The 72,089-nt window shown below is 47.5% G+C and overlaps 1 protein-coding gene across 1 annotated transcript; it reads right to left on the bottom strand.

The window, feature by feature from the left end:
- Positions 1–42,958: 42,958 nt before the first annotated feature.
- Positions 42,959–54,995, bottom strand: LOC138304325 (hemoglobin subunit beta-3-like). The gene is made up of 3 exons (XM_069244281.1): positions 54,831–54,995; positions 52,182–52,404; positions 42,959–43,257 (listed from the first exon to the last, which is right to left on the bottom strand). The coding sequence occupies exons 1-3, from the start codon at positions 54,920–54,922 to the stop codon at positions 43,129–43,131; spliced, it is 444 nt and encodes a 147-aa protein (XP_069100382.1). The 5' UTR covers positions 54,923–54,995; the 3' UTR covers positions 42,959–43,128.
- Positions 54,996–72,089: the final 17,094 nt, after the last annotated feature.

Raw genomic sequence — 72,089 nt, 5'->3', positions numbered from 1 at the left:
GCAGCTTCCTTGCACCCTCAGCTGGCATTTCCTGGGCTCCTGCCCACTCTCAACACTGTCGCGACTATTGGACTTGGTCTCCTTGTCTTACAGGTAGTCAGGTCCGGAAATCCACTGTTGTTGCATTGTTGGTGTTTGTTCTTCCTGCAGAATCCCCCTATCACGACTTCTGTGCTCTCTGGGGGTAGTAGGTGCACTTTACACCTACCTTTCAGGGTCTTGGGGTGAGCTATGTTTCTAACCCTCACTGTTTTCTTACAGTCCCAGCGACCCTCTACAAGCTCACATAGGTTTGTGGTCCATTCGTGGTTCGCATTCCACTTTTGGAGTATATGGTTTGTGCTGCCCTATACCTATGTGCTCCTATTGCAATCTACTGTAATTTTACACTGCTTGCATTACTTTTCTTGCTATTACCTGCATAATTTTGGTTTGTGTACATATATCTTGTGTATATATCTTATCCTCATACTGAGGGTACTCACTGAGATACTTTTGGCATATTGTCATAAAAATAAAGTACCTTTATTTTTAGTACTTCTGTGTATTGTGTTTTCTTACGATATTGTGCATATGACACCAGTGGTATAGTAGGAGCTTTACATGTCTCCTAGTTCAGCCTAAGCTGCTTTGCCATAGCTACCTTCTATCAGCCTAAGCAGCTAGAAACACCTCTTCTACACTAATAAGGGATAACTGGACCTGGCACAAGGTGTAAGTACCTCTGGTACCCACTACAAGCCAGGCCAGCCTCCTACACAGGGCAAGTAACAAACATGCAGAATGTCAGCTGAAAAGTAGTTACATTTAGGGCATTTAGGCCCAGATTTAAGAAGTACTAGCTCCACATTAGCGTCATTCTTTTTTATGCTAATGTGGCTTTAGGCTTCAAAAACCACTATGCCATATTTACAAAGTGGTGCAATGCATGCATTGCCCCACTTTGTAACCCTTTGCGCCACATTATGCATGTGCCATGCATAATGTATGCAAAGGAGGTGTTCCCTTGTTAGGGGGATTGCAAAAATGACGCAGTGGAATTTAAAAGATTCCACTGCCTCATTTTTTTAGACTACTTTTAATGCCTGCTTAGGGCAGGCATTAAAAGGGGGCCTGCTTAGGGCAGGCATTAAAAGGGGGCACCCCTTTTGATACAATGGGCCCCTATGCAGTGGCGGCCGGCAGTTTTAGGAGGGAGGGGGCAGGCGGGAAGCACACTCACACTCATTCTTTCATACACACATGCAGGCACACACGCACATCCATTAACAACACTCATCAACATTCAAACATACACGCATGCACCAAACATTCATTTAAAAAAGATCACACACACACTTACCTTCAGCCTCGGAGGTCCTAGGAGGGTTGGGACTGCTGCCTTCCCTCTCTGGCTGACCTTGAATCAGCCAATGAGGGAAGGCAGCACTCCCAACTCTGTCACAGAGTGGGATGGGGTCAGTGAGACTGCTGACCCCTCCCCACTCTGTGACGAGTTGTCACTGATTGACAATCGCCCTGGGCACTTCAGGGCTTAAAACTGAAGCTCCCAGGTTGAAGTCAATGGGTGACGCTTCACCTGGGGGAGGGCCTCGAGGCACCTTTGCTGAGCTGAGGAGGTCACACCCACAGGAGCTGTGACCTCTTCAGCCCAGCAAAGTTCAGCTCAGGCAGCCAGGAGTCTCACTCCTGGCTGCCTGATCTGAACATGAAGAGTGTCTGTCAGGCTGACCTTTGTTCAGCCTGACCGGCACTCTTCATGAGGGACAAAAGGTGGGGAGGCGTGGCCCCTCCGCCCTAAAGGACGGGCCGCGCCTGCCCTCATGTACTGTTCAGGGTTAGCACCAAAACACTGAACAGTACATCAATAGCAACAAAAATGTTGACACTATTGCCACTACCCTCCGCCATGGTGCGCCGTATTTTAAATGCGGTTCACACATGGTGGCGATAGGGGGGTGCTAAAGAGTGCAAGAAAAGTGGGAATGCACTGGGTGCAGCTTCACTTTTTTTAAATATGCCCCTTAGTTTTCTCTCCCTGATACCTCCCCACACTTGACGATTCTGTCCGGGGTATAATATAACATAAAAATAGTCTTGAATTACTGCAATTTGAGATTTACAGAATGTACGGAATTGTCGATAATCTCAAAAGTATTGAGGAGGCCAGAGGGGAGAATCTCCTCTGAAAATACCTTTCTCCACTTAGCAGCAAGAATAAGTCTGTGATCAACACGAAATTGGCAAAACTTTTCATACATTATGATAATAAATGATTTCTTGGGTGCCCTGTGCAGGCAGGAAAATAAGTTGAAGCCTACCAATGCGGTTGTAAGCTTGCATCTTGTCATAACAAAATCCCTGATCTGCAAATATTTTTTTGAAAAAGCGACGGGGAGGTCCAAAGATGTGTGAAACCCTCCAAAACCTCAAAATGTTCGAAAATTTCACTGACAGTGTCATCCTTCTGAAGGGCAAAAACCTGAGACTCTGACAGGGCAGGCAGTCTTCTGCCTGAAAGATAATGCACAAACCCTGGTGCATTGAAAGTCTTGACCCGGTACAGCCAGCTGTATGGCTCACCAGAGGAACAAGTACATGTTTAAAATGAAAATGTAATTCTGACTAACTTGTTTTTTTAATCTAAGCACAGGCTAGCATGTCTGTTTTAGTTCCTGAGTGAAGTGTAGTGATTGACATAAAGTTTCAGTTCTTTTAAAATTGGTTAGATAAATTATGATGTGTATTTTGAAACACATTATAATTAGACAACACCACAACATTAGTATGTGTTGTGTGTCTGACACCCTATTTTTTGGGTGTGTAGTACTATATATATAAATGTAAAAATGGCACAGAGTATTTGGGTTATGCATGGGTTGTAATGTTTTTGGAAACTATGACAAAGAATTCTTTATTACAATTTTTTTTTAAATACTAGTTTTAGATTTTTTTGCCATTTTTAAAAATGCGAGAAACATTACCTACACGGAATCTATTTTTGGATAACAAACATTTTAATTATTTATATTTTAAAAAGTATGATGGAAGGTAAAATATAAACAAATTGATAAAAGAAACACCAATCTTTGATTTCTTTGGTTTTGGTTTTATTCAACAGACCCGAATAAAGTGAAACCAGATGAAAACAAAAACTTGAATAACAATTGAAAAGTCAATCATGGTGAATTAAACTATTATTGTAGAGCCAAAATTGTTAGAAATCCAAGGCACAAAATACAACTGGCATCAAAAAGGTAAATGTGTCCAGAAAATATTCTGCAGGGTAAATGGTAGTCACACACTATAGTAAATTAGGTTCTGCTTCTGTTGCTAGGGGTGGTGGTTGTCTTGCCATCCTCTCATGGTGGTGCGGATGAACGTCCCCTCCTGAGGGAGGCTGGTGGATCCAGAATTGCAGTGAGTGAGTGAGGGGTAGGTGTTTCCTCTTGTGTGCAGGGCCTCCTGTTCTGTGGCTGAGGCAGTTGTTGGACCACAGAAAGGGGAAAGTATTGCTGGAAAAGCCCTGCACATGTGGTTAAGCACCTCAACCAGGGAGCCCAAATTGGAGATTAGATTCTCTATCTGTACATTGCTCCCTCTGCAACTGCTTCATGTCCCGGAGCTCTGTAAGGACCTGGCCCATCATGTCTTGGGGGTGATGGAGGGATCCCAAGAATTGGTCAATGGTGGCCCGGGTGACAGTGAACCCAGTGGCCTCACTTTGCTAGCCCACAGATTCCCTCACACAAACCCGAACCCCGCTACTGTGTGCCCTTGACCCAGTGTGCACCATCCCACTGGGTCCTGGCTGATCTGGAGGTAGTGGTGGTGGGGTTGGATCAACAGCAGCCAGGACTAGAGGCACAAGATTGGGGTGATTTGGGTGATGTTCTTTTGGGCAAAGTAAGTGGAAGTATCCTGAGAATGAGATGTGGTAATAGCTGGGGTGGAAGATGTAGGTGTGGGACGGGTGAGACTCACTGGAGCTGTCTACCCAGGTAGACCAGATGGACTAGGCAGCTCATCATCATCTGGACTTGCAGGAGTGGCATCCTCACTAAAAGCTTGTTTCTTGTCCGTAGTGGAAGTATCCTTAGTGGCAGATGGTTGTCCACATACTCTGGATGTTGGAGCTAATAACAATTACAAAAAATCCAAATTGTAAAAGTCTGGATTAAAAAATCACATGAGTATGAAGCTACAAATGAAGCAACCTAAGAGGTAAAAGATAATAAAGAGAATGATTAGGCCTTTCAGTGATTTTATGATAAATTACACAACCAGTTTGAATTACACAGATAACATTTTCAAAGAAGCAGGTAAAGAGATGTTCTGAAAAGAACAAAACTTATTTAGAAAGTGAGGAAACCCAATCTCTAGCCACACACATTCTAGCTGAAACAAGTAATATGAATAATAACGTTTTCCGACTACTGTTGAATGCAGCACTATAGCCTAACATAATTTCTTTAGGAGTAAACTGTATATTACAACCAAGACGGGCTAATAGCAGATGAGTCACATCTGGTCAAAATTCCTGCAGGCCAGGGCAAATAACAAACATATGCAGAATGTGCGCTGAAAAGTAGCCACATTTAGGGCATTTGATTTTCTCTCCCCGATACCTTCCACCCCCCTTGACAATTCTGTCCGGGGTATAATATAACATACAGATAGTCTTGAATTGCTGAAATTTGAGATTTACAGAAAATACAGAATTGTCGATAATTCCATAAGCATTGAGGATTTCAGAGGGGAAAATATCCTCCGACAACACCTTACTCCACTTAGCAGCAAGAATGGGGCTATCATCAAGACACAAGTGGCAAAGCTTTTCATATATTATAGTAATAAATGATTTCTTGGGTGCCCTGTGCAGGCAGGAAAATAAGCAGAGCCCACTAATGTGGTTGTAAGCTTCCATCTAGTCATAGAAAATCCCTTTAACAAAGATTTCCTGCAAAATGCTAAGTGTCCCAAATAAACTTAAATCCGACACGCTTAAAATAGTTGGGATCCCCAAGTCGATAAAGAAACAGCCAAGCTTCAGGCCCTAAAGCAAATTGGTAATCAAAAATAGAGGAGCCCATATCCCCACTTATAAGCAGGTTTCGGAGCCGATGCCCAAAAATAAAGTTTAAGATCAAGAAGATGCAATCCGCTTGCCCATACAGAAGTTTAATGAACCGCATGGCCCGCCTAGCCCGTCTGTATCCCCAAATAAAGCTGCCAATAGCCCATTCCAGCTGTTGAAAGACCGAGTTCGGAACTCAATGGGGAATAGCACGAAACAAATACAAAAAATTTGGCAGAACATTCATCTTAATAATATTACATCAGCCAATAATACTGATTGGAAGTTTATTCCATGAATGTAATGTATTAATAACTGAAAGTAAGAGGGGCTCGTAATTCAACTGAACAATTTTCCCACCTGTGTACCTAACTGAACCCTAAGATATGCAGCTGTTAAACTTTCGCCAGGAATCGGGGTTTCAAGTTTAAAATTTAGGAGAAATTGAGTTTTAGCTAATTTTAGCGTGTATCCAGAAAAGGTTCATAATCTCTCAGCTTCATCACTTATAAAGCCTAAAGTGGCTGCCGGATCAGAGGAGTAGATGGCAATGTTGTTTGCATATGCAGTTATTTTAAGTTTGCTATCAGCAAAGATCATGGGCTGGATTTGATCATTTTGATCTAAAGGCTGCAGATAATGCTCCATATGTAATGCAAACAAAAGAAGGGCTAGGGGGCAACTTTGCCGAGTGCCACGATAGATCTGAAAGAGTGTAGAAAAAAAGCCTGCATTTGCTAATTGGGCTTTAAGGTCCTTATAAAATGACTGCATCCACTTACAAAAGGGATCGCCAATGTCAAAGGTGGCCATTGGAGCCCAGAAGCAATCCCATACAAAGCGATTGAAAGCCTTTTCTGCGTCTAAAAGAATCATACCCCTCCTTAAGCTAGATTTTTCTGCCATATCAAATGAGATTACCGCAGTGTTGACATGACATGCAGTATTCCGCCCAGATATGAAACCGTGCTGTTGCAGCAAGACTAGTCTAGAGAGAAGAGGGGCAAGACGAATGGCCAGGATCTTAGCAAATACCCTAGTATCCGCATTGATAAGAGATATAGGGCAATAAGAATCACGTTCTTCAGGTGGTTTACCCTCCTTTAAAAATGTGATGACATTTTGTCATATTCCAAGAACAGGGAACTCAACTGCCGGCATTGATGTGTTGAAAGACAGTAAGAAAGGGGGAAACAATAATATCTTTGAATACTTTATAAAATTCTAGTGGAATAGTATCTTCCCGAGCCTCTTTGCTTGATGACCATGACATCCTTCTGAAAGGCAGAGGCCTAAGGCTCTGACAGGGCAGGCCTTCTGCTGCCCGAAAGATAATGGACAAACCCTGGTCCATTGATAGCCAGTGGTTGATTATAAAGTTCTGAAAAAATAATCAAAAACTGCTCCACAATAGCCTGGGGACGAGTGTGTACAGAGCCATCACTGCCCTAATTGAGTGAATCACACCTCTAGACTTCCGATCAGAGATTTGATATGCAAGTACACTCCCTAACTGTTCTCCATATTCATATTGGACAGCACAGTCCTTAGAAAAGCAAGCTGTCTCTTGGTCCATAAACTGAACACATCACAAACTTCTGGTCATAAATTATCATCTGAGCTATCACCCACCTGCCTCTAGAATCAACTGCAGTTTTTAAAACCGTAAAATCTAAGTTCTTATCAGCCAAAATGGCTACTCCGTGAATAGAGACGGATTAAGAAGTACCTGCAATAATGTTATAACAAAGTTGCCATAACAGTAACCGATCTTTATAGGCAAGATGGGTCTCAGTTAAAGATAACATACATGGCCTATACATCTTGATTTCTTCCCCAACTAATTGACGTTTGCTAGGTGAATTAAACCAGAAACATTCCAACACATACATTTAAAATGACCCATTTAAAAGATCTGATTCCAGCATCAGCAAGTGTACCACCCATAGCTCAAGAACTTCCTTTGCAGACGCCCACCCACCAAAACCCACCCTCCAATACCCTACCCCACCCCACCCCACCCATTATCAGACAGAAGGAATCATCCCCCCCTTGGCTGTTTGAGCATATGGACAGCCCTACGATACTCCCACACATTTCCCTCCCCACTGATGACCACATCTGAATGTTGCTACCTAATGAAAAATAGAAAAAGAGAGAGAAAAGGGCAAAGCAAGATGAGTAAAAAAGGAGGCATGAGAAATAATAACAGCACCTAGCAACACCTTAATCCTTAGTCCCGTTAAACTTGTGAAGACCAGGCATGGCATCCTGCTTGGTGTAACACATCTGAGTAGAACCATCCTTAGTCATTTTTAACCTAACAGGTTCCTGCAGGAATACTTGGGCGCCTATGGCCTTTAAGGGATTGGTTCGTTGATGAAGCTTCTAACGCCTGTTTCATAGTGATCTTACATAAATCAGAGCGGACAGAGACCAGCATTGAGTCAATGGCCACTAGAGGGGCAGGTTGTGCCTTCAATGATATTGCCTGTCTCAGCAAAAGGTTGCCAATATAAATTAGGAATGGGTGGGGGTGCGGGGACATAGTGCTGCTAGCAGCGTTGTTGTCCCGAAGTGCTAGAAGGTGATGTACTTGTTGAATCTGTGAGTCCATGTCCCAATCACCCAGTTTGGGAAATGCCTTCTGAAAGAGATGCACTGTAAACTGCTGAGGGTCATTACCCTTCTTACCTTCAGGAATTCCAGATATGCGAAGATTGTTTCTCCTTTGGCGATTCTCCAAGTCCTCAATCTTGGCTTGAATAGATGCTAGCTGCTGGTCTTGGATCCCAATCAATTTAACGGCAACCGATCCCTCCTCTTTCGCATCAGCCACCCACTGCTGGAGTTCGGTCAGATCAGGGGTGAGGGCCATTACCTTATTAGTAACCTCTGCTAAAGATTGCTGAATTAGCACTGTGTCTGCATGAACTTGGGCATAGTGCTGCTGTGTTTCGGCCCTCTGAGCCTGCACCAAATTGAGTATTGCCAGCAGAGAAGGGTCATGGCCCTCACCCCATGTATTGTCTCTGAGTTGCACAAGTCTATGCCAGAAGAGGTACAGACGGGTGAGAGGCTATTGTGAAAAACAGAACTACTCTTGATAGTAGTAAGCTTTCACAGTCAAGGGACAGGTCAGTGCATGGTTCACTCTGACATTGACTACCTGTGTGTACCCCCTACTGGCCAGGTAAGTGAGCATTGAAGGGCTGTGAGGCTAAAGAATTGACACCTCCTTTCAAAGTGGCCCAGTCACGTAGTAGGCTTCCTTTCACCTGATCCTTAACTCCACAATTTGCCGCCTTCATCTTATGCTCCAAGTTTAAAGAGTTAACTAGCCGATTTGACTTCTTAGGTTGTTTGTTGCTACCATGTCGATTCCGGAGGGGTGACATGCCATACCTTGACTGAGGGGTTGTTAGAAATGGGGTTTCTGGTTGGCTAGGGTATGCACCTCAGCCAGGCAGAACTTACCCACTCTAGTCAGGGCAAGGGAGTTACACATCCAAGATAACCCCTGCTCACCCCCTTGGTAGCTTGGCACGAGCAGTCAGGCTTAAACCGGAGGCAATGTGTAAAGCGTTTGCACAACACACACAACACATGTGACGCAATATCCCCACCACAAAGGAAACACAACACCAGATTATATGAAAATATACTGTATTGTACACAAGGCAATTATCAGACCAAACATCACATATCAGTACTATCCTGCTACCTTAGCAGTTGTCAGAACGTTACACATTAGTTACTCTGCAACCTAGCAGTAGTCACACATTACACGCAGGTTACTCAGTATTCTGCAACATAAGCAGTAGTCAAGAAAACACATTATTACATCACAGCACTTGTCATAAGAATATCATAAAATGCCCATAGTAGGAACATTAGAAAACATATGACAAGTTAGAAAAACATATTAGCAAGCATGTCCATAAAAGGAACATTTGCATACACATATGTAAAAACATCAAACGCAGGTAGGTAATATATGAATCAAGCAAAAGTCTGTAGAAAGAACTTTGGATTGCAACTATATTGGTCCTTAAAACAGTACCTGGTTGGATGACGGCACCTCCAGTGCCTAGAAGGCGAACAATGGGGCCCACGTCGCTCCTATGCGCAAAACGGGGGCCTCCCTTATACTCTGGGGTCAGAGGAGGGCGACATGCACCTCCTCTCTTTTATAGACAGGCCCCTCCGGGGACTGTGATTACTGGGGGCCCCCCAGGGCCTCAACCGGCCCTCACGAGGGTGGCCAAAGCCAGCAAAAACAACTTAGGGCAGGAGGGGGGCACCACGCACCCCCTCTGGTTTATTGACAGGCCCCTCCCGGGACCCGTGATCTCTGGGGGCCCCCCCCGGGCCTCCACTGGCCCTTCCACCAAGCTGGGGGGGGGCACAATAATGCCCGTTTTACCTAACAGCAGAAAAGGAGCGTCCTGCTCCTAACGCAGAGGCCAGGGGGAAGGGGGCACTCCCCGCGCCTTCCCCTGGTCCTGCCATGAAGCCACAAGAAGATCAGACCCCTCCTGGGGCCCGAACAGACACTCGCCTGCACCCGATGCGGTGCGCGAGTGTTCTTCCAGCTTCCCGGGAGCTGCGGTGATTTTATTTAAAGGGGCACAATGCAGCAAGGAGCCTACGAGCTCCCAAGGCTCCATAAACGCGCTGCTATCAGCGCTATGGGAGCCGCAACCACGGAGAAGCACCCCTCGTGAAGAAATGGATGCAGGGGTCAGGGGCCACAGCACCCTGCCCCTGGGGAGCAGAATCTTAAGACAAGGTCCTCAGGTGGAGGGCCCAGCTACAGGCCAGCACAAGGGAAAGGCAGCAAGTGGCAAGTCCTTCACAGTGACCAGGCAGGTCACAGGTCAGCACAGCAGCAGCAGTCCATGGCGGTTCCTGGTGAGTCCTTTCAGCCTTTGGTGTCCAGTTCCAAGATGATTCCAAGAGTCTCCAAATTGTGGGGAAAATTCCCCTGTACTTATAGTCAGTTCTTACAGTGATTTACAATGGTAGGGAAAGGAGGTTCCAGCCAGTTACAACTGGTTCTGGGAGTGCCCCCTCTCTCCTTTCAGCACAGGCTCCAAACATCAGTGGGGGGTTAACGACCCTATTGTGTGAGGCCAGGGCACAGTCTTTACAAATGCAGGTGTGCCCCGCCTCTCCCTTCTCTCAGCCCAGGAAGACTATTCAGTATGCAGATGCACCTCTGTGACACCTCCAACCTCCCTGTGTACAGGCTGTCTGAAAAGTATGCACAAAGCCCCAACTGTCACTCTGCCCAGACGTGGATTGGAGTCAAGCTGCAAAACACCAGAGTCATAAGCACAGATAAATGCGCACTTTCTAGAAGTGGCATTTCTGTGATAGTAATAAAAAATACACCCACACCAGTAAGCAGCATTTCTTATCACCATCACAACCATACCAAACACGCCTACGCTACCCCTCATAAATCAGACAATACCCCTTACACATAAGGCAGGGCATTTCTAATGCAATCCTATGAGAAGGCAGCACTCACAGCAGTGAGACACCAAGTTAGGCTGTTTGTCACTACTAGGTCAGGCCAGGCAATATGGCACATGTCCTGCCTTTCTACATACATGGCACCCTGCCCATAGGGCTAGCTACAGCGTACCTTAGGGGTGACTTACATGTAGTAAAAGGGGAGTTCTGGGCCTGGCAAGTAAATTTAGATGCCAGGTCCCTGTGGCAGAAAACTGTGCACACAGGCCCTGCGCTAGCAGGCCTAAGACAGGTTTGAAAGTCTACTTCAGTGGGTGGCGCAAGCAGCGCTGCAGGCCCACTAGTAGTATTTAATTTACAGGCCCTGGGAATAGAGATACCACTGTACAAGGGACTTATAGGTAAATTAAATATGCCAATTAGGTATAAGCCAATCATACCAACTTTAGATGGGAGAGCACCTGCACTTTAGCACTGGTCAGCAGTGATAAAGTGCTCAGAGTCCTAGAGCCAAAAGCGAGTCAGAAAAACCAGGAGGAAGGAGGCAAAAAGACTGGGGATGACCCTGCGTAAGGCCAAAAGTCCAACACAACCCCCTACCAGCCAAAAGCCAGGGGAGAACAATCAATACCTTGATGTACTTCCCTGATTGGGGCGATAGAACAAGGACCCAGGCCCACAACAGCAGGGGCATGTTCCAGTTCTACGCCTTCCTGACTCCACTTGGATCTCTCTGTCAATGCTTCCCAGGCAGCCTAGACCAACCCACGGGGTCCTCTAGCTGCCAATGGCCAGAACCAGGCCCCAGGCCATCTAGGAGCCTCTGGTCTCTGAAACCATAATGAGTGGGGGGCGGTAGCCCGAGGTGCGAAGCAACCTGTCTCCACTCCATTTCCAATCAGTTCAGGGGCTCTACCCTGCCACTGATCCACCAACCTAGGGTCCGCACCGATAGGTTCTACAGGGGCTAGAGGCGAGGCTCTCCTCCATCTACCCCTTCGTCTAGGATCCCGCCCTCCTCTCCTAGGAGGGGTGTCACCAGAATCCACACTTGCCAGGGTGCTGGTTACAGCAGCCCTGCACAACTCTCTCGCCAGCCCAGGATCACTACCTGGCGACTGACCACCCAACCTAGGGACGACACCCTTGGGTTGCACCGAGGTCCGGGGCGGGCTTCCCCCTCCCTGAACCCCACTTCCAGAGTCCTGCGTCTCCCCACCTCGGGAGAAGCCACCAGAAGTTTCACACGGGGAGGTGAGCACCCTAACCGCCCCCCCAACCAGGTCAGAGTTTACCCCCTGAACCTGTCTATCTAGTCCAGGGACGACACCCTTAGACTGGACCACTGCCTGGTGCACCAGGACTTCCTTGGGAGCACACCTACTCCCCATCAGGTCAGAGTTTACCCCCTGAACTTGATCATCAACCCAGAGTCACCACCCTACGGTTGAATCATTGCCTGGCGCACCAGGACTTCCTGGGGGGCACACCTACCCCCCACCAGGGAAACACCTTCCCCAAGGGCCACACAAGAGTCTGGCTGGCGCAGGTCTCCTGACCTCTGCCCATCTGACAGAGTCTGGATTCCCCCCAGCCCAGAAATGGTCTCCCCAAGGTCATTCCTGGGGGGCTCTGCTCTCAGAGCTGACCCCTGACCCTCCAGGTTCTCCACTGGGGCCCGCGGCCCCCTCTCAGCCCTATGCCTGGATTTCCGCCTCCTCCGCTGTAGAGCGAGACTACCAGACACCAGGACCGGCGGAACGCTATCACCAGCCACCCGCCCAAGTCCTAATGACAAAATGGGATCCTTCTGAACAGCTGGCCCTACGGCACAGCCTTGGCACACCCCCTGGCGTTCACTCCAGGACCTGGGACTGGAGCTCGGGTACCCTGGGCCTCAGCCCAACCCCATTCCCTCTCCTCTGAGACTGGACATGGGGTGCCTTACCCGCCCCAATACACTGGGACCTACCTGGGACACAAGCCTTTCCCACCACACCTGGTTGGGAAACACCTAGACCACTCTCATTAGGAACACCCCCTAATACCACACCAGACCCTCTGGTACGCAACCAGAAGTCTGCCTCCTTTGCAAGCTCCCTGGGGTCAGAGAGCTCACACACTGACAAGTGTTGGCGTAACTCTGAAAAACAACAACGAAGCAGGTGCTCTCTGACAATCAGATTAAACAGCCCTTCAAAATTGTTTACTGTGCTACCCTTCACCCATCCATCTAGTGCAATGCAGCAATCCTCCACAAACTCCTCCCAAGACTGGTGGGACAGTTTCTTACCACCCTAAACCTTTTTCTGTATTCCTCAGGGGAAAAACCATACTTCACAATCAGTACATTCTTTACAGCGGAGTACCCCTCCCTGTCACTCTCTTCTAGAGTCAGTAGGGCATCCCTCCCCTCCTCAGGAATAAAGCTCCCTAGGCCAGTTCCCCAATCCTTCTCAGGGATCCTGCACTCTACCAGAGCCCTCTCATATTCCTTTAACCACTGACTTATGTCCCCCCCCTCTTGGAACCTAGGTACCAGATCTATGGGTATGTGAGGAACATCTTTGCTACAGCACTCTACATTGCTGCCACCACTGGACTCCACCTGCAGCGCTGGTAAGTCCAGAACCTTCAGACTGCGCTCTAGAGCGAATCTTTCTCTGGCAAAGGCCCTCTCTGCCTCTGCCATCCTCTCCTGTACTAAGGCCTTCTCTACCTCAGCCTTTCTCTCCTCAACAGCTAGGCGTGCTAACTGTAACTTCAGGTCCCTCTCTTCCTGCCTATCTTTTAGCTCATCAGGCATCAAGGAATGAGAGGTAGCCCTGCTTCTTACACTGGACCCAGCAAGGGACTCCCTATCACTGGGGCCTTCCCTGTCAACTGGCGTCCCCAACCAGTCATTCTCACCCTCCTGATCAGTCTCTCTACCACTCTCTAGGGATGAGGTCTGGGAGCCCTCCCATTGGGAACCCTCGCTACACTCAGGATCCTCTGGGTACCCCCTAAGTACAATCCCTCCTGGGTATATGTCACAAACCTTTCAAAGAAATTCAGAGATCTCCTGAGGTCCCCTTCTACAGGCAGCCCTCTCTCTCTACAGAACCCCTCTAATTCCTCTTGCGTGTAAAACGGCAGGTCCTCTAAATCAAAGGTAAGCCCCATCTTAAAAAGGTACAACTAACTCAAATGTGACAACTACAATACCCAAGCGTGAGAACTGAAAACTGGAAAAATTACCAAAGAGAGAAAGGTAAGAGAAGCCAAACATGTGATGGTCTAAACGCAATCCTTGTAGTGAAATAATGAGTCACAATGGTATTGTGCAAGCGAAAGTCCTATCCTCACTGCTGACAACCAATGTTAGAAATGGGGTTTCTGGTTGGCTAGGGTATGCACCTCAGCCAGGCAGAACTTACCCACTCTAGTCAGGGCAAGGGAGATACACATCCAAGATAACCCCTGCTCACCCTCTTGGTAGCTTGGCACGAGCAGTCAGGCTTAACCCGGAGGCAATGTGTAAAGCGTTTGCACAACACACACAACACATGTGACGCAATATCCCCACCACAAAGGAAACACAACACCAGATTATATGAAAATATACTGTATTGTACACAAGGCAATTATCAGACCAAACATCACATATCAGTACTATCCTGCTACCTTAGCAGTTGTCAGAACGTTACACATTAGTTACTCTGCAACCTAGCAGTAGTCACACATTACACACAGGTTACTCAGTATTCTGCAACATAAGCAGTAGTCAGGAAAACACATTATTACATCACAGCACTTGTCATAAGAATATCATAAAATGCCCATAGTAGGAACATTAGAAAACATATGGCAAGTTAGAAAAACATATTAGCAAGCATGTCCATAAAAGGAACATTTGCATACACATATGTAAAAACATCAAACGCAGGTAGGTAATATATGAATCAAGCAAAAGTCTGTAGAAAGAACTTTGGATTGCAACTATATTGGTCCTTAAAACAGTACCTGGTTGGATGAAGGCACCTCCAGTGCCTAGAAGGCGTACAATGGTTCCCACGGCGCTTCTATGCGCAAAACGGGGGCCTCCCTTATACTCTGGGGTCAGAGGAGTGCAACATGCACCTCCTCTCTTTTATAGACAGGCCCCTCCGGGGACCGTGATTACTGGGGGCTCCCCAGGGCCTCAACCCGGCCCTCACGAGCGGGCCAAAGCCAGCAAAAACAACTTAGGGCAGGAGGGGGGCACCACGCACCACCTCCGGTTTAATGACAGGCCCCTCCCGGGACCCGTGATCTCTGGGGGCCCCCCCGGGCCTCCACTGGCCCTTACACCAAGCTAGGGGGGGGCACAATAATGCCCGTTTTACCTAACAGCAGAAAAGGAGCGTCCTGCTCCTAACGCAGAGGCCAGGGGGAAAGGGGCACTCCCCGCGCCTTCCCCTGGTCCTGCCGTGAAGCCACAAGAAGATCAGACCCCTCCTGGGGCCCGAGCAGACACACGCCTGCACCCAATGCGGTGCGCGAGTGTTCTTCCAGCTTCCCGGGCTGCTGCGGTAATTTTATTTAAAGGGGCACAATGCAGCAAGGAGCCTACGAGCTCCCAAGGCTCCATAAACGCGCTGCAATCAGCGCTATGGCAGCCGCAACCACGGAGAAGCACCCCTCGTGAAGAAATGGATGCAGGGGTCAGGGGCCACAGCACCCTGCCCCTGGGGAGCAGAATCTTAAGACAAGGTCCTCAGGTGGAGGGCCCAGCTACAGGCCAGCACAAGGGAAAGGCAGCAAGTGGCAAGTACTTCACAGTGACCAGGCAGGTCACAGGTCAGCACAACAGCAGCAGTCCATGGCGGTTCCTGGTGAGTCCTTTCAGCCTTTGGTGTCCAGTTCCAAGATGATTCCAAGAGTCTCCAAATTGTGGGGAAAATTCCCCTGTACTTATAGTCAGTTCTTACAGTGTTTTACAATGGTAGGGAGAGGAGGTTCAAGCCAGTTACAACTGGTTCTGGGAGTGCCCCCTCTATCCTTTCAGCACAGGCTCCAAACATCAGTGGGGGGGTAACGACCCTATTGTGTGAGGCCAGGGCACAGTCTTTACAAATGCAGGTGTGCCCTGCCTCTCCCTTCTCTCAGCCCAGGAAGACTATTCTGTATGCAGATGCACCTCTGTGACACCTCCACCCTCCCTGTGTACAGGCTGTCTGAAAAGTATGCACAAAGCCCCAACTGTCACTCTGCCCAGACGTGGATTGGAGTCAAGCTGCAAAACTCCAGAGTCATAAGCACAGATAAATGCGCACTTTCTAGAAGTGGCATTTCTGTGATAGTAATAAAAAATACACCCACACCAGTAAGCAGCATTTCTTATCACCATCACAACCATACCAAACACACCTACGCTACCCCTCATAAATCAGACAATACCCCTTACACATAAGGCAGGGCATTTCTAATGCAATCCTATGAGAAGGCAGCACTCACAGCAGTGAGACACCAGGTTAGGCTGTTTGTCACTACTAGGACAGGCCATGCAATATGGCACATGTCCTGCCTTTCTACATACATGGCACCCTGCCCATAGGGCTAGCTACAGCGTACCTTAGGGGTGACTTACATGTAGTAAAAGGGGAGTTCTGGGCCTGGCAAGTAAATTTAGATGCCAGGTCCCTGTGGCAGAAAACTGCGCACACAGGCCCTGCGCTAGCAGGCCTAAGACAGGTTTGAAAGTCTACTTCAGTGGGTGGCGCAAGCAGCGCTGCAGGCCCACTAGCAGTATTTAATTTACAGGCCCTGGGTATAGAGATACCACTGTACAAGGGACTTATAGGTAAATTAAATATGCCAATTAGGTATAAGCCAATCATACCAACTTTAGATGGGAGAGCACCTGCACTTTAGCACTGGTCAGCAGTGATAAAGTGCTCAGAGTCCTAGAGCCAACAGCCAGTCAGAAAAACCAGGAGGAAGGAGGCAAAAAGACTGGGGATGACCCTGCGTAAGGCCAAAAGTCCAACAGGGGTGCAGTCTGAACTCGGTGAACCCTCCACAGCAGCAGTAAACTGAGGAATGGATAGCAGACATGTCGCTGTAAAAGAGGGTTCCCCCTTCTGTGTAATCTGAGCTCTCCTCTCACTATTATTTGGCCCAAAGTCACTTTCCATGGGCACTGAACTCAATCTGTCAGGGCCTTCCTGCAGAAGAGGATCAAGCAGTGCTATTAAAGAATTGTTCTCCACGGAGCAAGGTAATCCCATCCCAGCCTTGCTACTTTGTATCAAGCATGCAGGTCCATCTGAATTAGCCACATTAACCTCTTTAATAGCAGTGTTAACATTGTTAGTAACATTGTTGTCTCCCTGTGCTGCAGGCTCTGTCAAAACAGGAGTGGAGCCCACCAAGACATATGTGCTGCCACTAGCAAAGTCTCTGCCAAGCAGGGTCCTTCCCCTGTTACAAATAGGTCCTTACTGTGAGCCTTAAATAAACTGGTGGCAGTGCCGGATTTACGCAATTTGATCATTGAGCATCCTAGCGATGCACCATGCTCCTCCACAATGGTTATGGGAGGGGCCGTGATGTGCCTGAGGGCAGAATCTCCCAGTCGGACTTTTGAAGCAGCATGGGCAGCCCACCTGCCGCGTGTGGGGTTAGGACGCTGTGGAGCCATAGCGTGCCAAGGATTGAAGAAATGAGAGAATTTTCAACATCACAGTGCAATATTATTTTCAAAATACAAAAACAAAGCATCATGGTTGTTGTAGTCAATTCAATTAAACAATAACATCACTTGCAAAGTTGTAGGTTAAACATAGCTAGTAAAATATATGCAGTGAAGATGAACAGACATTTGCAATATAAAAACATATGTAAAATATGCCATTAGGTGAGAAAACACTAACAAGCACCATAACTTCATGTAAAATTCAATTGAGAGTATAATGTTATCTTAACTACAATGAAATACATTCAAACAAACAAGGCAAAAAGAACAAATAATCCATGAAGGAAAACATAGCTATTGGCAACACATATTGACCAGCAGTAAACCAAGAGATTCACCAATAATGCTACAAATTTGAAGATAAATTTATTTGATCATTTTAAATTTGGTTTTATATGTTTAACAAAGGTGCAAACCACTTTGGCAAGAGCTAAATTAAAAGCAAAAATGACACTTATATTTAGTGACACATTCAAAAGTATAAATTACTAGTCTCCACTCCACCAGGGATTCCCGTCAAGCCTTCAGGTTGTAGGATTGCCTCCCACAGAAAAAGTTGTAAGGGGAGTCTGGGAGAACCATCACCAGTTCTCTCGGCCTCTAGGTAACGCTTGGAGGCCAGGCAAAGCACTCTCCACTGCAGGTCGTTCCACCTCTTCCTAATTTCCTCCTGTGTGTGCAGGTTGTTTGCTACAACATTCACAATATCAGCTATTCTGGCCCACATTTGCCTTTTCTGAGCTGTGGCTGTATTTTGGTCTTGGGCTCCAAACAATTGTGGATCTACTCTAACGATTTCATCCACCGTGAATGACAATTCTCCCTCTGTAAAATGGATATTTCTCCTCCCTGCCATTATCAAAAAAGTAGTATTGGAAAAACATGTTTAACTGACAAGAAAAGAAATGAGAGGGAAAAAGGGACAAGAAACAGAGAAATCAAAAAAACATACCTGACTGCTCTGCCAAAATCTTTTTTTCACAATGTTGTGTTGCAGTGGAATGGCAAAGGATCATGGTCTGTAATGGAGTGTGTTTTATAGTGTGGTATGCAGGTGAAATCAGTTAGCGAACACACATCAGCTGCTAGCATTCATCCGCAAGCCACAGGTATAGTAAAATGCTGAATGCGTTCCCACAACAGAATCCTGCCATCAGGAATCAGCCACTAGGACAACGCCTGCACAACTGTGTAATCTAAATATGCTTGGTGCAAAAAGGCCAACCTGATAACAACGGAGTAATGTTATCCAGCATAGGAGTCTGCTGTGTTGTCAGCAGAGCACCGTTTGCACAACCGAAAGCACTCTCAACGTGGACCAAAGTTCAGCCGCCTTACATCTAAATAGGGCGGGCAGGAATCCTACAGCTGAACAGAGTACTTGTAAAGTCTGCCACGGAGGGACAACAGGAGTCCTGCTATGATCTAAACTAGGCCATCTGTTTTTAAAAATACATAAACATGTTAAAAGCTTGATGGATGCTACCATCATGTTGACAGAGCTGTCCATCAAGCTTTAAAAACATCAACAGAAACCACCATAATGGTGGTTCCTGCCAATGTTAAAAGATGTCCACTGGCATGGGGGACATCTCTAAATCAGAGCATGGTTACTCTGAACTAAAAGCCAGGCCCTAAGTCAGAAGGTAAAACTTCCAAGCGTGATAAATCTGGTTTCTGTAACCAACCCTAGCCTCATGGTCAGCCTTAAATCATCCCTCGGTACCAGACAGATGTCCATGGTTGGTGCTAATTTTATTGAGAACTTTAAAAAGAAAACATGTCCTATACCCCTTATTGATTTTTTGTTGTTTTGGTGTCACTTTTTTCATTAAATTATTCTCTATGTTCATAGATTGGTGTGGGATTTGTATTGTTTTGTGTTTTTGACTTTTTTAATGTTTTGGTACTTCTAAATGTTCTACACGTTTTCTTAAGTTAATCAATGATGTTATAGAACATGTCATGAGTGATGTAACATGTAACACCAAGTGCAGTGTATTGAAAGAGTGCAAGCTATAGTTACTTCAGTTAATTATAAATAGTGAATTTCTGTGTTTTTTAGTTTTAAATGTTGAACTTAAACTGACATTTTCACCTATGTCACTTGAACTTTTTTTTTTTAATTTCCTAGATTTTTTTAACATAAAGTAATATATTTTCCATACCTAACAATAGCATCACTTTAGCCTTTGTGTAATCTTTGTTCTTTTCAGTGAATTTCTAGGTTTTTCTTAATGTAAACTAAGATTTTAATACCACACTAGGGCAGTGTTGAGTTGGCAGCAGGGGCCTGTCTGCTTCAGTGGACACCCACCTCACTTTCATTGGAATTCAATTATTCTGGCCTCTTGTAGGAGTAGCGGGGATGCTCTTGATCACACTGGAGTCCAGCAGGATTGTGGCACCTTATTTTGTTTTTTATTTTCACCTTACAGGTTCAGGGGGTCAGGGAACCGCTTCCCTGCCACCTTATATCTTATTTATTTTGCATTTTCAGGACACAGGGGCTGAGTCCCTGTGTTCTGTAATGGCTGTCGCAATATATCTCTCTTGTCTTTTTAAACAAAATGTATTGTTTTATAGCGTGTGTAGACATTGCCAGCTTCTACATGCAAATACATCTCTCTTGTACAGTGGGATTCAAAATGCAATAGCTGAAGCAATGATACAACAATTCAACCTCCTATTATTACACATCCCCCTCCCACAGTCGTGCCCGAAGTTATCTTCAATCGAGAAGACTGCTGGTCACACCTATAGGGGGATCTGCTAGCCTGTAAACTAAGGCGGTAATCCAGAGGAGGTTTCAACTTATCTTTGCCCCTAAGTCCTCTTAATGGGGGTCCAGCCATTCAGTTAGTAGGTGCGCTTTAGGGTGTGTCCACTGGCACTTCAGATGGAGGGTGGCCTCTAGATTCTTCATGCCTTCCACTAGTGTCTCCCAGGCCCTGACAACTTCAAGAGTTCCCCGCCCTGACACTCTTCTTGAATAATAACCATTCCCTCACAGTCAGCCCATTATTCAAGTACTTTATGCCAAACCAGTAATCGGGGTCTTCCCCCCATCTTCCAATACCTTGTAATTTCACTCTTTGCTAGTACGAAAGCTAAATCCTGGAACCTGCTGGTGTCTTTTGTTTTAGCAGTATGTAGGCACCAACTCAGGAGACAGTAGGTAGGAATGCATGTGACTTCTTTGTCTACAGTCTCCACTACTGTAATAGTGACCCCTCCCAGTAATCCACATGAGATGTGCAGGTCCAGAACATATGTGATAATTCTGCGCCATTTCTCTGCACCGTGGACACTTGGCATTTGCCACATGAAAGAACCTAGCTATCTTCCCGGGTGTGAGGTACACACATAAAAATTTATAAATTTCAATCCGGCATTTCTTGGATAATCTCTCTAGTCTAGTGTGAGAGAACAGGGCTGATTGCAGAGGCCCCCTAACTTTTTGCCCCCATTTTCCACTTTTTGCTGGTGTTTTCCTGACTCTGATGGTCCCCTGGGTACTGCTAACCAGTCCCAGGGCCTGTGCTCTGTGTAAAATCAGTATGCAAATTAGGCTAATTATAATTGGCTAAGTCAACCTACCTATAAGTCCCTAGTATATGGTAGGGCATGTAGGTTTAGGGACCCCAGCATAGGTAGTACACCCATAGGTGCCTTGCTGAGGTGCCCAGTGTCATTTTAAAGGCAGGCCTGCCTTGCTGGCTGCTTTTAAATTAATGTTATGTGCAAATTCGACTTTGGAATTAAAAGTAGTTCCAAAGTCTTAAACTACCTTATTTGTACATATAAGTCACCCCTAAGGTGTGCCCTATGTGCCCCTAGGGCTGGGTGCCATGTAACTATATGCAGAGACCTTATAAATATTTTTATAAGCCCTGGTGAGGTAAAAACAGCCAAATTCGTTTTTCCCTCATTGTAGTGAATGGCCTCCATAGGCTAGAATGGGGAGACTTTATTTTAATTTTTAAAGTTCCCTTAAGTAACAGATACCAGCCGTTTGGTATCAAATTAATTGTTATAATAAATCCCACAACTTCCAGGTGTTGGATTTAATATAACTTGTTCAGGTAAAGAGTTTTAAAACTTTACCTGAAAAGTTGCCAACTTCAGCCCTGCAGTGTTTTTGCTGATGTGCTCTTATTGGCCAGCCTCTGGCAGCCTGGCCAGGCTGCCTTTATGAGGTGTGAAGTGGCCTGGCTCCACACAAAGAGATGTGCCTGGGGGTGGGCATCTCCCCTCAGCAGATGGTGAGGCAGGAAGGGGGAGTGCTGCCAAACTGGTCTTCAAAGGTAGAGAAGGACATTTGGAGCAACCCAGCAACACCCTCACATCCTGCAAACCCAGACAATTAGGTGCCCCCTTGATTAGATTAGGAGAGTGCAGGAGAGGGGTGTGTTTAGGGTTTTTAGCCACACCAGTGGGTGGGCTCAACCAGATGTAACCTCCAAAAATCACTTTCAGCCATGATGGATTTTTGATGAATGTTGCTCCCAGGGACTGATTTTTGCCACACTTCCCAGGAATTGGTCATCACAGGGGGAAGGACCCTGTCCCTGATTGGAGAACCAGGACCCCACTGTTTTTCACCCAGGAGCAAGGATAAAACTGGCAGACCTGCACCCATACCTCAGTTCCCTACCAGATCCCTACCAGGAAGAACTACAGAAGAAGAAGGACTGCCCTGCTGGACCCCTGGCCTGCACCTGGACCCTGCACTCTGAAGGACTGCACTAGCTTCACACTTGGGCTTCACCACAAGAAGGACTTTGCCTGGCTTCAACTGGTTCAAGGAGGGACTCCCTGTTTGCTACAGGTGAAACATTGCTAACCAGAGTCCCCTGCACCAACTCCTGAAGAAACCAACCAGCTGAACACTGTCCGGTGGCCAAAAAGGAGTTTGCGCCAGGTGCATTCTGGGAGTTGTAGTCCACACCCCCCAAGGTTCATCTCGGAGCTTCTGGAACCTTTGGGTGAGCTGTGGACCCCAAAAGAACCTTAAAAGAACATCTGGAAGAAGATCCAGAAGTTTGGAGAACTTTTGAAAAAAAGCTCCCTAGAGGGACCAACCCGCCGCGGCAACTCTAGCCGGCTTGCCTCAACCGTGACCTGGCCTGACTTGCAGGTTCGTGAAGAAAATCTCCAAAAAAGAGACAAAGGCCCTCATGACAACCCTGGCGGTCGGTGTTAAAGTGGCGGTAATACCGCCAACAGGCCGGCGTGAAAAAAAATGGAATCACGACCGCGGTGGAAACCGCCAACATAGACAGCCACTTTAAAACGCCGACCGCAACGGCGGTACAGACAAACAGCGCAACGGACACCGCCAACAGACAGGCGGAAGACAATGTACTGCCCACACTATTATGAGAGGCCAATCCGCCACCTTTTCCAGGGCGGAACCAATGTGAACAAAAACACGGCGGAAACAGGACTTGGAAGGGAAAACACTCACCTCTCCACACCCCATGAGAAACCAGGACGCCATGAAGCCAGAACTCCAAATACTCCCTGCGATGGTATTCCTGCTTCTCTATCAGGAGCAACAAAGATGGCGGCGACGACCATGGTGAGTACTGCACCTACAACACAGGGGAGTGGGGAGGGAAAAGAGAGTGAAACACACACGCAACACCCCCACCCTCACCCACAACACCATACACACAAATACATGCTTCAACATTACATTTACACACCCCCACCCCCCTTTCAAGAACGCAAGGACAAAAGAAATGAGTTGAACGAATGTAATCATGAAAAAACCAGTAGTCAAAACTCGAAATACAGTATATACAATTATGTACACCAACTACACAAGTCCGGATAGTGCACCAATAATTGTACGTGGACCACTGGGCCCAAAAGGCATGGGCAGGGCCCACACTCGATACCAGACATCAAACGGAGAGAACACTGCAGGTGCATCAGATCGAAATGAAACAGGCACCTCAGGGGGAAGGGAAGGGGGGCACCTCAGCCGGATGAGTGCACAACGCCACTGCTCCACGAGGGGGCTCCATGCCCACTGCTGTATCCTGGGGAGTGCAAAGCCACAGTCTCTCAAGTCTCTCCAGTGGGTGGGTTGCCCACTGCATTATCCTGGGGAGTGAAAAGCCACAGTCTCTCAAGTCTTTCCAGTGGGTGGTTTGCCCACTGCTTTATCCTGGGGAGTGCAAAGCCACAGTCTCTCAAGTCTCTCCAGTGGGTGGTTTGCCCACTGCTGTATCCTGGGGAGTGCAAAGCCACAGTCTCTCAAGTCTCTCCAGTGGGTGGTTTGCCCACTGCTTTATCCTGGGGAGTGCAAGGCCACAGTTTCTCAGGTCTCTCCAGTGGGTGGGTTGCCCACTGCATTTTCCTGGTGAGTGCAAAGCCACAGTCTCTCAAGTGGATAACAGTCTCCACTGGTTCTGGAGGGGGCTTTGTGCCCAGAGTGCTTCATTCTGCCAAGGACTGAGGTAGTGCATGTGATACTCCACTGGTTCTGGAGGGGGCTTTCTGCCCAGAGTGCTTCATCCTGTCAAGGACAGAGGTAGTGGATGTGATACTCCACTGGTTCTGGAGGGGGCTTTGTGCCCAGAGTGCTTCATCCTGCCAAGGACAGAGGTAGTGGATGCCTTTCTCCACTGAAGGTGTTGCATCATGGAAGCTGCCTAGGCTCCTGGAACTGACCCCCAGGCTCGATCGACTGACCACTGGGGATGGCAGCCATGTCTGCGGTGGTGCCACTGACTCAGGACGTCGCGGGGCTGCTAGCGGTGCTTGCGGTGGTGTCAGTAGCGGCGGTGCTTGCGGCGGGCTCTTTGGCATCAGTGCTGGCGGCGGACTCTGTGGCAGCGGTGCTAGCGGCGGCCTCTGTGGCATCGGTGCTGGCGGCGGACTCTGTGGCAGCGGTGCTTGCGGCGGCCTCTGTAGCATCGGTGCTGGCGGCGTGCTCTGTGGTGGCGGTGCTGGTGGTGGACTCTGTGACCGCGGTGCTGGTGGCGGGCTCTGTGGTGGCGGTGCTGGTGGCGGGCTCAGTGGCGGCGATGCTGGTGGCGGGCTCAGTGACTGCGGTGCTTGTGGCGGGCTCAGGGACTGCGGTGCTGGTGGCGGTGCAGGTGGCGGTCTTCGCCGTACCGGTTGGCGTCGACTTGGACAGAAGGTGTGACTCTGGTCCCATAGTCGGTGCCACCATGCCGTCTCCTGACCTGCCCTTGATTTTCTGGCCCTTCCCCACCTTGGATGGTGGCGCAGCTGTCTTGCCACTATCCCCTTTTGTTTTCCCTGAGTCCTTGGTGGCAGGTGTTTTCGCCTTCTCCATCCACGATGTGGGCAACGTTTTTACTTTAGCAGGTGGCGGAATGTCCTTTCCCTCGCTCCGTGGCACCCTGGCTGCCCTGATGCTTGGTGCACTCCAAAAGCCCGCTGTTGCTGGGACGACTGTGCCTGGTGATGTGGTGGCTGAGGTGCTGAGTTGGGACCTGGAAAGCCTGGCCCTAGGGGACGGACGTTGGGGGAGGTGTAGGGAAGAGGTCAATGGTAGCCAGGAAACTTTTTTTACACACACTGGGACGGGTAGATGGAGTGGGTTTGGGAGTGGAGGAAGAGGTAGTGGTTGTAGGAGGTGTACGATTGCTGAATTTGGATGAAGGTGCATGGGCTGGAGGCTGTTGTGAGGTGGATGGCTGTTGGGTGGATGTATGCCTGCGTTTGTGTACTTTGGGAGGAGGGCTCACAGACACACTGGTAGAGGACACAGGGGATGTGTGAATGGTAGTGGGGGTGATGAGTGAACATGAGCGGTGTGTGGTGATGGGCGTGCTGGTGATGGAGTTAGTGGCTGAAGATGTTGTGCATGCAGGTGTGAGTGGAGACGAGACAAGGAGGGAGGAGAACGACGTGGAGGAGGGGGACACAGTGGAGGCAGTGGATGTTGGTATGTCTGCATGGGAATGATGCTTGTGTGGGTGCCTGTGGGATGTGTGGTGCTTATGTTTGGCAGAGCTACCCTTGTGTGATGAGGTGTGTGCATGCTGGTCTGATGGTGTGCTTGGGACAGGCTGAGGCACAGGGGATTGGGTCTGGGTGGAGGAAGTTGGAGAGGGGAGTCTGGACACAGGGACAATGGCTGCCATCAGTGCTGAGGCCAGAGCCTGAAATGCTCTCTGTTGGGTTGCCTGGCCAGAATGAATGCCCTCCAGGTATGCATTTGTTTGTTGCAAATGCCTCTCGACACCCTGGATGGCATTCACAATGGTAGATTGCCCAACAGTGAGGGATCTCAGGAGGTCAATAGCCTCCTCACTGAGGGCAGCAGGGCTGACTGGTGCAGGGCCTGAGGTGCCTGGGGCGAAAGAGATGCCCACCCTCCAGGGTGAGCAGCCACGGGACACACGCTGAGGGGCTACTGGGAGGGCGGTGCTGCTAGGGGGGTGGTGGCTGTACCTGTTGATGCGGGGGGCACAGAGGAGCCCTCCACCGCAAGGGAGCTCCCATCAGAGGAGGAGTCGCTGTCGCTGATGTCACCTCCTGTCCTCATCGTGGAGCTCCCCTCGCACTCCGTCCCACTGGTGGCTTTAGACTGCCCTCCAGGGCCAAGTGGGATGCAGCTCCCTCCTGCTCCGGTGCCACTGCTCCTCCACCTGATGATGCTATTGCACACAAGAACAGGGGGACCACAAAAAGGGTGGGGGAAAGACAGAAGAAAGACATGTCCAGTGCATGCAATACCACTACGGTTGGCGGACACTACAGACACAGCAGCCGTCTGCACTACGCCATACACTTAGAGTTCCTAGATTAATCACATGCCCATGGGGTACAAGGCCTATGCCCGATTGCTGCACACATGGAAGTCACAGGAGCCTGACTAGGTGTAGATGGCTCTTACCACTGGTGGGGTTGGGGTGCCACATAGCCTGCCTCACAAAGGGTCCTTGCCTACAAAGCTCGCCCTGGCCTAGGGTAACCCACTGCCCACCTCCCCCACCCAGACACCTCCACCCAGACACGCGTAATGCACGCAGAGTCCGATGGATGTGACGGTACTCACCCTCCTGTGGCTGCTGTGATGCCCTCAAGCGCCCATCCAAACTGGATACGCCACCGCCAGGATCCGGAACATCAGGGGGTCATTATGCGACAAACACCCCTCCCACGTTGGGAGGCCATCCCCAGCTGGGCCTCTGCCGTCTTCTTGCTCCAGTGGTGAATGTCCTCCCATCTTTTACGGCAGTGGGTGCTCCGTCTATGGTGGACCCCCAGGGTCTGGACGTCCTTGGCAATGGAACACCAAATATCCTTCTTCTGGTGGGCGCTGACCTACAGGAATAGTACAGGAATGGTTGAAAAGGAAAAACTTCAACCGTCCGGACCGTCACAGTCATCGGCCCACATTCCCACCCTTGCCCTGACGCACATACACTCACCGTCCGCACACGCAGGCCTCAGTCCCCCCCCATGTATCTTCCATCCACACCACTCCAAACAGGCATCGCCCATGCAACATGCTCACAGTGTACTCACCTGTTTGTCTGGAGGACCGTAGAGTAGCGTGTATTGGGGGAGGACCCCATCCACTAACTTCTCCAACTCCTCCGAAGTGAAGGCAGGGGCCCTTTCCCCAGACACATAAGCCATCGTTGCTTCCAGACTGAAGTCACAGCAGCACTTGCAGTGTAGGTCCTCTCCTGTCGAAGGTCAGGTATCAAGTGAGTGAACAGTCAGAAAATGGCGGTCACGTCCGACGCGGTGCGTACCGTCACCGCCAGCGTACATCGTCATTGGCTCCTGGGACCCATAGGGTCCAATGTTAACCAATGCAGGATTGCGCTGCAGTCTTCGACCGCCTACCGCGACGGTGTAGAAAGCCAGCGCAGTTACCTCACATCCCCTTGTCCCACCTTACAGGTCAGGCAGCCGCCATTTCAGGGGGCCACATGGCATTAATATTAACTGCGTCACACCTATCTAGGCCTTGCATACACACAGTAACAGGCACATTGCGGATTTACAAATGTTTGCTAATGACATGTAGTAATACGTCAGTGTTGGCTGACTCTGTGCTCGGTGTTTTCCTCCATAGGGCACGTGCGCTGGGGCAGGTGGTGAGATGGCAACATCCTCCGGTGTACAGACCGCTGGTGGACCTGTCGACAATGGAAGAGAGACACGTAATAGTCACCTACAGACTTGATTGTTCAACAATCCATGAACTGTGTGCCCAGTTGGAGCCAGACCTGATGTCAGCAATCCGCCATCCCACAGGAATCCCCCCTCTAGTGCAGGTCCTGTCAGTACTCCATTTCCTGGCAAGTGGGTCTTTTCAAACAACAGTGACCATTGCATAAGGGATGTCCCAGCCTATGTTCTCAAACATGTTGTCCAGAGTGTTGTCTGCCCTGCTTAAACACATGCGCAGCTACATTGTTTTCCCTCAGGTGGACGATTTGCCTACAGTGAATTGTGACTTCTATGCCCTGGGACATATCCCCAACATCATAGGTGCCATTGATGGGACACATGTGGCCTAGGAGTGCACAGGTGTACAGAAACCGGAAGAGCTACCATTCAATGAATGTGCAGATGGTGTGTTTGGCCGACCAGTACATCTCCCATGTGAATGCCAAGTTTCCTGGATCAGTGCATGACGCTTACAGTCTGAGGAATAGCAGCATCCCTTATGTGATGGGGCAACTCCAGAGGCACCGTGTGTGGCTAATAGGTGAGGACAAGGACCCTATACCCTGTGAATAGTTGTCTGGGTCTGGGGTTGTCCCTAAGGGGTTAGTGTGTGTCTAACAGTTGTCCCTTGAAATTTGCAGTTGACTCTGGGTACCACAACCTGTCATGGCTACTGACCCCAGTGAGAAATCCCAGGACAAGGGCAGAGGAACGCTACAATGAGACACATGGGCGAGTGATCGAAAGGACCTTTGGCCTCCTGAAGGCCAGGTTCCGGTGCCTCCATATGACAGGTGGTTCTCTCTACTACTCACCAAAGAAGGTGTGCCAGATCGTGGTGGCCTGCTGCATGCTGTACAACCTGGCTTTGCGACGACAGGTGCCTTTTCTGCGGGAGGATGATCCAGATGGGGGTCCTGTGGCAGCTGTGGAGCCTTTGGACAGTGAAGAAGAGGAGGCAGAGGAAGAGGATATTGACAACAGAAACAACGTTCTCCAGCAATACTTCCAGTGAGACACAGGTAAGAAGATGTCACTGCCTCACACCTCTCATACAATTGTTAGACCCATCATATGTCTGTCACTTTCACCCAGTGTATGGACCTTGACTTGTCACTTTGCCTTTCCATTTCACAGATGTGGGTCCCACTGTGTGACCTCTGCTATATTACCTAATGGACTAGAGCTGTTTACATCGGTATGTTGACAATACAATCAACATTGCTATATTCCATAGTTATTGCAAATACACATTTGTGAAAGCACAGACTGACTCCAGCTTGTTTTGTGACTCAAGGGTGTTTATTTCAGTGCAAAATAGTGGAGGGGGTTGTAAAATCGACAGGGGTGATGGTGGAAGATTGCCCATGGCAGAGTCCAGTCTATTTGTTTCACAGGTGCATTGTCCAAAGGGGCATAGGAAGTGGGGCTAGGGCAGTTGATGGATGGACAGGGTGACGAAGTGGGACAGAAGGATGACATTCAGGGGGGTCTCATTTCCTGGTGGGGGTCTTGGCATTGTTCTCTGTCTTTGTCCTGGATCTCAGGGACCATTTGCGGGGTGGTTCTCTATCTGCAGGGAGTGGGGTGCTGGTGTCGTGGTCCTGTGGCGGTGCCTCCTGTCCACTAGCGCCGGCGGAGGTGGTGGGCTGTTCATCATCCAGGCTAGTGTCAGGGGCCCCTTGTTGTGCCACAGTGTCCCTCCTGGTGTTCACAAGTTCCTTCAGCACCCCTACAATGGTGACCAGGGTGGTGTTGATGGACTTAAGTTCCTCCCTGATCCCCCGATACTAATCCTCCTGCAGCCGCTGGGTCTCCTGAAACTTGGCCAGTACCATTGCCATTGTCTCCTGGGAATTATGGTACGCTCCCATGATGTTGGAGAGGTCCTCGTGGAGAGTGGGTTCCCTGGGCCTGTCCTCCCCTTGTCGCACAGCAGTCCTCCCAGTTCCCCTGTTTTCCTGTGCCTCTGTCCCCTGAACTGTGTACCCACTGCCACTGCCCCAGGTCCCTGATTTTCTTGGGTTGATGGGTTTGCCTGGGTTCCCTGTAGTGGTGGACACACTGTTGCTTGACGTGTCCAGGGGACAGAGGGATGGGCCCTCTGGGTGGGTGCTGTGCTGGTGTTTCCTGAGGGGGGAGGCTCTGTGATGGCTTGTGCCAGCGTCAGGGGAACCGACTGTCCCTAGGTCCCAGATGGGCCGGGTTGGTCATCTTGATCCAGTTGGACAGAGCTGCTGTCATCACTGTGGGCCTCTTCTGTGGGGGGAGTGGACATGTCTGGAACCTCCTGTCCGGTGACGTTGGGTAGGGGTCCTGCAGGGGTGTAAATGCATGTTTATTGCATCTGTGTGTGCAATCGTGTGCAATGGGTGGGTGACCCTGTACTCCAGTGTTTGCATTCTTGTGTAGGACCTTGTGTGATAATTGGTTTGGGGGAGCTGTGTGGGTATCTGTAGTGGACATGCTTTGGTGATGGGTGTCCATGCTTTGGTGTTGCATGCAGGGCTTGGTGTTGGGATGTGTGGGTTGTGATAGTGGGACATTTGTGAGGTGTTGGAGTGATGGGGGTGAGGGTGTGGATGGTGTATGTGATAGCATGCAGGTAGGGTGGGGGATGTAATAGTTAAGATTTGACTTACCAGAGTCCATTCCTCCTACTACTCCTGCTAGGCCCTGAGGATGCAGTATAGCCAAGACCTGCTCCTCCCATGTTGCTAGTTGTTGGGGAGGAGGTGGGGGTCCGCCGCCAGTCCTCCGGACTGCAATCTGGTGTCTTGAGACCACGGAACACACCTTCCCCCGTAGGTTGTTCCACCTCTTCCTGATGTCATCCTGTGTTCTTGGATGCTGTCCCACTGCGTTGACCCTGTCTACGATTCTGCGCCATAGCTCCATCTTCTTAGCTATGGAGGTGTTCTGCACCTGTGATCCGAATAGCTGTGGCTCTACCCGGACGATTTCCTCCACCATGACTCTGAGCTCCTCCTCGGAGAACCTGGGGTGTCTTTGCGGTGCCATGGTGTGGTATGGGTGATGTGTGAGGTGGTGTTGGTTGTGATGTGAGAGGGGATGTGTTTGTGTGTGTTGTCTGAGGTGCGTGGATGTTGTGTGAGTGATGGTGTTGTGTGCCTGTGGATGCTAGTGTTGTTGATGGTGGTGTCTCTCACTGGGCTTCTTTCTCAATTTTTGTTGTAGGGGTTTGTGGGTGGTTGTTTTATATTGTATTGAGTGTGTGGGAGTGGTGTGTGTATGTGTATCAGGTGTGTGTATTTCGATTTGTCCAATGTGGTTGTGTTTTGTAAATGTGTGTGTATTTTGAGCGCGGCGGTGTGTACCGCCAATGGAATACTGCGGTTGAAAGACTGCTGCGTGGATTCGTGGGTCGTGATAGTGTGGGCGTATTCCTGTTGGTGTGACGGTGGAGGTTTTGTTATCGCCAGTTTATCACTGACCTTTGGTGTGGCGGACTTGTGTGGGTGTCTGGATTTTGGTGGATTCCGGGCTGTGGGTCGTAATAGCTGTAGCGGAATTCTGCCACCGCAGCGGTGTGTTGCCGGTCTTCTGCACGGCGGTAAGCGGGATTTACCACCAATGTTGTAATGCGGGCCTAAGTCCGAACGTAGGAAGTTGACCGGGACCTCCCAGCCAGCGTATCCGAGGAGGGCTCCAAGGACGTCAGATCAAGTTCCAGGTTTGCCCCAGGCGAAGGATTTTCACCTCGAGAAAACGACTAAGTCCAAAGGTAAAAATCTCCACTGAGGGCTCCTGCAACACATATCCGAAGAAGAGTTCCAGGAGGTCAGATTGGACTGGCATGTTCGTTCCGCTGAAGAAAATCTTTAAAAAAATGACTAAGTCCGAAGGTAAACTTTTGACCGAGGCCCCCCGCGGGCTGTAGCCAAGCCAGGCTCCATCGCGGTCGGCCTTAAACTATGACTTTGCCACGGTCGAGGTGCGACCAGATGACCAGATTGGCGCTTTTTGTTTCTAAGCACTAGAATATAATAATTCTTTAAAAATTCATATCTCCAGTTCCCCTTATCCAATTTTATTTGTTTTTGTGTCATTTTAAAGATAAAAATATAATCTATTTGTATAAACTGATTTTGCATTTTTAAACTGTTTCCTGTGCTTTATTTAATTATTGTTTTGTGATATTTGAATGCTTTACACTCTGTCTCCTAAGTTAAGCCTTGTCTCTCGTTGCCAAGCTACCAAGGGTTGAGCTAGGTTTAATTTACTGAGACCTCACTGGACCTAAGTGGAGGTTAGCGGCCTATTGCTAAGTGTAGGTACTTACCTGCCCTTACCAATAACCCATTTTCCAACATTAGTCCCCCAGTATTTCTCTGGTATAGGGTATCTGAGATCCTCCCTCCAGAGGGTGCAAAATGTGTTCAAGTGTAGCATAATGTCTCCCCGGATCGCCCTATAGAGGCAGGTAACAGCCCTAAAGGTCCTCAATTATGTGAGAATGTATGTACTGGTATTGTGGTATGAGGGTTCTGTCTGGTCCATCCCCCAATGTTTACAGGTGGCAGCTGTCACAGCACTATGTAAAAGAAAATGACTAGGCTGGAGGTCAAATCTTCCTGGAACTCTTTGAATGGGAGAATGAACCCTTCCCTATATGGGTCTCCCAGTGTTGACCCTCCTGGCACCTCTCAGTCAGCAAATTTCTGCCAGTTACCTCCGTGGGGGAGAACATCAAGTACCGTCAGTGGTATGTCTTGTGTATATTGGAACATCACATGTTTTTTTGCATGCATCTGGTCCTTCAGCATCTCAGTACCTTCAGTTCCGTTCTGTCGGTGTCAGTAGGGCCCTTCAGCTGTATTAACACCTTAATCAGTTGTCCAAGTTCAGGAATCCCTGAACTCATCTCTCGTCCGGGATATCATCTGCCCGCCACACACTGGGTTCAACCATTGGAACTGTGCAGCCAAATAGTAAGTTTCGGTGTCAGGAACTCCCAGCCCCTGTCCCCTACTTGTCTCTGTAAGGTAGTCAGTGACACTTGTCTATGGCTTGATCCCCATATACATGAAATGACCAGGGACTCAATCTCAAGAAACATTGTGCTGGGAATCCAAATTGGCAATACTCCAAAGTAGTACAGTAATCGGGGTAGAACAATCATTTTTAATATAGCAAGTCATCCTGCAATGCAAAGGGGTAGTGTTTTCCAAAAAGGCCATACTCAGACGGAGGGCCTGAATGACTTGGCCAATGTTCCCCTCCAAGAGACCCGGAGGATCATTGTAGATTCGTACCCCACGCATTGTAGGCATTAGGGTTCCCACTGCAATGACACCAGGGCTTGCGGTAGGTCACTAGTGACCAGAAGGGGTAATAACCTTGACTTCTGCCAGCTGAATCTCAGCCTGGAAAGCTCTCCAAATTGGTCTAGGAGCTCTCTGGCACCCGTCAAGGCCTCAGTCATGTTTGGGAAGGTTGTCTTCTTTTAACGCTATGTGGTGTGTGCCCTCCAATCTCAATGTCACAAACAGTTAGGAGCGCACCTGCCTGACATCCCAGCAATTAATCTGCCCCATTGCATCATGGTAGATGTAGTATCTTCAAAAAACGAACTCCATTAATTTTTAAATATTTCACCTTTAAGTAGGTACAGCCTTTACTGTGCATCTCTGTTCTGTTTCTCCAGACACATGTGTTTCTGGGTTAGTCCCTTCTTCAGCAGAGAACATATTTGCGGGGTGCTGGGAATGCTGCCATAAATCACCCGGTTTCAGTACCTCTTCCCTGGCCTGCTGGTGCCTGCTCCAGAGCTCGTCAGCCCAATAGCTCAAGGGAGCCTTTAAAGTCACAAACAGTTAGGAGCGCACCTGCCTGACATCCCAGCAATTAATCTGCCCCATTGCATCATGGTAGATGTAGTATCTTCAAAAAACGAACTCCATTAATTTTTAAATATTTCACCTTTAAGTAGGTACAGCCTTTACTGTGCATCTCTGTTCTGTTTCTCCAGACACATGTGTTTCTGGGTTAGTCCCTTCTTCAGCAGAGAACATATTTGCGGGGTGCTGGGAATGCTGCCATAAATCACCCGGTTTCAGTACCTCTTCCCTGGCCTGCTGGTGCCTGCTCCAGAGCTCGTCAGCCCAATAGCTCAAGGGAGCCTTTAAAGTCACAAACAGTTAGGAGCGCACCTGCCTGACATCCCAGCAATTATGGCAGCATTCCCAGCACCCCGCAAATATGTTCTCTGCTGAAGAAGGGACTAACCCAGAAACACATGTGTCCAGAGATGCACAGTAAAGGCTGTACCTACTTAAAGGTGAAATATTTAAAAATTAATGGAGTTCGTTTTTTGAAGATACTACATCTACCATGATGCAATGGGGCAGATTAATTGCTGGGATGTCAGGCAGGTGCGCTCCTAACTGTTTGTGACTTTAAAGGCTCCTTTGAGCTATTGGGCTGAAGAGCTCTGGAGCAGGCACCAGCAGGCCAGGGAAGAGGTACTGAAACCGGGTGATTTATGGCAGCATTCCCAGCACCCCGCAAATATGTTCTCTGCTGAAGAAGGGACTAACCCAGAAACACATGTGTCCAGAGATGCACAGTAAAGGCTGTACCTACTTAAAGGTGAAATATTTAAAAATTAATGGAGTTCGTTTTTTGAAGATACTACATCTACCATGATGCAATGGGGCAGATTAATTGCTGGGATGTCAGGCAGGTGCGCTCCTAACTGTTTGTGACTCCAATCTCAATGCCCTGGTAGCTCTGGCCCATGCGAGCCTAGCTGGCCAGGGGCTCTATCCCTAAGGAGGAAAACAGGGGTGATAAGGGACACCCCTGCAGAGTACCGCGGTTCACTGTGTAGCTTTTTTGATATGATTCCTCCTGTTTGAACTCTGGCAACAGGAGTTGAATACAGGAGCTTGGTCCAGGCTATGAACCCTCTTCCCTATGACGCCATAGAGGAAGGCCCATTCCAGGCTAGCGAACACCTTTTCTATGTCTATGGCAAACACTGCGGCACCCCCAGGATCATAAGTATCAGCTTCTAGTATAGTGAGAAGCTGTCTAATATTAAGTGCCCTATTACAACCAGGGATACATCCTGCCTGGTTGGGGTGGATAAATGTGGACATATAAGTAAGAAGAGTGGTGGCTGGTATCTGGCTGAAAATTATATAGCTGACATTTAAAATCAACAGAGAACGATATACTCTCTTGTCATACACTGGTTTCCCAGGTTTCAGAATTGGAACTATCAAAGCTTCTGGGGTAGTGCGTGGTAACTCACCCGCCTCTTTCGCAGCCCTATAGAGGTTCCCAAGCTTAGGAGCCAAGTCATCTGTATATGTGTCATTATGCTCTACTGGGAGTTCATTTGTCCCTGGAGTTTTCCCCCTGGCCATCGTCTTTATAGCTTGCCTAGATTTTTTGCAATGAAATCTGTCCTAATTCTTCTGCCTGTTTGGGCATTATGTTCGGGAAGTTAAGGGGCTTAAGAAAAGCTTGAATATTGGCCTCCCTCTCAGTGGATACACTTGGTAGAGCTGGGAATAATATCTATAGAGTTCTTGATTGATGTCCGATCGCCTAAAGAGTTTGGTCCCCTGATCTGTTTCGAGCTCAAGTATGACTGATCAATGTTTTGCAGGGTTCGCTAGCCAGGCTAATAACTGGCCAGTGCGATCCCATTCTGCATGGGCCCTGACCATCTAGGCCCTATAATCAAAACATCTAACATGTTCCACTGACTTCTGCCAAGCCTCCAACAGCACGGCTTGGAGGTCAGGATGACTTGGTCCGTCCTACTTAAGAGCTCTTAATGTTCCCTCTGAGGCCAACACTTCAGATAATAAAGTACATCCGACTCCCATTGACTCAGCTATACACGTCCCTTGGGGTACTACCAAAGATTGCATAGTAAGTACCATGATCGGTATAAAAATGTCGTGGAATTTAATTGTCATGTAGTTAATTTCGCTCGCAGACGGAGGGCTGTGCGGAGCAGCTTCAGAGCTTTGATTGCTCAGATTGTGAAAGTGGGGCTCTTTTCTTGCAGGGTGCCCGTGGGCATGAGCAATAGAATACTGGTAATCACTGTGCAGCCTTATTTAAAAGCCACACTGGGATTTCCCTGGCTCCTGGCGCGGCCTCCGGTCCACGCCAGAGTTCATCCTCCTGTTCGGTTTTGTCCCTGCCAAGAGTGGAAGGACTCGTCAAGCTGCCGTGTGTGGGTGCTTCCCTGAGGCATGGTTCGTTTGCGGGTGGCACCGTTGAAATGGTCCCCGCAGGGTTCATTTGAGCCAGTGTTATAGCGCCTGGGATGTAAATATCGTCAGGTGTCGGGCACGCTCCCTCCTCCATGTACGGGTCGCTGCTGAAGGGGGCATGGCTTCTGCAGGGCAAGGTTTCTCCCCTTGGTCGCTTGCGGCTGGCAGCAAAAGTCTAGCAACGTGCCACGGCCCCGGTGGAAGCAAGGGAAATGTCCTATTTGACTGGTGCTGGGGTAATAAACCAATTATGAGGGTACAGTGGGACCCGGGGCCACTGCACCGTGACCTGTGGCGCACCTTGATAGCTGGAGCCCTGGCCGGCAGCAGTTTTCACTCTTTGCGCCTGCATTTACTATGATGTGTTTTAAGACTAACAATGGAGAGGCAGTGTGGTTGCGGGGAGTGCGGCTAGTCGGAAGGAATACCTTTTGTGGCAGGGGGTGTGGCGGGTTGGCTCGTGGCTGGCACTATGTGAAAGGTGTGAATGTGGGACTGATACTGTAAGTGCGTTGTATCTCACCACAGGACGTCACTGAGCCCCTGGGGAGAGAGCTGTGAGGTATGAGTGACTGACAAAGTGAAAGTGTCGAGTGACACTGAGAGTGTCCCCTGCTGCAGTGGTAGAAGTTACTGACACCCTGGTGACCTGCTGCCGAGAGAAGCTGGCACTGACTGAAAGGTGTGGGTATGACTTGCACTCTGCCAAGAAGCTTTCTTTTTTTCTAGAGCGCAAGACTCTTCCACAGGGCAGTTATGCATCAGTGACCTCTGTCCGTGGCATAGAAGCGTGGCACTTATATACAAGTCTATGTGGCTAGAGTTTTGGCAGTAGCTGCAGTCTCCAAGCACAGAGCCTTCCCTGGCTCAGGAACGGTTTTGAGTGTAGTCTGCAGTTGCATGGATTGGAACAGTCTTACCGCAGGATGTGTGGCGCGTGCACTTTGTGGCCCTCTGTCTCTTGGTGCCGTTTGTGGTAAGAGTGAGTGGGATTGTCTTGGTGTAGGCCTCCCTGACTGCCTCACTGACATAGAACACCTTCATCGCCCAGTGTGTAGTCACACTCGCATGCTTCGCTCACTCGTCCATGACACCGCCCCACGGCTGTCAGAAGTCACCAACCGCCACCTTGTGAGAGGCGCAGTTAACCCCACCTCAGGAGCCACCACCCGTTGCCTGCTACTGCATTGTGGGCGCTTTAGTCGACGTGCAACAATACCGAGGCTCGTGCATAATGCAGTTTACTCTGCAAGCTCATCCACGGCAGGTACAGAGACGAAAATACCCACGTATTTGAAAAGTTCAATTTTGTGGAGCACTTTCTGAACCATAAGCTTTAACTGCGAGGCTGTGTTAATGTTAAGCCTCCTACTGCACAGAGTGCAATTACCTGAGATTTGTAGACGTAATAAAAATGCTGACAGAGGGTATACAAATGTAAACAAAACACTGGGGGTAGTCATACTGCCTGGCTAAGACGCTCAGTTGTGTGGAACGCTGTGAGGTTGTGGAAAGGGAGCAATGGATGCGGATGGTAGCCGTTGTGGGTTAAACTTGGCGAACTGCAGCAATTCTGGGATGCAAGGTGTGTGCCCGCAGACTACAAGGTGTCATGACAAGTTTGCTTGGCCTCTGGGTGGAGAAGAGATAGGGCTTGTGGGTAGGGTCTCTGCAGAGAAAGGGACTTCAGAAAGAAGTAAGGCCCTTCCATGGGGTGGTGAGGTTGTGACTGGGTAACAGGTTTTGAGGATGAAAAGGTCTTTGAACAGTATCGAGCAGGAGAAGCTCCCTAAAGCAAAGGGCCAGTAAGGCCAGGGGAAGGTATTGAACAGGACTAACCAACTTAGGTGTGATTTTGGGTCGAGAAGATGCTTAGTTGAGTTCACATCAAGGCTACAGTGAGGAGGACTTCTGTTTGCCCCCCCCCCCCCTCAACACAGGAAACCGAATGAGCATGTCAAATGCACCCCTCCAAAAAGAAAGTGAAAGACTCCCAATATCAAGAAATTTGAATCAAAGATTGCTGTAGGGGCAATAATGAGAGAATATCTTGGATGAGTGGATTTCACAAAAAGTACAGTAACACACATGTGGGTTATTTCTTTGGGTAGGGCTAGTTGCAGCATTCAATGTATTACTTACCAACAGCTGTAATATTAGGGAGTTAAGGCAGCTGTCGAAAGTTGGCACTGTTGTGTTCTTTGGAAGTGGGCAGGTCTGAGTGGGAGAGGGCCAAAAGAAATGCAGGACGTTTCCGACCAATTTACTGGTATGAGTATTGAGAAGTAAGTAAAGGGGAGCAATGTTGAAAGTCCTGTTACGATTGATGTTCCTACATTTGATGATGTGTAATGTGGCATGTTTGGTAGGCAGGCCCTACATTTGTCGATATCAATAATAATGATTATCAATGCCTTTAAGAGGACACATAAGTATTTAAAGAATGATTCAAAACCCAGTACACTCATACAAGGTCTAAGGTAATTTCAGCGTAATCAGTACTGCTATTTAAGTTTACGGGGATTCCCGTCATGACAATATGGGAATAATTCTAGCATGTGATTATATGAAAGATCCAGTGCTGGAGAATGGTAGTTAGTGGCCGAAAGGAAACTTCAAGATCATCCGTTGCATTGTGGATCTGGAGTATTTCATCTACTGTAGAGACACTATCTGTTACCGGGCATGTTACATTCACACTTGTACATACCAAATTAACAGTGCAACTGGTGCCAAACCATCCTCAAAAAGACATGTCCAGCACCTGGGTTACAATGCGTTTTGCTAAATCTTCCAAAGCCAGGAACAAGTACTTCTAAACAGGTACCACACATAATATTCAATAACTCCACTCTGGAGTTAAAGATGTTAAATCTGGTGGGGGAAGAGGAGGGCTGAATTACGGGGTCAAGTGTGACCAAGAACTATTTGGTTTGTTCTCTAATGGAAATGCCACTGTCTATGAGGTTCACTGCATTCACACCCTCTCATGGGAAAACCCTATTTTTGTATTTCTATTTCTTTTTAAATAAAGATGAAATAAAGATGTTCATCCTACTAAATGAAAAAACTGAGCTGCAATTATGAATTTAGAGCTAAACAGAATTGCAATGAAAGAAAGTTATATGAATTTTGAAACTGAGAGATTTTAGTTAAACAAAAATTGGAATTTTGTAGCGGTTACATCGCAGGGCGAGGATTTGGGGCAATAGAGCAAAAGAGGATTAGAAAATAAAGTGAAATGAGTTGTTAGACGAGGTTAACGATCAATGGTTGTCAATTTACAGACGAGGGTAGGAATGTTCAGGACTTTAAGAGGGCGGGTCCCTCCATGTCTTTGACCTGGTAGTAAATAAAAGCTGACTTTGAAATGGAACCCTATATTGATGACCTTTAAAGTGAAAAACACTGATCAGTTTCTCAACATTGAAATCTCAGCGGTGACAACAAAACTATGAAGGTAAACCTTTCAAAGGGTGTTGTCTCTGCTTACATTTCACTTAGTTTAGTTTACTAACAGCACTTGTTTTTCCAAGATTATGTTTTTTCTTTATCTTTTTCATGCAGCATATTTATATTGTGTTTTGTGTACCATAAAGTGAGTACCTTGTATGTGTCGCTGTGTGGGTGTTTATAATAGGACATGATTCAGAGCTCTGGATTTGGCAGTGTGAGGGTCTCATACTCTCTGTCACTGGGGCATGAACGTGTTCAGAAAACATGCTCATCCACTCCTTGGCCCCTCTACAGAGAGCACAGAGCAACAGTGATGAGCCATTTATGATTATATGCTAAAATGTTTGAAGGAGGTTCACAGCTGCTGACATACTGAAAGGGCAGAAGAAAATGAAATATAGGCCCTCATTACGACCCTGGCAGTCGGTGGAGAAGTGGCAGTAATACTGCAAACAACCCGGCGGTAAAAAAATTTGAATTACAAGCAAGGCGGTGACTGCCATGCAAAACCGCCACTTCTCCACTCCGACCGCAAGGGTGTTAAAGACCTCTGGGCTGGAGACTTCGGTTTCCAGCCCGGCGGCCGTCACTACACCACCGGCAGTATCACGACCCCGCATACCGCCATGGATTTCGTGGGGTTCTGTACCGCCACGCAATGATAGGGGTCTCCCCCACCTCTCTCCCCCTCCCCAGAGTCCTCCCCCCAAACCCACGACCCCCATACCTCCCCCCAAAGGTGGTAGGACCCCCCTTCCCATCTCCACCCCCACATTGACACACACACACCCCCTACACACACACTCACACAACACCTCAATATACACGCACAAAAACACAAGCACAAATACACGCACACATTCATGCACACATACACGCACACATACACACAGACATACACACAGACATTTTCCATACACACAACACCCCTGCATGCATACACGCACTCACACCCCACCTCTACACACTCACACGCACACCCCCATGCACGCACACAACAGAATTTAACTGCGATGTTTAAATGACCCTAGACATATATTTAAACATTGCCAACTTATTAGAATAATTGTGAACATTTCTGAGTGGAGGGCAATGATTTTTTTGCTACGTAGGTAGGTGCAGCATTAAAAAGTTTGAAAACCACTGGTGTAGAAAATGTGGTGAAGTGAAGGAGATGCAAGGAAGTATTTGAAGAGGGATAGAGTGAAACGAAGGTGCAAAAGGGGAAAGAGATGAAATGTAATACATGCAGATGGATTTTGCAGAAAGACTGAAGTGAAAAACAATATCTCATAGGGAGGCTTTGGAGGAATGTGGTAAGAAGGGGAGAACAGGAGAAAATGTACCCCACTACTTCTTCCACAGACCTCAGTAATTTTCAATTCAAAGCCCCATATTTTAAGAATTTAACCATTTTCAATTCTTATTACTTACAACAATATCATTATTGTTACGTGTTTATCTGATACTGCTAACAGGCATTGGCTAAGCTAAGAGGCCTGGCTTGTTTTAGGCGCATATCTGTTATTGTGTATGCTTGGATGCAATAACTAAACACTTTAAGACAGGCATTCTAGTACAAAATAGGTGGCAGTTTGTGTGAAGGACATGATTTTAGTTTACATGTTTTAATCCACGCTCTTGATGGCATAGGACAAGATCTTGGAAAGAATGTCATAGTTATGGTCCTTTGGCCACACCCCTTTAGAACCCCCCCCCCCCCCACCAGTCGTAGCTCACAGTTCGCAGAAGGGGCAGGGCAGCGCACGGGGGACACATTACATTATATAAAATAAAAAAAATTTAAACACATCGCTCCGCGGCAATCTGCCCCGCTCCTCCATCTCGCTGCAAACACAGGCTCCCAGCCTGCCCTGTGCCAATCCTGACGCTGCTCAGAGCAGCATCAGGATTGGCTGGGAGCGCCCAGCCAGGGCCCTCCCAGGCAGACTGGGAACCTGTGCAGGCTTTCTCCAGCCCGGCAACTGTGTTGCTGGGCTGGAGAGATCCTTTTGCGCATGTGTGTTTGGCCGGCCTGAGACAGCCGGACAAACATTAATATGCAGTGAGGGGGAGTGGTGAGAACCCCCCCCTCATTGCTTGTCAGCCTGTGGCCCCACAGTTTATTATGATTTTTTGGGAAAATGTTTGCAGCTGCCGCTGCTGTCGGGGAGGCAATACTCCTCCGCCCTTATGGAGGAGCCCCCCCTGCCCACCACCCCCTCTTATTTATCCCACTCAAAGGTCTGTGAATGTTATATGCTCCACATTTGGTCAGTGGAATATCTGCTGCAGGATTATCTGGTTTGTTCAAAAAAGTACACGGCTAACCCGGGGCCTTTGCTAGAATAGCGCCCGGGGTAGAAAGAAATGTGGCTCTCTTGCTGATGTGGTCCTTGGCACTGCATTGTCCTAAGGAGGCGTGTCCACCTCTGATAGTTTGTGAATACTTCTCTATCACACTCTCATCTGTGGCCTCCCAAAGCCTGTTCACTTGCAAAACCATATGTTCTTGAACAGGGTCTTCAGGCAATAACATACTCATTATTATGCACTTGCCACAACATAGTACAATGCTCACACAAACAGAGGGGTCCCAGGACCTCGGGTTGAAACGTTTCCTACGTTATTTATTTAATTATCTTTTTTATTACGTGCCTGGGGTTCTTGATGCAACAGTCAAGTGCGAATTCTGATTTATAGAGCGGTGTCTGGCAACCATTGCCACTTTGATCGGATAGAGTCCTGGGCACAAGGAAAGTTGGCGTCCTCGCATGGACGTCATTTAGGGGTCGCCAGGGATCGCAGCTGTGACCCCTGGCTTGCTCCTTGCGCCCCCTGGCACTGCCTATGCGACCCCTGGCCTCAGAGGTGGAAAAATCAGTGCCAGGAACAGTGGCAGCGGCGGGGCTTCGTGCTTTTGTTTGTTCTCATTTTTATATTACACTAACAGTGAATAATGATTCCTTATTCACCATCAGCGTGATAAAAAAATGGAGTACAATTAGCAGGAATACGGTCTGCCCAGGGCGCTAAGTAAAATAAATACTTTAAGATAAAATGTATGTTGTGTGCGAGCTTGCGGGTGATTGTGTGTTTACGTGAAAGAGAGAGTGTAAGTGTGAATGTGTGTATGTGTAAGCGCGTGTGTGAGTAAAACTGAAGATCGAAGGGCGTGTGATATCAATTCCGCCACCCCTGGCATTTTGGTGAATTGAGTTCATGCGTCCTTCCTGCTGCTGGTGTGTGAAGTGAAGCAGGGAGCCCTTTGGTACTCACGCATCAGCTCCAAACTGATGATCACGACAGTGACTGGCCTCTGACCACAAACACCTCTGCACCTCCCCCAACTCACTTGACTCACGTACAGCTCAGGAATGTCCCACTGGTATCAAGCTATTTGTTGGGGTGGTGTTACTGTCTGGTGGCAGAGGGTGAGAGAAAAGGAAACGGGTTGATGGGGTGTTCACATAAGCACGTGCGGTGCATTAACCAGTGACTAAAACACTTCCAGCTGTATCACTGGAGCAGCTGGGCGCTGCTCTTTGCATGGTTTTAATGCAGACAGCTTTGCGCGCCTCTCTGAAGGTTTGGCGCTGGGCCTAAGCCCATCGTGCCCCTGACAAAACCAGGCCCTGACCATGGGAATAATATCAAGAGTGGTCGCAGTTACCACGCAGTTGTTAAGAGGTAGGATGCGCGTAAATAGGAGGCATAATTGAATTCTGGTGGATAAATTACACAGAAAAACATTTTGAATTGCTAACTTGAACCCAAGCACACAGGACACCGTTTGGTAGAAATGCATCGAGTCTCTTTATTGGTGTTCACACATTGTCAGATTTCCTGGTGAAAACATTGACCGGATCTGCTAGCTACCACAGATTGACGTCCCCAGGCCACCTTGCAGTGTAGACCTTCAGCCGGCGACAGGTGCCTGAAGTCTATGTAGTGAGTGCCCTCTAGTGGTAGTGCTTGGAGAGAGCAGCGCAGGACACTGCCAGGAACTTCTCCCAGGCCGCGTGCACCTCAGGGGTGAAGGCGGCTCCCAGTTTGCGCGCCAAGACGATCACCAGGCAGTTTCCAAGCAGCTGAGGAAGGGAGATAAAATGGGGTGATAATGAGTTGTCACAGACACAGAAACACTAGACTCAACACTGATATGCGTACGAGATTGTTAAGAAAAGCTATTTTATTTATGCGAAAGGGCAGCGGAGTGGAACAACATTGTCTCTGTCCCTGATATAGGCTGACGATGTTTTGAAAACCAAAACCGGGACCTTCTATAAACAACTACAGAACCACAATTTGCATCGACCAAAGGGCACGGAATGGCGTAATTGACAGCGCTCACAACCATGAAAAATACAACGAGGCACTGAGGGGAATTTAATGAAACTTTTGTACACAGTATCATCTGACAGTTAAATTACTTCCTGTTAGTGTTTTCAAATTCTCCACTAAAAACGTTAAAGCATGTCTCCCTCTTGTACTAAATTTGCTAAAACTAGCTAGGACAGATGGTGTAAAAAACATTAAAATCCCGGCAAATCCATTACGCCTGCGTACCCTACCCCTGATGTGAGGATTCAGGGGTGCTCTGTCTCCGGCCATAAATCAGAGGGCCACTCAGTCTTTCTTGGGCCAGTGCCCTAGTTCCCTCTCAGGTCAGTTTTAAGAGAAGTGTCCCCTTTCTCTTGAGCATGTCAACCTTCACAAAAGTGTTCTTTCACTCTTCCTATTCAGCTGGCTTTCTGTTTCTCTCCTCTGCTCTCTTTTTCTTCCACCTCAATGAGAAGTTCTCTCTTTCTCCCAGGGGTCTAGGCTTGTAGGTTTTTGTAGGCACCTTGTTCTATGTTGTCAGAGCACCATAGTTTCAATCAGGGCAGCTTCAGTGCTGATGGCTCCCGGTGCAGCAATCTTTTTTGACACCCCCGCCCCCATGCACCTCTTCGGAATCCCTCACTACAATTGCACCTCAGCTCTCCGTAGCCCCTCTGTCTCATAAATTTCATTTGTTTTAAAGCGCTTGTAAAGGCTGGCATTACTAATCCACTCAGCTTTCTACATAAAACACAATCTGTTCTTTGCAGCAGGCATATTACCCTCTGTGCTACTTTATGGTGAGTCGAAACTGCAACTAGACAAAACGCAGATCGGCAAGAGCATTAATCTCAAAAGTTATCTTGACATTTTAATTGCTTCCTGAAGGCTGGACGCACAAGGAATTTTTCAGCAGGTGGTTTTAAATCACGTTTCTTAAGTTATTACCCAACACTTCACCCGGGTATGCCCAGACGTGGGTCCCGGGCTCACTGTGCCACTGGATTCAAGCTAGCCTGGCTGATGAGGGGTGAAACCCCGAAACCGGTCCCAGGATGCTTGTTTCCGGTCCAGTGAGAACCTGGCCTGGCAGTTCGGGCTGGACTGTTCCCATGAGGAACAGGGTCAAGACTGATTTGCATATGGCTGGGTTCAAACTGGGGTGGCATGGTGAGCAAAATAATGGATGGATTAAACCCAGATCTGTGACTGGGGGTGAATGTTTGATTGGTTCCGCATTCCGTCCATCCAGTTACGCTATCCCACAGCGTTTGTATTTTGCTTTGCTTTTGCCGCCCTAAGTGCGCCGGGTATGCCCAGACGTGGGTCCCGGGCTCACTGTGCCACTGGATTCAAGCTAGCCTGGCTGATGAGGGGTGAAACCCCGAAACCGGTCCCAGGATGCTTGTTTCCGGTCCAGTGAGAACCTGGCCTGGCAGTTCGGGCTGGACTGTTCCCATGAGGAACAGGGTCAAGACTGATTTGCATATGGCTGGGTTCAAACTGGGGTGGCATGGTGAGCAAAATAATGGATGGATTAAACCCAGATCTGTGACTGGGGGTGAATGTTTGATTGGTTCCGCATTCCGTCCATTTGCCGCCCTAAGTGCGCCGGGTATGCCCAGACGTGGGTCCCGGGCTCACTGTGCCACTGGATTCAAGCTAGCCTGGCTGATGAGGGGTGAAACCCCGAAACCGGTCCCAGGATGCTTGTTTCCGGTCCAGGGAGAACCTGGCCTGGCAGTTCGGGCTGGACTGTTCCCAGGAGGAACAGGGTCAAGACTGATTTGCATATGGCTGGGTTCAAACTGGGGTGGCATGGTGAGCAAAATAATGGATGGATTAAACCCAGATCTGTGACTGGGGGTGAATGTTTGATTGGTTCCGCATTCCGTCCATCCAGTTACGCTATCCCACAGCGTTTGTATTTTGCTTTGCTTTTGCCGCCCTAAGTGCGCCGGGTATGCCCAGACGTGGGTCCCGGGCTCACTGTGCCACTGGATTCAAGCTAGCCTGGCTGATGAGGGGTGAAACCCCGAAACCGGTCCCAGGATGCTTGTTTCCGGTCCAGGGAGAACCTGGCCTGGCAGTTCGGGCTGGACTGTTCCCATGAGGAACAGGGTCAAGACTGATTTGCATATGGCTGGGTTCAAACTGGGGTGGCATGGTGAGCAAAATAATGGATGGATTAAACCCAGATCTGTGACTGGGGGTGAATGTTTGATTGGTTCCGCATTCCGTCCATCCAGTTACGCTATCCCACAGCGTTTGTATTTTGCTTTGCTTTTGCCGCCCCAAGTGCGCGGGGTATGCCCAGACGTGGGTCCGGGCTCACTGTGCCACTGGATTCAAGCTAGCCTGGCTGATGAGGGGTGAAACCCCGAAACCGGTCCCAGGATGCTTGTTTCCGGTCCAGGGAGAACCTGGCCTGGCAGTTCGGGCTGGACTGTTCCCATGAGGAACAGGGTCAAGACTGATTTGCATATGGCTGGGTTCAAACTGGGGTGGCATGGTGAGCAAAATAATGGATGGATTAAACCCAGATCTGTGACTGGGGGTGAATGTTTGATTGGTTCCGCATTCCGTCCATCCAGTTACGCTATCCCACAGCGTTTGTATTTTGCTTTGCTTTTGCCGCCCTAAGTGCGCCGGGTATGCCCAGACGTGGGTCCCGGGCTCACTGTGCCACTGGATTCAAGCTAGCCTGGCTGATGAGGGGTGAAACCCCGAAACCGGTCCCAGGATGCTTGTTTCCGGTCCAGGGAGAACCTGGCCTGGCAGTTCGGGCTGGACTGTTCCCATGAGGAACAGGGTCAAGACTGATTTGCATATGGCTGGGTTCAAACTGGGGTGGCATGGTGAGCAAAATAATGGATGGATTAAACCCAGATCTGTGACTGGGGGTGAATGTTTGATTGGTTCCGCATTCCGTCCATCCAGTTACGCTATCCCACAGCGTTTGTATTTTGCTTTTGCCGCCCTAAGTGCGCCGGGTATGCCCAGACGTGGGTCCCGGGCTCACTGTGCCACTGGATTCAAGCTAGCCTGGCTGATGAGGGGTGAAACCCCGAAACCGGTCCCAGGATGCTTGTTTCCGGTCCAGGGAGAACCTGGCCTGGCAGTTCGGGCTGGACTGTTCCCATGAGGAACAGGGTCAAGACTGATTTGCATATGGCTGGGTTCAAACTGGGGTGGCATGGTGAGCAAAATAATGGATGGATTAAACCCAGATCTGTGACTGGGGGTGAATGTTTGATTGGTTCCGCATTCCGTCCATCCAGTTACGCTATCCCACAGCGTTTGTATTTTGCTTTGCTTTTGCCGCCCTAAGTGCGCCGGGTATGCCCAGACGTGGGTCCCGGGCTCACTGTGCCACTGGATTCAAGCTAGCCTGGCTGATGAGGGGTGAAACCCCGAAACCGGTCCCAGGATGCTTGTTTCCGGTCCAGGGAGAACCTGGCCTGGCAGTTCGGGCTGGACTGTTCCCATGAGGAACAGGGTCAAGACTGATTTGCATATGGCTGGGTTCAAACTGGGGTGGCATGGTGAGCAAAATAATGGATGGATTAAACCCAGATCTGTGACTGGGGGTGAATGTTTGATTGGTTCCGCATTCCGTCCATCCAGTTACGCTATCCCACAGCGTTTGTATTTTGCTTTGCTTTTGCCGCCCTAAGTGCGCCGGGTATGCCCAGACGTGGGTCCCGGGCTCACTGTGCCACTGGATTCAAGCTAGCCTGGCTGATGAGGGGTGAAACCCCGAAACCGGTCCCAGGATGCTTGTTTCCGGTCCAGGGAGAACCTGGCCTGGCAGTTCGGGCTGGACTGTTCCCATGAGGAACAGGGTCAAGACTGATTTGCATATGGCTGGGTTCAAACTGGGGTGGCATGGTGAGCAAAATAATGGATGGATTAAACCCAGATCTGTGACTGGGGGTGAATGTTTGATTGGTTCCGCATTCCGTCCATCCAGTTACGCTATCCCACAGCGTTTGTATTTTGCTTTGCTTTTGCCGCCCTAAGTGCGCCGGGTATGCCCAGACGTGGGTCCCGGGCTCACTGTGCCACTGGATTCAAGCTAGCCTGGCTGATGAGGGGTGAAACCCCGAAACCGGTCCCAGGATGCTTGTTTCCGGTCCAGGGAGAACCTGGCCTGGCAGTTCGGGCTGGACTGTTCCCATGAGGAACAGGGTCAAGACTGATTTGCATATGGCTGGGTTCAAACTGGGGTGGCATGGTGAGCAAAATAATGGATGGATTAAACCCAGATCTGTGACTGGGGGTGAATGTTTGATTGGTTCCGCATTCCGTCCATCCAGTTACGCTATCCCACAGCGTTTGTATTTTGCTTTGCTTTTGCCGCCCTAAGTGCGCCGGGTATGCCCAGACGTGGGTCCCGGGCTCACTGTGCCACTGGATTCAAGCTAGCCTGGCTGATGAGGGGTGAAACCCCGAAACCGGTCCCAGGATGCTTGTTTCCGGTCCAGGGAGAACCTGGCCTGGCAGTTCGGGCTGGACTGTTCCCATGAGGAACAGGGTCAAGACTGATTTGCATATGGCTGGGTTCAAACTGGGGTGGCATGGTGAGCAAAATAATGGATGGATTAAACCCAGATCTGTGACTGGGGGTGAATGTTTGATTGGTTCCGCATTCCGTCCATCCAGTTACGCTATCCACGTCCTGGGCTCACTGTGCCACTGGATTCAAGCTAGCCTGGCTGATGAGGGGTGAAACCCCGAAACCGGTCCCAGGATGCTTGTTTCCGGTCCAGGGAGAACCTGGCCTGGCAGTTCGGGCTGGACTGTTCCCATGAGGAACAGGGTCAAGACTGATTTGCATATGGCTGGGTTCAAACTGGGGTGGCATGGTGAGCAAAATAATGGATGGATTAAACCCAGATCTGTGACTGGGGGTGAATGTTTGATTGGTTCCGCATTCCGTCCATCCAGTTACGCTATCCCACAGCGTTTGTATTTTGCTTTGCCAACACTTCACCCCGCCTGAGGTCAGCACCCCATCCAGGTCAGCACCCGGTGCAGCCTCACTGATCCCACCACCCTAAAGCTGGCCCTGGTTTCAATTCTGGGCCTTTGTTTGATAACCATGAGCAGGACTGGCTCTATGCGGTGAGACTGATGTAGCTGCACCTGGCACTGATCCTGGGGGTGCAGTGTTTAGAAATAACACAGATTTAAAAAGCACCCACAGCAGAGTTCCTTGTCTGTTCAGAAGTTTTCATGCACCCGAGGCTGGACTGGGAACCCAAAGCAGCCCTGGCATGTTTTGTCAGACCAGCCCCTGCAGAGTGTATAGTGGGCAAGCCTGACCACTACAATGGATGTTGGGGGGTTCTCTCCCACCAAAGGCAATTTGGGAAAACATGGCAAAGGCAGTGCTTTAGACAACACATTTTTCATTATATATTCAGTTGTATTAGTTTGTAAAGCATAGTAAATGATGACCTTACAGTGCACCAGGATACAGCAATCTTTATTAGGGCTATTCAATGATTCCCTCACCATCAGCCTCTAACAGTGCCTCTCTTCTCTCATTAGTCCCTCTCTCACATGTATTTCAGTTGTTTTATACAGGTCAACTGGAATTATGTGATTGAGCGGCTGCAGCGTTTTTCACATAATGCTAGATTTGCCGCATTTGCCACATAATCCATCAACTGCTGCTTAATCTGCTGATTTCAGCAAAAAAAGTGTTTCTAGCTCAAATGGTTCAAAAGCTACTAAAAATGAGACAACACATTTTGCCACACAGTGAAAGGCACTTTTCAAAAGCTTGAGTGGTCGAATTTATGTTGTTTACTGCTATAATTGGGTGTTAAACTGGTAAACAGGTACGGATGAGGTACAACCAATACCCATATAGTGTTATCAAGTGTAAAAAGTAAACAAAAATGAAATAAAACCACATCATGCCACATAATTTGCCTTTTGCGTGCCACATAATTAATTTAACCCTGCTGCATAATTTGGTCCTCCCCTGCCACATAATTCCAGTGGCGCTGGTTTTCTAGCGCCTCTGTTACCTGCATAGGGTGTTAGAGCACTTTACGTTGCACACACATACAGAGACAATGAATCATATGTGTGAAAATCAGTTTGTAGAAAATGTTGACAAAGGGGACTAGAAGGTGTAGGATTAGTATACAATACATCCTAGAAGGCATTTTTTAAGAGTGCTTGGTCTGGAGAAGAATACACTCGGGATTCAGAATGTAACACAGTGATTAGGGCTGACTTTACCACTAATTGATTTCTACCCAAACAAACCCTTTTTAGCAAAATTAAGATAATCAAAGACTGGGAAAAAAACATTACTTTCTTATTTGTATAATCAGTTTGGATGCAGCTCTTTGATGGCAGTTCATAGCTCACTGAGGTAGATTATGATTGTCATTTATGAACTGCGCAGTAACAAAAGGAGCTCTGTGACACAAGCAGTATCCCACTGTGCTATGCACATAAAATGCTGTTCTGAAATCGGCATAGTGCATGTTCTTTGCAGGAGGTATATTGACACTCTGTGCTGCCTTAGATGAGTCAAAACAGCCACTAGACAACACATTGTTCTCTCTCCAGCAGGTACATTAATCATCAGAATTATCTTAGCACTTTTATTGTTGCCTGAAAACTGTTGGATATACAAGGAACTTTGCAGTGCTTTTAAAACTGCTGCACTATTACAATACCGGCCGCAGTAAAAAAAGTGCTTCCCCCCACCCCTTCAGTATCCTTGGAAAATGCCTGATGCCCCGTAAGGCCAATCAGGCCTTGCAGGCAACAATAAATATGTCAAGATAACTCTGGTGATTAATGTTCCTGCTGGAGAGAGATCAGAGTTTTAACTAGTGGCAGTTTTGACTCATCATAATGTAGTGCAGAGGTTAATATGTCTGCAAAGAACACATTCCACGCAAATTACTGAACTGTATTTTATTTGGATCTCTCAGTAGGTTACTGCTTTTGTCACAGGTCCTTTTGTTACTTGCAGTTCATAAGTCACAACAGTAATACACCTAATTGACCTATGAACTGTGATCAAAGAGCTGCTTGCAAACTGCATGGTATAGGTTAGGACGTTATGTTTTCCCCATTCTTTCATTATCCTAATTGTGCTAAAAAGGGTTAATTTGATTAGAAATACATTCTTATTAGTAAAGCTAACCACAGGAGTACATTTAAAATTCTGAGTTTGTGCTTCTTCAAACCAAACACTTTAAAAATATACCGCCTACCAGTATTGGTGACATGTAACTCCCATACCCTGTAAGCTGCATTATTTTACGTGACATTTCCTATAGACTGATTTACACAAGTATGAATTATTAGCTCTGAATAATTTGTGTGTGATGTAAAGTGCTCTAACACCCTCCACTGGTATTAGTAGTTCTATAAAACAAATATGATGCATGTGAGCGAGGGCCTATGGAGAGATGAGGGGCAGTGATCGAGCGTGGCAGTGAGGGAGCGTGGTAGTGATGGAGCATGGTAGGGAGGGAATTCATGGTGAAGGAGTTTATTTTGGGAGGGGGTCGTCAACAAAGACTGTTACATTAGGCACCACCAGTGCTAAAGCTGGCCCTGCCTACATGTGTGTTGGGCTTTGAAGCTCTGACTTGCTTCTGTTGAACCAAAAGGTCTGATAGCTGATAACAATGGTTTGACTCAGGAAAGCCAACAATGGGAAACCTGACATCTTGACAACACTGAGTGAGGTGGCCACCCAGAGGAAGGTGTGCCAACTAGCTCCCTGGTGTCAGACCTCTGAGACGGCCTCTCTTCTCCTTATCTCTCTAGCTTTTTCTGTCAGGGGTTTGTTCTCTCTACCTTGGGTGCCTCAAACCTCAAGCTGGAGTTTTTTCTTTAGTTGCATGGGGCCCATGGATGCTAGAGCCTCCTATTGCTCTCTACATACTTTAACATTTATAATGGAGGTCAAAGGATCTCCTTATTGTAAAGTTACTTGTTTTGCAAATTGGACTCAACCAAATGATTGTTAGACCTGCCAAGGGAACCTGAGCGAACCACACTTAAGAACTAGATTGTTCTCATGCCTCCAGGGTGCCAAAAACTGAAGCATAGAATATGATCATGTCACCTGTATAAACACTTGAAGCTTTTATCAATAAACTATAAAACAAACTGTTTTTAGCAAAACCTTTAAATGTGTGCCTTTCTAACCGCTTGTCTCTGTTATTTCCAACATGAGGGGGCCCACAGCATGTTTTGACCCGGTACCCCAAAACTCTGTAAGATGGCTGTGTTGAGAGTATAGTTAGTGGTCTTGTTCTCCAAGCCCAAGCTAGTTTTATATTAGCGCAGAGTTCAGGGCTACAACGTAGTGATCCATTCATCACACTAGAGATAGCCAAGGATGAAGAAACAGCACTGCCACTGGCCTGTTTACATGCTGCAAGCGCATTAGGTCAGGAATTCTCTAATGGGTTTGTCTGCTAGACTCGGTGCCAAAATAGCAAGGTTTAAATATCAGCGATTACATGTATCAATTTCACAATATTGAGTTGCGCTGATTTTTTTTTTTCTATTTTGACATACAACCATCAGCTATGTATCTATATACTCTATACACACACACACACACACACAAACACTATCTCTCTTTCTTTTTCTGACAGACTTTCTTTTTTCCTCAATTGTGCAGCAGTTTTCTTCTTACATTGAAGTTCTGGGGATCCACGTGAAGTGTCTCCGCGTGCAGCTCACTCAGTTTGGCCAACGTGTGCTTGATGCTATCGAGGTGGTGGACAGCTCCTGCCAGGGCGGACAGGACCTTCTTGCCGTGGGCGGCAACCTTGGCGTTGCCAGAAATGGCTGCTGCACTGGAAAGATCCCCAAAGCTGCTGAAGTACCTCTGGGTCCAGGGGAAGACGATCAGCACCCTAAGAGAGGGGAACAAAAAGAAAGGCAACCTACCGTCAATACAGCTGATAGGCAACTTTCTCTGTGTTTGGGAAAAATACACAATCAATTTCTGCTGAAAACACGCAGCACATAAGAAAATGATTATAATGTCAGCAATAGAAAAAGCTGGGAATAATGACAAAACCCACCCTGGTGGCAGCTCCGTGGAAGCCACCACACCTAGCCTCTGGACCTCACTCCAGTCCTATGCTCACCAGCCGCCCACGCCGCACAGGACGAGAGCGCGCATTTATCAAACTACTGATAACCTCCCTTCAAGCAATCGTTCAGCCCTGTAATCTGTCATTAAAATGCTTCTCTGCATGTGAAGATCCACCACAAACACCCGAGGTGCACAAGTGACTGCATCCGTGGATACCACTTTCAGTTTCATTATGTACCCGAGTCTCCAATTGATGCCTCACGTGTTTCCTCATAAAGTAAACATGACCCTCTTTCTGACAGCAACATTCTGTTTGCAAAAATCTTTTCACTTTTAAAGTCAGACTTGCGCACTGAAAAGATTAAAAAACCCGTATGCAAAATCAGGTCCTTATCCTCAGCGCGTCACAGGTACGGAAGTTTAAGTATGTAGATTTGAATGTGATCTTAAGGGACAACTAGCGGCGGTAATGATCTCTGCACAGGAAGTAATCACACACGGTTTTAACTTTGCGGCTGTTGAACATTTTCTAGGTATTTCCCACATTTACCAACACTTCTGAACTTTCGTGTGAACTATAAAGATGTGGACAGCTCTGACGTAAGAATTTTCTGAACGGTTCAGGTCACTGTCTTTCTTTTTTCACTAGTATGAAAAAAAACATTTGTTGGACTCTGGCGCCATCTTGTGTTCACATATGTGGAGGTTGAATAATTCAGTTGCTGCTTTGGACTTTATATGTCGCACGGACAGTAAGGTCGTCATTACGAGTCTGGTGGTCCTAGGACCCCCAGACTCGTAGTGGCGGTCTGACTGCTGCCAAAATGGTGGTCTGACCGCTTTGGCGGCGGTCAGACCACCACATTATGACCGTGGCAGTTCAGCCATGGTCGGACCGCCAGCACCACCAGTTTCCCTCCACTGGAGGGACTGGCGGTGCTGGTGGTTCTAATTCGCCTGGGCAGCGCTGCTCTTGACACGGTCAGTGCAGGGGCCCCCATGGACAGCCCCGCTGTGCTTTTCACTGTCTGCTTAGCAGACAGTAAAGAGCGCGACGTGTATTGTTGCACCCTGTGCACCGCAACATTGACCCCCGGCTCCATTATGAGTGTTGTGGGCTGTTTCCCACTGCGCCAGCGGGCAGAAACTCTGTTTCCACCTGCTGACCCAGCGGGAAACTCGTAGTAGGGACCACAGGAAGGTCACTGCACTGCACCTGACTGCGGGAGTTTGACGGGTGGCCTTTTCCGCCCACCAAACTCATAATGAGGGCCTTAGTGTAACGTGTTCAGAATAAGAGGGGAACATTTCTAACATTCACCATATTCAAAGAGGGTGTAAATGAAAGGACCACTTCTCATTGTCCTTTTTTTCCAAACACAGATCATTGTAAAAAGGGTGTTTGTTAAAATAGCACTAATTTGCTAAGTGAACGTGCATATTCTATGCAATATTGACTTTCTGCATTTGTAGTCTCAGGTAGAACAGGGCTTCACACAAAACGTAAGTGAATATCTTACATTCCCTCGATTGTATACCGCAGGTTCCAGGCACCAATGATGTAAATTATCATAATTATTAGAAATGTGGGGCATACCACCTAGTGTGACAAGATTTATGATTTTTGGAACTGGGCCTCGTTACATAACGGACATGGGACTCCATCTGAGGTCAACACACCGCGCCCTCACGATGCAAACAACCTTTTCATTCTAAACAGACTAAGCTCCTGTGCTTTACATGTCTGAGTAGCACGAGGTTTGAAGATGCAGTGACCCTTCTTTGGAAAAAGTACAGTCCTAATTCTCTATACATTGCACGTCTAGGTCGTCAACCTGGCAGTTTCTGTGCGCTTGTCGGACTCGATAGTGATCGAGATGACAGTTGTCAAAATAATTTCAGTTTAAGAGGCGAGTTCAGTTATCCCATGGGATTACTGGGGAGGATCACGTGCACATGTCACGGGTGAGAATAGGAGGAAATGAAGTGGAAAGGTGCTAGAAATCTTGGCGTAGCAGCATTGGTGCCATATTGCAAATACACAGACGGAGTGAAGGGAAACACGAGAAGGCGTTGGAGAAAGAGAGAAAAGATAAAGGCAAAAACGAAAAATGAAAAAGGGGAATGCAGTACAAACTAAGAATGCAAACGCTGTAACAGGTGTTGAAAGTGGAGAAGTGGAGGCGTACGAAAAGATAAGTGCGTGGAACATGGTGTGAGATAGCAACTGTCTGTAAATACCTGGCCAGGGTTTCTTGTCCATCAGCCTCCACGTCCACCTGCGCCCACACAGAGGCGATGGCGGCCTTCTCTTCTGCTGTCCACTGAACCATCTTCTCTTGAGGCGCTGGGAGATTTGTTGAGTCAGAGTCTGCTCCTGGAAGCTGCTGCTGCTGAAGACTTCCGAGACCTCAGAGATTTATATGGCCGGCAGCCAAGACCCACCCAGGGTGTCCCTTCTGCTGAGTCACGCTGGACCCTCTTATCTCCCCAGGGCGATTCAATAACGCCCCTCGCTCTGCTCTGTCTGACGTCTTTTTCCAAAAGGAGTATTTTTTTTTGTCACGTACGCACTTTTTAAGGAGCCCAGTTTGCGGTCCTGGGGGTAACAATATAAAATTAATTCTAAATACAATAAAACGGCCACGAGATGACTTGATGTCGTAAAAGACATCATGTACATTATTGTTTTGAAATGTGTCATTTCGGTGGGTTCACTTTTGCTGCCCTCATAGTTGACTAACCGCACATAAATACACATTGTGATAATATGGCAAGTTTCCCATACATTATGGATTACCAGGGCACAAAAGACACAAAGTGACAATTCACACATGCCAATAGACCTCATACAGACGAAAGACGCGATTTTTGAAGCAAAAATTACAATTTATCTGTCCCTCGCTTGAAATCACACTTGTTTTAAGAGAGGTCAGTGGTGAAAATACATTACACCGATTAGTTTTTCAAAATCTCCCAATGTTCTCTTTTACAATACTGGTGTGAATGTGTTTTTAGCATTTACCAGACCAATCCTGCTATAGCATATGTTCCACAGTATTATTAGGGGTATTATGATGCAGCTCTCAGGGCAGTGAACACTGCAGGGGTCTAACCTTGCAGCTCTCAGGGCAGTGAACACTGCAGGGGTAGAACATGCATCTCCCAGGTGCTGAATGCTTCAGGAGTACAACCATGCATGTCTCAGGTGGTGAATGCTGCAGGGGTATAACCATGCAGCTCTCAGGGCAGTGAACACTGCAGGGGTATAACATGCATCTACTAGGTGCTGAATGCTTCAGGGGTACAACCATGCATGTTCCAGGTGGTGAATGCTGGAGAGGTTTACCCTTGCAGCTCTCAGGGCAGTGAACACTGCAGGGGTAGAACATGCATCTCCCAGGTGCTGAATGCTTCAGGAGTACAACCATGCGTGTCTCAGGTGGTGAATGTTGCAGGGGTATAACCATGCAGCTCTCAGGGCAGTAAACACTGCAGGGGTATAACATGCATTTCCCAGGTGCTGAATGCTTCAGGAGTACAACCATGCATGTCTCAGGTGGTGGATGCTGGAGAGGTTTACCCATGCAGCTCTCAGGGCAGTAAACACTGCAGGGGTATAACATGCAGCTCTCAGGTGCTGAATGCTTCAGGGGTACAGCCATGCGTGTCTTGAGTGGCGAATGCTTGCATTTTTAAAAAGGTAACAGAACTTAACTGCAATGTTTAAGTTAGTCTAGACATATTTAAACATGGTCTACTTAATATAAAATTTGTGGAAAATTCTGAGGGGGACCCTGATGATTGTTTTCCTTCGAGGGAAGGGGGAGCCACAGCATTACACAGTTTGAAAACCACTGCTCTAGTAGTATACCCATGTAGCTCTCAGGTGCTGAATGCTGGAGAGTTATAGTCATGCAGCTCTCAGGGTTGTGAAAGCTGTAGGGTATAACCATGCAGCTGTCAGGTGGTGAATGCTGCAGGGGTATAACCATGCAGCTCTCATGTGCTGAATGCTGTAGGGTATAACCATGCAGCGCTCAGGTGTTGAATGCTGGAGAGGTATAACCATGGAGCTCTCAGGTGCTGAATGCTGCAGGGGTATAACCTTGCAGCTCTCAGGGCAGTGAATGATGTAGGGTACAACCATGTAGCTCTCAGGTGATGAATGCTGGTGGGAGAGAGTGGGAGGCAGAACGATGCAGCTCTCCAGTGTTGAATGCTGCAGGAGTGTAACCACCCAGCTCTCATGCATTGCATGCTGTAGGGTATTAACATGCAGCTGTCATGCGGTGAATGCTGGAAGGGGATAATATGCAGCGCTAATATGCAGCTCTCATGTGGTAAAATGCTGTGGGGTATAACCATGTAGCTCTCATGCGGTGAATGCTGGAGGGGGATAATATGCAGCTCTCATGTGGTGAATGCTGTAGGGTCTAACCATGCAGCTCTCATGCGGTGAATGCTGGAAAGGCATAATATGCAGCTCTCATGCTGTGAATGCTGTGTGGTATGACCATGCAGCTCTCATGCAGTGAATGCTGGAGGGGAATAATATGCAGCTCTCATGCAGTGAATGCTGTAGGGTCTAACCATGCAGGTCTCATGCGGTGAATGCTGGAAGGGGATAATATGGAACTCTCTTGCGGTGAATGCTGTGGGTATACCCGTGCAGCTCTCTTGCAGTGAATGCTGTAAGGGTACAACCATGTAGCTCTCAGGTGGTGAATACTGGTGAGGGAGAACGGGGGGCACAACCATGCAGCTCTCCAGCGTTGAATGCTACAGCAGTGTAACCATGCAGCTCTCATGCAGTGAATGCTGTAGGGTATAACCATGCAGCTGTCATGCGGTGAATGCTGGAAGGGGATAATATGCAGCTCTCATGCGGTGAGTGCTATGGGGTATAACCATGCAGCTCTCTTGCAGTGAATGCTAGAGGAGGATAACATGCAGCTCTCATGCAGTGAATGCTGCGGGGTATAACCATGCAGCTTTCATGCAGTGAATGCTGGAGGGGGATAACATGCAGCTCTCATGCGGTGAATACTGTGGGGTATACCTATGCAGCTTTCTTGCAGTGAATGCTGGAGTGGGATAACATGCAGCTCTCATGCAGTGAATTCTGTGGGGGATAACACACAGCTTTCATGCGGTGAATGCTCTGGGGTATAACCATGCAGCTCTCATGCTGTGAATGCTGTGGGGTATTACCATGCAGCTTTCTTGCAGTGAATCCTGAAAGGGGATAACATGCGGCTCTCATGTGGTGAATGCTGGACGGGTATAACATGCAGCTGTCAGGTGGCAAATGCTATAAAGTTACAACCACACTGCACAGGAGGAGAATACTGTAGAATAGAGGTACAACCATGCAGCTGTCAGGTTGGTGAGTGCTGTAGGTGAATAACTATACTGCACTTGGTGTACATCCTGAATATCGAAACCAGAATGTTGATGTCATGGAATATCTAGGACTAAATCTTGAATCCAAAATATCAACAAGTAAGTAATATAGTTTTTTTATATCTACCTCCACATATATGTACCTACACTGTATATTCACCTACACATTGCATAGATGTGGAATTAGGAATAATACATCTATTCTTGCCTATATGTGCTTACCTCTGGATATTTTGTCCCTCAATAGTCTGATATTCTTGTACCACAGTATTCTGGGGGTCGATAGTAATACACCCAGCTCTCAGGGTGGTGAGTGCTTTAAAGGTATGACAATGCAGCTCCCAGGTGGTGAATGCTTTAGGGGTCTAACTATGCAGCTCTCAGGATGGTGAATGCCGGAGGGGTATAACAATGCTACTGTCAGGGTGGAGAATGGTTTAAGTATTTCTCATCTTCGGTTTGCGTGAGATCAGTCATGCCTCCAAACCGAATGACATTCAGATGAGGTTGCAGGAAGATCCACTTAGAGGAGGAGCACTATAGGGTCCTTTTTGTCAAGAAACCAAAGTAATATGAGACGTTGATGAGAATGCATTGGCAAAGTCAATAGGTCTTGGCTATTTTAGGCATACATGTTCATTTACTAATGGTTGTACATGCCTTTGTGTCTTACAGTGGTGGTGTGTGTTGGAGTGGTGGGAATGGACTTACTAAAGAATAAATCAGCACTGAAGGCCGTAAGTCCACTTGGGTTCATATAAACAGCCAGGTGTTATAATGTCCTGCCGCACATTGTGTATTTGCACTTCTTTTTAAAAAATGCACGGGTGTAAAGTACTGTGACATCAGTCAATATTTATTTTTTTATTCTAATGCACGTTTTTCTATTTCCTTTGTACATCAAATAAACAAGATTGCCTGATCCACGTACCTGTGCCCTCATTAGCATTTTTATATGGGCAAAATGCAGGCTTCTGCAACTTTTGCGGTTCGGGGGGGGCCCTAACCCTTTAAGGGGACCCATTCAGTCCAAGGTGTATGAGCATCTGTGAACTATTGAAGTCTGCGGTACTCCTCATCACATTCTGCAGGCCCCCCCATCATTTTCTTTATGGCACTGCTTTTACGTATCCACTTACATCTGACATTTCAAATTTTTATCATTTTATCCTTTTGTGTTTAGGGTGCCTGCTGCTTTGCTCTCAATGAATCAGGGTGCACAAAAGCTGACGACTTCTAAGCACTGTCATATCAGGAAACTTTGTTCTAACATCAAATCAGACCAAGGCGAAATACAAGTCCCATTTGGGTGCTTAATGCTAATTAGAGAAATCCACACAGGACAGCTCCCAGAGTTGTGCCTTCCTCCCATCCCCCCAACTGCAGCTGCAAATTTGAAAAATAAAACAATAATAAACCATGTTTATCATTGTTTTATTTTTCAAGCGGTGGGGCCATGAAGGATGACAGGCAGAGAGGGGGAGTGGTGTGCACTCCCCTCAGTGGGCATGTGGGTTTGGCAGGCCATCGCAGGATGGCCAAACCGACATCCGCACTGAGTTCTCTCCATTTTGAGATTTGTTGCGGGTTGGAGACAGCAGACACAGGCCCCCAGTCTCTCTGGGAGTGCAAACTGGAGGGCGCTCGGGCCAGTCCTGACACTGCTCTCATTCAACCTGCAGTATGACAGCAGCGTTAGGAATGGCCGCAGATGAGTTGATTCAGTGATGGGCAGGCACGTTTTTTTCTGATTTGTGCCCTCTCCCCCGCCCTGCCACTTTGCCCCTACACCAGCCGCGACTGGTGAAATGATCCCTGATGTATGCATGGGAACTGGACCCCCTATTCCCATGGTGAATATTAAAAAAGATCCATAATTAGGGTACTGAACCCTCTCAGAAACAGGACCCCAGTGTTATTGTGCCTGCTCCCTCACTAACAGCTAAGCCCATACCTGTACCAAGGACCAAGGAAGAAGAGATTGATGTTCCTGTTAGATAATAGATGTAACATATGCCTATTGGCACACACAATCTTTCAATTCAGAAGAAAAATGAACAGTAATCTCTACTGCAGTGAGTTAAGAAGTCCAATGAGAAACACAGAGGATATCTAGACCAGTGGTCTGCAGCTGTCCTGAGAATTAAATAATATTAGCTGATTCATAAAGTACATATACATAAAAAGAAACACTTAAAGATTTAAAACACTCTATAAATGCAAAGGACTTTGAAATTGGAAATTAAAAAATAAGTTGGTACGTGCTGCCCAAAAGGGTATATGCTTTACGAGCAAAAAAGTTAAAGTGATATATTAAAGCAGTGGTTCCCAATCTCTATCGACTCTTTTGTCCCTGGACCAATTGGCCTTTGGCCGCGGCTCCTTATTACATTACTTTTTTTGGCGGGGGTGAGTGGGGTGTGGTAAAATGTAAGCTCAGCCTTGGTAGTCCTAACATTTTAATCCCCAAAAAACATTGGGATGAAGGTATGGGGAATAGTGCGAGCAGTGCAAGGATATGTCTACTCTCTCTTTTCACAGTATTTTTGTGCTTTTGGGCCATGCAGTGACTGCATCTGTTTGCTGTTCCTGTGCACTGTGCCTAGAGCTGCACATATCCAGCCAAAATCAGCCACGGGTATCAGGGTGCCACAGCACAGTTTGGCAACCTCTGCCCTATGCAACAGTTCCTACCCTCATTATCTGCAGGTGATATGCTCTAATTTGCCAAAAATACAGGTGAGAATTTAATGCACATTATACAAGACGTGATCATGTTTGAGGACTACTCAGCTATTGGGATCAAATGAAGCAAGTCAGAGATGTTCCCACTCACCAATAACACTACTAGGATGTTGCTGCACTTTCCTTTGACTTGAAGGAAAGAGTGAAATATCTGAGTATCATCATCAATAGAAACAGCTCTTAGAGACAGTTACAGACTGATGACTGAAAAACTTAACACAAAAGTAGAGGGATGGATCTGACTACCCGCAGTTCTGGCCCTAGCTCTGACAGGCAGAATCACACTGCTAAAGTGGTAGTGCTGCTCAAAGGTTTGTATTTTTTCATTCATACATATGCTAGACTTCGAGCATTGCTGACTAAATTAGCACAGAGGGGGAAAGGTCTGTGACTTAGAGGGGAGCGGCTTACTCAGCTCCATGAAGCAGGCTTATTTGCTACGACTGATCTCAAACAAATCCTTCTTTCCTGCACAATCGCACCCCTTGAGAGAGCTCAAGGCAAGCTTGGGACCCTAAGGGCCATATTTATAAGGTCCTTGCAGCACCCTGTGCCACCAGGAAAGAGCAGAAATGTGCCACATCTACAATGTTTGGTGCATTGCTGTCCTCTCCCACTGTGCTGGTGCAGAGATTGCTGCTATGCACCAGTGTAGGCACCCTTGCACGATAGTGCAAGTGTGCCTGCGTTTTTGGAATGATTGTTTTTGTGCAGGAAGGGACACCTTCATTGGAGGTGTTTTCCTCCTTCTACGTGTGCTGCAGAATGCAGCACATATAGAAAGAGGAAAAAAACAGGGAAAATTAAAAATATTTCTCCCCTTTGAATCTTTTTTATGCCACCCCTGGGGTGGCATAAGCTTTTGACGCATTCCCTGATTTATAAAACCTTGTAATTCAGGGAATGCGTCAAAATCTATGGATGTTGCGTGGGAATACCCACGCAACACCCTTGGAAATGCCTCTGTGATGCCAAGTATGGCAGCGCAGCAACTTATGCTGCGTTGCCTTACTCCGTATCTTCAAGGCCATGAAAAGCCAAGCAGGATGGCTTTGCGTGGCCTTGTAGTTATAGGTCAGCAGCCTGTGCTGCCATAGCGTCACAAGAAGTGATGCACATGCAGGGCAGGCTGCTTGTAAATATGGGCTCAAGTATTGTGTTAGTGTCTAAGATGTCAATTCATTGAAACAGTTAACTGTCCTCACTGGGCAATATGTCAGTTGCTAATAGGCAGGAAAAACAAAAGTGTACTCTCGGAAATGCTCATCTCAGATAGTCCTGCTTTGCGTCAATCACTGGATCATCGCAGATAGTCCTACTTTGTATCACACACTGGGTACATCATTGAAGGCCACACTACGCCGGCTAGAGCTGCAAAAGATGGGACAACTATTCCCTAATGGCTGTTTTATAATCAAGCAGTTTGGTGAAACTGGCACAATCAATGCACTAGTCATATTTGCATTCGTCCAGATCAGACAAGTGGCCTTAGCCTTTCAATTGCACCTGAAATGTAATGAACATTCTGGCAATAGAAATATTTAGCTTGAATAAGGGGAGCCAGACGTGAGGTGTGTGTTCATACTGGCATCTAGTGTCTACTATAAAAACTGTAGTTTGTTGAAACAATCTAGCTTCACTGCTGAAGAATAACTGATAGTTTTAAAGAACACTCTGACTAGAAGAGTTGGGCAGATCATGGATTCTCCTCTGCGACCGCAGCGCCCAAGGCTGGTTTTGGTGGCACAGTGGGGTGCCACGATGCATCGTTTGGGAACTACTGTATTAGAGTCTAACACATTGCTTCGTCATTAGAAATAAATCTAGATTTTGAATAGCTTTGATCATCTCATTAAAATTACATTTTGAATTCCACATGTTTTTTTGTGAATGACATCACAAATTGTATAATTTGTTTTATGTATACTTGTTTCTATCTTTTTAGCCATTGTTTTGAGTTCAAATTGTATAATTTGCTCAGGAAGGCATCCCCCACTTCCTGCATTCAGTAGTGAATGAGTGTGTGGGGGGGGGGGTCCTCAGAAACCAAGAGAATAAGAAACGCTGGTCTAGACTAAGGGCCAGATGTACCAAAGCTTTTTACATTCGCAAACGGTGCAAATGCCCGTTTGCGAATGCAAAAAGGCATTTCAGAATGTATCAAAGGCATTCTGAAAGCAATTTTAAGGAATCACTAAAATAGCGATTCCTTAAAATTGCGACCCTGTTTATAGAGTCGCAAATTGCGACTCTCTAAATAAGAAATCGCAAATAAGGATTCCTTATTTGCGATCTCTAAAGCACATGTAAGAAGCAATTCCTTAAGGCGAATTGGGCATTAAGGAATCGCTATTTACCACCAAGTTGAACTTGGTGGTAACCATGTGCAAATTTTAAAAATGCATTTAAAATGCATTTTTAAAATGTACATGTAAAGCACACATGCCCTTTTGGCATGTGTGCACCTTACATGTCCTAAAAAACGTTTTGGGGTGCAGCAGAGGGGGCTTTAGGCCCCCAGCACCCTGGGGTTTAACTTTCCAAAATTGCGATTTCCAGTTAAGAAATTGCAATTTTGGAAATGCAAAAAATTCGCAAATATGGGACTACAGGCCCATAGGTGCGAATGGGGCCGGTATCGCAATTTGTGATTCAGTAATAGCATTTGCGATTTTTAAGAAATCGCTATTACCAAATCGCAAATGTGATACATTGCATTTTGCGGATCAGAAATAGCGATTTCTTAAAAATCGCTATTTACGACTCGCAAAAGGCATTCTTGATACATCTGGCCCTAAGAAACCAAGGGTTACACTAAAAAATGCAAAAATTCAACCATAAAATCAAAGGTCAACTGTATAAGAGAAAGGGCACAGAAAAGCTTCTTTAAAATGTTAATGGCCTTCTTTTCACAGTAAATGCAGCTAACAAAGAAATTGCACAAAGGTTCTAGAATCTGACTCTTAAATGAATAAACCTGGAGGCAGGTGATTTCTTTTGCTAATACCGCCGGCTGACATGGGGAAGTACTGGGTGGATCCTACAGTACGTGGTTAACATAACATTTTAAACAAGCTTTTCGCAGTGCAGTCTTTTCCTGCTTGTGTTCGTGGAAGGCACTGGTATATAGCTGCACTTACAGAGGTTCATGGAATGAGGGGGGGGAGCAGCAACACAAGGTTGTGCATCACAGACTCGAGATCCACTGCCCGGTTCACAGCATGTATGCAGTGGATACACCAGGGATGTAACTGAAGACAAAATCATTACAATCTACTCAAAAGTGGAGAGATGATCAAATTCTTTGTAAATGTATAACTACATCACCAGTTAATTATACAGAATTATTTTTTTGGGGTTTGAATATTACTGAGTGATTTGTCAGATATGTGATGGATGTCCTATTGACTTACAGCTTTCCCTTCTAGTACCTCTCCAGACTTAGGGCCTGATTACGATCTTGGCAGGTGGGATACTCCATCACAAATGTCCTGTCGGCCATATTACCAGATCCATTATATCCTATGGAACTTGTAATATGGTGGATGGGATGTTCATCACGTTTGTGACTGAGCATTTGTAGGAAGCTGGCTCTGTATATACTATATCAAAATGAGATATAGTGTGCACAGAGTCCAGGGGTTCCCCAGAGGCGTAACAGAGGCTGAAGTAGATAATACTAATGCTCTCTTTTGTGATAGTGTCGTCGAACAGTTAGGCTTATCAGAGGGCAGGGCAAAGCATTTGTTGTACACACACAGACAATAGAAGAAGCACACTCTCGATGGCTTAACTCCATACAAATAGGTTTTCATAAAGAAAAATATATTTTGTTAATTTATTACTAGAACCACAAGACTCAGTTCAGAAGTAAATACTGTTGCAGGTAAGTACTCAACATAGACATCAATGTAACTTTGTTTCACTTTAGCAAAGTAAGCAGTTTTTAAGAAAACAGAGAATATCTATTTTAAAAATGGGCACAGTGCAATTTCAGAACAGTTCCTGGGTGAAGAAAAGGAAGTACAGTTTTTAGAGGTAAGTACGTGACTTATAGTTCCAGTCTCCGGGGGTTAGGAAGTCCACCGCTGGGGGTTCAAGTTAACCCCAAACACCCAAAACCAGCAACACGGGCCGGCCGGGTGCCGAGGTCAAAGCTGAAGCAAATTTAACATGGGCTCCTATAGAGACCGGGGCACTCAAAATCAGATCTGCAGGCAGTTAAGTACCCGCGTCCTCAGAGTGCAGACCTAGGGGTTTTAGAGGAGCACTGGGGGGGCCACAAGTAGGCACCAAACACACACCGTCAGCGGCACTGGGGAAGCCGGGTGCAGTGTGCAAACAAGGCATCGGGTTTTCAATGCTCTTCTATGATGGGACCCCGGGGGTCACTCAGATGCTGCAGGCGACGTCCAGGAGGTCGGTTTGGGCAAACCATATGCTGGACGGGGAGGAGGGTCGCCTGCTGACCGTAGCTGCACCGGAGGTCGGGTTCTTGAAGGGTTGGGGGCTGTGGGTGCAGTGTGTCTCCAGGCATCAGATATCTTTATCTGGAGCTTTCCGTGTCCGTGGGGTCCTCGGGATTCCCTCTGCAGGCGTCGTCGTGGAGGGGTGGAGGTTAACCCAGGGTGGGCACTTGCTCAGAATTGCCTGGAGATCCTCTCTAGCTGGTTGGGCCTCCTTGACATGGGCCGTGGGCGTCGGGTGCAGAGTGGTCAGGACTTACGCATTTGGAGCAAAGCTGGAGTCCTTGGTTGTTGTTTCCTCTTCGACAGGGCCGTTGTCCACAGGAGTTCTTGGTCCTTTTGGGTGTAGGGCAGTCCTCTGGAGCTTGACAGAGGTTGTTGGTCCTGCTAAATGTGTCACTGTTCTTTTGCAGGTTCTTTAAAGCAGGAGACCGGCCGAGAGGGCTGGGGCCAAATCAGTTGGCGTCTTCCTTCTTCTCTGCTGGGGGTTTCAGCTACGCAGTCCTTCTTAGTCTTGTCAGGTCGCCAGGAATCTGGTGAACTGGGTTCAGGGAGGTCCTTAAATTTTGGACTTAGGGGTGTTACAGGGGTCAGAGGGTAGTAGCCAATGGCTACTGTCCCTGAGGGTGGCTACACCCTTCTTGTGTCCACTCCCTTTGGGGGGGGGACACAAACCTAAACCTATTGGTCCCTGTCCTCCAAACCAAGATGGAGGATTTTGCCAGGAGGGGGTCACCTCAGCTCTGGACACCTTAGGGGTGGCCCTATCTTGGGTGGTCATTCCCCCCTGTTTTCCCTAATTTTCCCACCAGACTTGCCGCTAAAAGTATGGCTTTGTCCAGGGGGGTGGGCAACTCCACTAGCTGGAGTGCCCTGGGGCACTGTAACCTGAGGTTTGAGCTTTTCAGGCTCACCGCCAAGTGTTACGGTTCCTGCAGGGGGAGGTGTGAAGCACCTCCACCCAGGACAGGCTTTGTTTCTGACCACTGAGAGCACAAAGGCTCTCACCCCATGTGGTCAAAAACATCTCTGAAAGTGGCAGGCTGGCACAGACCAGTCAGTCCTGTACTAGCAGTTGGGCTAACATACAGGGTGCATCTCTAAGATGCTCATTGGGTGCATTTTTTAATAAATCCCACACTGGCATCAGTGTGGATTTATTATGCTGAGAAGTTTGATACCAAACTTCCCAGTATTCAGTCAAGCCGTTATGGAGCTGAGGAGTTCGTAATGACAGACTCCCAGACCATATACTCAATATGGCTACACTGCACTTACAATGTCTAAGAATGGACTAGACACTTTAGGGGCATATTGCTAAGCCCTCACCTGTGGTATAGTACACCCTGCCTTAGGGCTGTAAGGCCTGTTAGAGGGGTGACTTAACTGTGCCACAGGAAGTGGTTTGTAGGCATGGCACCCTGAGAGGGGTGTCATGTCGACTTTGCCTTTTTTCAATCTACCAGAACACACAAGCTGCAAAGGCAGTGTGCATGTGCTTGGTGAGGGGTCCCCCAGGGTGGCATAATATATGCTGTAGCCGTTGGGGATCTTCCATGGCCACAGGACCCTTTGCAAGGGACTTAACTGTGTTCCATTGGTGTGCCAATTGTGAATTGTGAGCTCAAATGTACAGATCTGGAGAAAGAACACTGGTGCTGGGACCTGGTTAGCAGGATCCCAGCATACTTTCAATCAAGGTTGGCATCAATATTAGGAAAAGAATGGGGGTAACCAATGCCAACAGTGGCACTTTCCCACAGTATCCCATCTGCTAAAATCGTAATCTGGCCCTTAGTGCTTGATTTAGATTTTGGTGGATGGATTACTCAGTAACAACAGTGACAGATATCTTGTTCGCTGAAATATAAATCCAATTATTTCCTATGGAATTTATATTTCGTTGGACGGGATAGCTGTCACCGTTGTGACAGAGTCGATCATACCCCAGAAATCTAAGTTAGGCCCTGAGTGTGCTGGCTTCATACAACTACACGTGGAAATGGCACATTTTGGCAGACTGACTCTGGAGATTCTACTTCAAGAAAATGCCTTACTGAATTGACCCAGTAGTGTCAAATGTGCCTCTGGTGTTGCAAGATTTAGGCCAGCGATCCTAGGCCCATACTTATGGTTGGTTTGTGCTGTTTGAGCATCATTTTTTTTTACACTCAAACAGGGCAAACCTAAGTTTTAATAACAGTAAATCTATAGATACTAAAATATACTTGCCTTCAAATATTGTGATAATCAATATTCTGGATACAATATTATGGCTGAATGATATTTAAAACTCAATATTATGGTGGCATCCCCTAAATGGACTGATAACTAATGTACAAAATTGAAACACTTCCAAATGTTATAGATAAATACCTTTTGAATTTTAAAGAATTTTATAATATTTTACAGTACAATTAATTAGATAAATGATTGTCTTGGCCATGTCATTCTTGCAACAAATGTAAGCTTTAGCTCTTAGGGCCAAATCAGACCCCGACTCAGCACTGACTCTCCAGAGTCAGTAGAGATGCTCCTGACATACTGGGATAATGTGAAAAGTGAATGGGTACAGAAGTGGGTGGCCCAAGACTGTTCTCAGGTGTGGCAGGATTGCTCCCACGGACATCTGAGAGGATGTTTAAGATGGCAGGGTTACTCTTCTCCTAGAGTGATGGTCTATGGCAGGGTCTGACTGGGACAGAAAATAGGCTTGGGCACCAGCATAAAAGTGGACCCCATTAGTGAATTAGATAAGCTTAAAAAAGTGCCCCATGTTTGCAAATTAGAGCAATTGTGAACTTGTAAAGACATGCTGTATATGTGTTGTGTATGGTGTGGAAGACTGCAGGGGTTTTAGCTTGCTACAGGCAATATTTGTTATACTATCATGGAAATTAACAGTATAAGCTGATCCACCACTGCCCTTTGTTCCTGTATTCAGTTGCGTACAGTGGCATAATGCAAAATGATGACCTCACCCCATCTGCAGAATTTGAAAAAGGTCTGCTTAGTCTCCGGTATCTCACAGATATTCATTGGTTTTGGGCTAAATGGGGCCTGTATTATGCCCCTGGCTGCAGAGCTTCCTTTGTAAGGATAAAAGAAGAAGAAGCTGTACTGTTTCACCACAAGTACTTTGTCACTCCAGGCATCCACCGGGATTCTGGAGTGGAAAACTAATTTACAGTAGTGCTGCTTCTTCTACAGAGCATCCTTAAAAAGACAATCACTGTAGAACATTACAAGAGGTCCCAAATCGTTCCTTGTCAGACAAGATCATACGCCCACTTACCTGCTCACTTGCATGGATACCCTCATACCTTCTCCTTTCCTGGTGCTAGTTTGTGTATTTTGCTACTTTCGTAGTGTAAATAGAAGACTATAAGCTCTTCAGAATGCGACGCCTAGTCATCTCCATTCTCCCCCTTGCGAGTGCATAGAACAGATGCATCAGGTGCCAGGGCAATGGGTGCTGTGGCCTATTCCGCCAGCAGGTTACTGGACCTACTGGGGTGCTTCCAGAGGTGAATGGGGATGCTGTTAGACCGATGTTTGAGATGGACTGGGTGGCCCTACCACCAGACAGGCCCACCGGAAAGTCTGTGGTGCTCCTACGTCTGTGAGGTCCATTGTAGAGTGAGTGGTGCTCTCACTGTGTGACTGGACAGCTCTTGAGAGTGTGTGATGTACTATGTAGAGTAAGAAGAGGTTCTCTTCCGACTTGGAATGTTCTTGAGAGTGACCTGCAGTGCTCCTGAGCATGGAAAGTGGTCCCTGTGAATATTACTGGTGTTCTTTTTGGGCTTAGGTGGGCTGACCAATGCAGAGACCACTTTGCTGCATCACATTGTCTTCTCTAAGTTGCTGCTGTCAGCTCAAAGAGTTTTTATATCAAACAGATTTAAGTTATTTTTCCTAGGCTGCTTTAAGAAAAACTTCTGCTTTGTGTCTTTGTCCTGCATTTTAGCACTGTGTGAAGGTGACCGTGAATATTTGAGCATTTTACAGAATAAAGTACCCCATAGAGAGTAGGCGAGCCTCTGAAAGCTCGAACCAGGCTCAAGCCTGAAGCCTGGCTCTGCTCAGCTTGAGGTCCTGTTGGAACCTCAGGCCAAGCTTTCATGTGGCGTTACAGCCAGAGCTGCAGACTTGGGACCCAGGTTCAAGTGTTCCGTAAGCTCAACATTCTGTGATTCTTGGCAAATTACTGAATCTCCCCATGCCTATAAACAATGCGTGTGACCTTGTGTAATGTAACTGGTGCTCATGCAAAATGCCCGAACACCTTTGGGTTCAGTTTGCAGTTTATTTTAAAAACTGCAGAAAAAGCACTAAGAGGTAAAAACAAACCCTTAAAGTAAAGGAAGACAAATAGATACCAATTTACTGGCTAATTTATACAAACTCATACTAGAAAATGTGGATACATTGCGGTTTCTTCATATAAATGTTATTATGTAATGCAAAATTTTATTTTATCAAAACTCTTTTTTCAACATTATCACGTATGAAAGCACTTTCAAATATGTGTGTTCAGACTGTCAGTTGTACAAAACTATTCATTTTAATAAATACTTCTCAGAGCAGTGCAATAATGTGTCCTATTAGTGTCAAAGCTTCCACAATTTAGAGTAGTACAATTTTTGGATTTTGAAGAGACTTTGGGCCTGATTACAATTTTGGAGGAAGGTGTTAATCCGTCCCAAATGTGACGGATATCCCACCAGCCGTATTACGAGTCCATTATATCCTATGGAACTCATAATACGGCTGGTGGTATATCCATCACATTTGGGACGGATTAACACCTCCTCCAAAGTTGTAATCAGGCCCTATATCTTATTTTACGTGATGTTCGTTGTATGATTTACATAGTAAATATATTCAGGACTTAGCTCAGGCATGGGCTTTTGGTACTCAGCCAGACCCTTGACTCTGCTCTGCACAGCTCTCTCTGTTAATTTGTTGGCTCGCCCACCTCTAGTACCCCTTCAGTGACAATTGCACTGAATGAACAGTCCACCTGAACCAGCATACTCAATCTGTGTCTCCACACTATCTTGGGTCAGGATGTTACTGGACTCTGTATTCACAATTATGGGAACTTTATTCTGTATGTGAGTGCTACTCAGAGAGATGTGCATCGTGAGAATAATGCCCAGTTTTGTGAGAAGTGGAAGAACAGTAAGCTCAAATGATGGCCCATATTTATACTTCTTTTGCGCTGAATTTGCCTAGCAAATTTGTCGCAAACTTAACTCCATATTTATATTTTGATGTTAGACACGTCTAACGTCAAAATCTTGGAGTTTGCACCATTTTTTGGATGTGTGCACCAACCTTGCATCAATGAGATGCAAGGTAGGCGTTCCCATCCAAAAAATGGTGCTATCCCCATAGCCCCATATTTATCCCCCGTGCAAAAATGACGCATGGTTGAGAGGAGGGGATAAATAATGGTACTAAACTTTGTTCAGACCAGGCAGTATGGGACCTGTGGTCCCATTTCCATGGTTAAACACCATGGAATGGGTCCACAGGCGCCCTCCCCAAGCCCCAGGAACCCCCCCACCAAAACCAGAGGGACACCAGAGGATGGGGGACCCCATCCCTGGTAAGTCCAGGTAAGGATTTTATATATATATTTTATTTTGCCATCGGGGTCCTAACTTGGGGCCCCCTGCATAGCACAGGGTGCAATGGCCATGCCCAGGGGACACTTGTCCCCTGTGCTGGCCGTTGGCGTGGTGGGCATGACTCCTGACTTTCCTAAGACAAGAGTCATATTTTTGGTGGTTGTGCTCCAGAAAATGGCACTAGTTTGGTTAGAAGCATTTTTTTCACCTCTAACCAGGCTAGCGTCATTTTCTGATGCACAACCCCCATTCAATAAATACGGTACCCAGCTGGCGTTGTGAAATGACACAAGCTGGCGCAAAACATTTTGCTGCAAAACTGCGTTAGTGCAGTTTTGCGGCAAAAAGTATACATTTGAGCCGATGTTTGTAGACAGGGCTGCCGAAATTATGCAGAAAAGATGGTGAAAATTATGCGGTTGAACAGACTAAATTATGTGGCAAGAAAAGGCAAATAATGCAACATTAGGAGTCACGTAGCGTGGTAGGATTATCTTGTTATTTCGTCATATTATGTGTTGCTGGCATAAATCTCTTGAACAGCAGAAGGAAAGCAGGAAACCTATTTTGAGATGGGGTAGTAGTGCTGCGCTTTAATATTTTGAAAACTCTTTTGGAGCAAAACGCAGAGGTTTCAAGAGCCCTGAGGGCAGAATCCATTCTTGTGGGGGGGGGAGGGGGGGGGGGGGGGGCTTTCTCTTATCTTGTCTGGCAGGAGGCTGACGTGCGCAACCCTAGCACTTCATGAGCTGTCAGCACCCACCGTGGCACCCCCACCCCATGACATGGCATATTCTATGTGCACTGTGTACGTGGGAGCGGGGTCAATGACCCGGGGTTTTCAAAGGTGAACAGAGTATAAGGAAATGGCAACGGTCAAGAAGCTGGAGCTTCCGGTGGTGCGCACATGTTGCAGAAACTGAGGTGTCAAGAGCGAGGCGTGGCAGTGTTTAATTTAAGCAGGTGTTTGCTGGAAGTGGGAACCGCAGTCATTTTTTGGGGACCAGACTCTACTCTTCATCATCAGACCTTGACAAGACAGACAGAAAAACAGTGAGGCCTGGAAACAGCAACAATACACCTGCGTAGGTGTGACCAAGAGAGAGGGAGCGCAAAGCAGGGGGGGAAAGAGGTATGAGGTGGAATCATGACTAGACAGCCCCGGCATCCATACACATGGACAACTTTCGGCCCCTGCACTTTTTTCTTTTTCTTTTTGTTTTTAACATATTAAGCCATTGGGC

This window comes from Pleurodeles waltl, chromosome 7 (genome assembly GCF_031143425.1).
Source record: "Pleurodeles waltl isolate 20211129_DDA chromosome 7, aPleWal1.hap1.20221129, whole genome shotgun sequence".
Classification (NCBI taxonomy): Eukaryota; Metazoa; Chordata; class Amphibia; order Caudata; family Salamandridae; genus Pleurodeles; species Pleurodeles waltl.
The sequence above is the reverse complement of the archived record's forward strand: the minus strand, read 5'-3'. Positions and strand labels throughout refer to the sequence as shown.

What these genes read in the sequence shown, in the direction of transcription:
- LOC138304325 (XM_069244281.1), bottom strand. Translation starts at nt 54,922, where the DNA reads ATGGTTCAGTGGACAGCAGAAGAGAAGGCCGCCATCGCCTCTGTGTGG. An exon ending in GGACAAGAAACCCTGGCCAG is followed by an intron (nt 52,405 to 54,830) that starts GTATTTACAGAC and finishes CCCCTCTCTTAG; the next exon opens with GGTGCTGATCGTCTTCCCCT. An exon ending in TGGATCCCCAGAACTTCAAT is followed by an intron (nt 43,258 to 52,181) that starts GTAAGAAGAAAA and finishes TCCCTTCCTCAG; the next exon opens with CTGCTTGGAAACTGCCTGGT.